Source organism: Notolepis coatsorum, assembly GCF_963971535.1.
Source record: "Notolepis coatsorum genome assembly, chromosome: 7".
Lineage (NCBI taxonomy): Eukaryota > Metazoa > Chordata > Actinopteri > Aulopiformes > Paralepididae > Notolepis > Notolepis coatsorum.
Genome location: NC_140171.1, coordinates 28,264,729 through 28,329,474, shown reverse-complemented (window position 1 = coordinate 28,329,474; position 64,746 = coordinate 28,264,729). Strand labels below are relative to the sequence as shown.

The following is a 64,746-nucleotide window of genomic DNA, read 5'->3' as shown; positions in this document are numbered from 1 at the left end:
AACAATACAATAAACAAAGATAATAATAACAATAGCATAAAGCTGTCATTTCTTTTTACAATGACAGGAACGTGCATCTCCTTTGTCTTTGGTTATGTAGAAACAGTATTGATACTGAATGAGTGGCTTGAAAACGCTCCTGGTCCAGACACCAGGGCGAGTGCTATAATTCTCCTCTCTTGCAGCCAGCAACAGACAGTGAATAAGATATTGCTTAATGCAATGCTCAGCCACCGTATCGGTTACCATGCGCCAAGCCTGAGGAGCTGCGACGGCTACCAAGATCACATTAGTGGAGTGGGGGTCTCTCTGACGAGGAGCTGTCATGCACCGTTTTGGTTCATCATTATACAATATGTTTACGAGGAGTTGTCCATTTGCAAATTGTCGCGGTGTGTCCCGACGCGCTTGTTCCAAATTGATCTGTGAGACACATTGTAGTCGTGGCTTGTCCCTCTCGTCTCTTCATGTCTGTCCCCCCCCCCCCCCCCCCCGTCCCTCCCTCAGTTCAGCGTATTGCCATACTGAGGCGCTACTGAGCGGTTGAAAAGAGACATTTGGGGTTTCAGGAAAGGGTTTGTTTCTGCCGACACAATAGAGAAAACACGATGCACTTGTTGATTTTGAGTTTCAGACAATCCCGTCTTCGCTAAGACTTAAAAAAATTAATAAAAAAATACTGTACATAATACTGTTTGTAAAAAAGAGAAAGAAAGAGAGAAAAAAGAGCGACATTTGATGTTATAATATTAAAGATCATAAATATGGGCATCTTCATGGATGGAAAGAAGTTGGACGTTTACAGGTCTTCGTTCTGTAAGCATCTTCCCCTCAAGTTGAATGAAAGATAAACATAGAGAATTATATTATGTATAATAGTAGTGTTGAAATTGCAGTTGTGTATTATAGATACTTTATATTAAATGTGCATCAGAGTCATATAGAGATGGAAATTATTTAAGAAGAGGATAAAGACGACGAATTCAGCTATTTATTTCTATAAAAAAGAACAATGTCTATAATGTTGGCATGTTTGTGTTCAAAGCATCAATCATTCAGTTGCCTTCTTAACTGTTCTGCTATTGTGGCGAGGGAATTATTAGATGTTTAAGAGCTTTGATTGCTTGCAGGTTTATGCTGTTTTTTATTTTATTTGATGAAGTCTGGTGTTGCACTAGTGATAAAAAAAAAGAAGATAAATCAGATGTTTAATATAGAGTTGTTGTTTTAAATGTTCTGCTACTTCTCAGTATTTGACATAATATGATGCACTTTTTCTAGAGCGATTTTATTGGCCCGTTGGTTGTCAGTTTTGTCAGATAGCAAGAATCATCACTGGTGTTTGTCAAAATGCTACCTGAATCCTAGCCGGCCACCGCAGACCGGGTGGAGAGCTAGCCTGCGTACGTTCCATGTGTCTGACGTGCCGGGCTGCACCCGAATCCCTGGTTTCCCCCGTTCGCAGTAAACCATGGGCTGCTCATTTACATGTTGTGGAAAGAAAACTCTGGTGAAACAAGAGTTGATTTGCCACTGAGTGAACAAGACTTGTGCAGTTGCCTTTGGCATCATGACGAATTGTGTTTATTCCAATGCAGACCTACTGTACTTTTCTCTCTTTACACTATACTGTATCTCTCTTTCATCTCTCTTCGGTTGTGAAGTTCATAGTTGAATCTGGTTCAGCCACATCCAAGTGCTTTTTTTCGGTTCATCGCCAATATGACCTTATACTCGCCATCGTGTTCTTGTAGTTTTGAGATCGCTGCGCATTAACAGTGTTTTCTCTGTGCCCACGTGCCCCTTTTACATCATTCATTTGAACCTTTTGCTTCATAACGAAACGGGACCTGTTGAAGTCCCAGAGCATGTCGTGTCATTACTTAAAGGTGCTGTAAGTGGTGTTTGTTAAAATAAGTGGTGTATATGTTCATCATGTCATGACTGATATAGTGTCTGGTCAGTAACATGGGTCTCCCAGTCCCTCCGATCTGCAGTAAACACAAACTACATTTTCTGCTATCCCGTTCCCACTTTATCTAATCAGGAGAGAGAACTCCACACTGCAATGGTCTGACAAAAATAAGAACTACAAGTTCAAATTATCTACCAGTACAGCAAATTTGGCTAGGCAAGATTTTTTTAAATAAGTGAAAATATCTAAGATTCTCTCTCCTGATTGGATAAAGTAGGAACGGGATACAAGAAAATCTATTTTCTGTTTACTGCGGAGGGACTGGGAGATCCATGCTACTGACCAAACACTCTACATCAGTGATGGCTGACGGAATGTAGAGCTATTTAACACTTATTTTAACAATCAAATATCACTTACAGCACCTTTAAGTGGATAATAGATGTGCTAAGTATTCCAAAAATATTAGCAGCCTACGTTACACAGACCTTGTTACACACTTTTTGTTACTGATTTTGGTGCCAATCTAAGATAGAATTTCTTTTTTCCTACCTAAATTATTTTCTTGACATTATTTATTTATTGTGTTGATCTGGCACCTACGGTGTTGCTTAATAATTAAAAGTTATTGTTTACTGGTGGGTACAATGATTTGATTTCTAACTTGATTGTTGAAGCTTTATTTTGGTGTAATCCACATCACACGTCGGTGTCTTTTAATAGTCTTTAATATTATTTATCTGTTGGTCAAGCTTTATCTCCCTGTCATACTGCACATTTTAAATGGCTTTTTCCCTAAGAGCAGCTTTGTGCCAAGGTTTTTAAGTTAATGCAGTATCCGATCATCAGTCTTAAGGTCTTTCATAATGTACCTCTTGCGTACATATTCCCTGTATGAATGATTGTATTCTGCCCATTTGTCTGAATAGTATTTTACACATTACCTCAACACTTATCTGGGCAACTAAGTGTGCACTTTTTTTTAAATGTTTTAAATTTTTCTTTTTTTGGACTGCCATTGACAGGTATGCTCATCTATTTACTCTTAACGGACTTCATTCGTCTTGCTACTATAACTGAATGGGTTTTGTCGCTGAAAAACTTTTCCAAAAGAGGATCAGCATTCTAAGACCACTGCAATAGCTGGAAATGTTTTATTATTCATTTTCACTCATTCCTTGTCAATCAATAAAATGGCTTGATTACATTATCTGAAATTGTGTCGGACTACTTTTTCTTTTATCAAAAATTCAACAAGAATAACTCATGGGTGATTAAGAACTCATGGGTGATTAAGAACTCACAAGAGCTTATTATTATATGAAATGCACTTCTTCATTAGTACATTTTAAAATTGAATGTCTTTACTTTCAAAATATTTCACTGACAGATGGAAAGAGGGAATTCCAGCTTTGGTTTAATTTATTGATAACGACATGCCATGTTTGTTGTGTTGCCCAACAGCTCATTAATAATCTGAATCTGTTTATTGAGTATACATTAAAACAAAATCGTTAGTGTTACTGTTTTCTCATCAACACTTCCAAGTAATAACGCTACAAGGAGATTCCTCTCAGTTGGAGCCAAGCTTCGGTGCAGATCCTGTCCACTGGAGGTCACTAAAACCCTTCTGGAAGCTGCGAATGGGCACGGTCTGAAGAATCAGTGCTCTCATTTTACATTGCTGAGCCACACTTCTGTCCAATTATCTTTCCTCTGCACCTTTCTGAGGTAAGATAGGTCCCATATTCTATATAGCTAGCGTTCTGCAGATCTTTATATGCCTTTCAAATGGCTGCCGAACACTTTAGCATGAGAACACAACACAATTATTATTTTGTCACAAGAAGAGGGACACTTTTATCCAATGCCATCTGTCCCTTTGGCAGGACAGCATGGCCTCTGTGCCACTTTCTCCATTTGTATTATGTCGTCTCACTCTTACCGTTTTCAAAGGGGTTAAATATGCACATGTGGGAAGACATTGTAGAAACCCCTGTGGCCTGTGCTCTACCACCCAACCTGCTTCTCCCTCCTCAGAAGGTACACTATTCCCAGGAGCTCTTAGGCTGTTTCCTCTGTAGCCACGATCGAAGGAACACCTTGCTCTACGTAATAATAATAAATGATCACACTGATTCCTTAACATTTTTATTAATTTAAACGTTCTTAGTTTAGTCTTAGTTTTAACCATTCTTTTGAAATAACATAACATTAAGTACAGAAGGCACTTACAAAAAGAAGTTAAATTATAGACGCTGTTATTATATAAACGTTAACATACCGATTAAAAAAACAAAACAACAATAACAAAAACACCAATAGAATAATGATAAGGACAAGAAATGACAGCAACCTTGGCAACTTTTACACCTGGAGAGTAAAACCTACCATGGTTTATATGATCTATAGTACAGTAAAACAATACTTGTTATAATCTTTAATGCCCCTACTATGCTTTAATATGTATAACTTATAACCATTCTCTTATAATATAGAAAGCGTAAAACACACAGTTTTGCTTGTTTGTCACTAGTCAGTGGTTCTTTTTTTTTATGTTTACACATTAGGCTTTGTGGTTTCGACGTTGTGCAAGTCCCGGTACATCTCTATCAGGCGAGTGGCCTCTCTCTGTCCTGACAGCAAAGCACCATGGGTAGTGGAATAGTATTTCCTGTGGGTGGCCTCTCCGGCGAACAGGACCTGCAGAGGCTGTGGAAGTATGTGTGTGTAGGTGGAGAGGGGGGGGGGGGTAAATTAGAGGAGAATATAATCAGTAGATTGAGAGAAGGAAAGAGAGAGAGAGAGCGAGAATTAAGAACAACATCAGTGATCTTGGCAAGACATTATGTTTGTCTCCCTGACTACCTCTTAAACCACTCTTTTCTATTTTGGTCACAACAGCCCTCTTCTTTATGTAAGAGGTCAAGTTTGTTTGAGTGTTGGTCTGTAGTCCATTCAACAGGGTTGAAGGAGACAAACAACAACACGCCTTTAGTAGGTTTAAGAGAACACACTGAAGCATCTCTCCCTCTCTCTCCCTCCCTCCCTCCCTCTCTCTCTCTTCACATGCATCCAGTTTCAGGGTCCAGACTGCTGACCGCTAATCTGCTCCTCTGGCACGGGCCTCAGTGCTGCTGACCTCCCGCGCTCTCTGGTGTGACATAGTAACGATGACACCGGCACATTAGCGAGACGCCAGGAGAGCACAAGGGGACAGTAAACAACCCCTATAACCATATGTTCAGTGCAGCTGCCAGGTCACCGAGACTTGTAATGGTTAGGAAGTCGTTTGGAAGGTGATATCATTTTTTTTAGACATGCTAATAATAATGGAACCCATTGACTTCCACGAGCATTGATAACGAATGCTGTCAATTTCTACTTCCTGTATCTCAAAAACCAAAACACTGGTGCCAGTCGTTTTTTGCATAGATTGAAACGACTCCCAGTAAAAAGTGAGCTGCTCCTTTAACCCTTTCACTACCACACTACAGACTGTTAACCTTTCACTACCACTACAGACGGTTAACCGTAGTATGTATATATATATATATATATATATATATATATATATATATATATATATACTATTTTGTTTATATTCCATTTTATTTTATTCTACCTTTTATTTTATTCTATCGTAATTGTCCGTTAATGTCGCACCAAGCGTCCAAATCAAAATCCTGATATGTGTAAACTGATTCTGATTCTGATTCTGATTCTGAAGGCAGAAAGAGTCCAACACCAGTATCCTGCTACGTCTACAGTCAGACAGGTGGTCCAGCTCACCGGGGCCTTGGTGCTCTTGGCGTAAGGCAGTGGCATGGCCAGTGTCTCCACATCCCCACCGCTGGAGCCCACCCTGGTGAAGGAGTAGGAGCCGCGGATGTAAGGGTTGCTGCCCCACGAGGAGCGCAGGATGCGCCGGGGCTTCGGAATGTTGGGGTTCCCTGTGGGGCGAGAGAGAGAGAGAGAGAGAGACAGAGAGAAGAGGAGACAGAGAGAGAGAGAAGTATATTCATTAATACATGAATATGATGCCTTCAGTCTGTTTTGTTCTTCATTCCTCTTGACTACAAAAGGACAAAGTTCAGGGTCAAGCTCAGGGACACTCATCAACTCAAGTCCCTCCCAGGTCAGAGAGGCGCCCTGGTCTATACGCTCCCAGGTCAGAGAGGCGCCCTGGTCTATACGCTCCCAGGTCAGAGAGGCGCCCTGGTCTATACGCTCCCAGGTCAGAGGCGCCCTGGTCTATACGCTCCCAGGTCAGAGAGGCGCCCTGGTCTATACGCTCCCAGGTCAGAGAGGCGCCCTGGTCTATACGCTCCCAGGTCAGAGAGGCGCCCTGGTCTATACGCTCCCAGGTCAGGGAGGCGCCCTGGTATATACGCTCACAGGTCAGAGGCGCCCTGGTCTATACGCTCCCAGGTCAGAGAGGCGCCCTGGTCTATACGCTCCCAGGTCAGAGAGGCGCCCTGGTCTATACGCTCCCAGGTCAGAGAGGCGCCCTGGTCTATACGCTCCCAGGTCAGAGAGGCACCCTGGTCTATACGCTCCCAGGTCAGAGAGGCGCCCTGGTCTATACGCTCCCAGGTCAGAGGCGCCCTGGTCTATACGCTCCCAGGTCAGAGAGGCACCCTGGTCTATACGCTCCCAGGTCAGAGAGGCGCCCTGGTCTATACGCTCCCAGGTCAGAGGCGCCCTGGTCTATACGCTCCCAGGTCAGAGAGGCGCCCTGGTCTATACGCTCCCAGGTCAGAGGCGCCCTGGTCTATACGCTCCCAGGTCAGAGAGGCGCCCTGGTCTATACGCTCCCAGGTCAGAGAGGCGCCCTGGTCTATACGCTCCCAGGTCAGAGAGGCGCCCTGGTCTATACGCTCCCAGGTCAGAGAGGCACCCTGGTCTATACGCTCCCAGGTCAGGGAGGCGCCCTGGTCTATACGCTCCCAGGTCAGAGAGGCGCCCTGGTCTATACGCTCCCAGGTCAGAGAGGCGCCCTGGTCTATACGCTCCCAGGTCAGAGAGGCGCCCTGGTCTATACGCTCCCAGGTCAGAGAGGCGCCCTGGTCTATACGCTCCCAGGTCAGAGGCGCCCTGGTCTATACGCTCCCAGGTCAGAGGCGCCCTGGTCTATACGCTCCCAGGTCAGAGAGGCGCCCTGGTCTATACGCTCCCAGGTCAGAGAGGCGCCCTGGTCTATACGCTCCCAGGTCAGAGAGGCGCCCTGGTCTATACGCTCCCAGGTCAGAGGCGCCCTGGTCTATACGCTCCCAGGTCAGAGAGGCGCCCTGGTCTATACGCTCCCAGGTCAGAGAGGCGCCCTGGTCTATACCAAAGAAGCCACAGTTGAGGAGATTAGACCAGAATGACCTAAATGAAGTGTACAGTAGGCCTATGCAGTTTGCATGATGCACGTGTAGCATGTGCGCACACGCGTGTTTGTGTGTGTGTGTGTGTGTGTGGATGTAAGGTAGTGTTCATCAACAAAACCCAATGACCAGATCATTAATGAGTGTAAATGCGTTATTGACGCGAAGGCTCAACGCAGTGCCTATCTATACCTTAGTGACCCACTTCTGAGCTAATTAGTTTGGGTGCTAAGAGGGTGGATGTAGTTACATGTTGTTACAGGCGACATTCAAAACCACCCATGCCGGGTGCAGCGGTGGACTAAAGGTTGAGAGAAGCGGGCGGCTTGTGACCAGAAGGTCGCCGGTTCGATCCCCCGGACCAGCAGGACAAATGTGGGTGTGGAAAGTGAATAAATAATTATCTTCCGTTCCCTCAAATACCAACTGCTTAAATGTCCTTGAGCAAGGCAGCTTGTGAGTGTGAAGCAGGGTGGTGCTGGAAAAGAGCATGTGTGCTCAAGGGAACTGCCCTGGGTAGACGAAAAGAAACCAAACTAGTTTGTCCACTGATTAGCGGTTGTACACGGCTCACGAACTTAATAGGACTATTGACTTTTCATGACATCTGTTATTATTTTAATTGTATGCTCTAGGCTGCCTAAAGATTCTGATCTCAAATGACGAGATAATTACTGTCTGTGCAAGTTCCCAGACTAGACTAGCGCCAGCTAAGTTCATTAAACATCTATCAAACTGACAACGCTACTTCTTGCAACGTGGTTCGTCTCCCAGCGGTAACAGGGGAAGCCCTTTTAGAACTTTTCCATGATGATGACACAGACGCTTCTTCTTCTTATAATCCTAGTGATGACTAGACTAAAAGTGACTAAAAGAAGTAGTATTGGTGGATTGCTATGTCAGTCATTATTGGAAACAGTCAACTGATTTATCGCTATTTTATGGTATATATAGGGTAACCCAAAGAGGTAGGGAGATTCTAGTGTCTAGTACCATTTTGGACAACCTACCATATATCGATCATTTATCATCTGAGTTTTTAGGGGTGGGGGTTGAGTTTATATTTTGAGTTATATTTTGGAGGCGGGGGGGATATTCCGGATGAAATTAATACCCAAACATTGCGATGCTTATAATAACAAAACTTGGTATTGTTAGTATTGTGAGCAGTGTTTGTGTCATCATTCCATCCAGACATTAACCTGGCTGTAATTCAACTCTACGAGTTGTTGAATCATGTACTGTGCAATCTGCTGACTGGCACACTATGTGACACGAGGGTGAGAGACAAGGGTGTAAAACACAGCATCAATGTCACCAGTCCCTCTTCACTCAGTTTGTGCTTCTTGTCAAATGTTCCTCAGTTTGATCTGACAGCGCAGGCCGGAGCGCTTAGGGCTTTCATCCGAATGTGATCTAAATCAGGTCCTGCAAGTGAGCAGATAAAGATTCATGTTTTCATTCCAGGCACTAAGTTGGCTGTATGAAATTGAAACGTGTACTGTGCACTTTGCTGACTAGTATATACTGGCTCTTTCTGAATATCAATATATACATATATATATACAGTATAGTTCACTTTGGATGATGAGAAACCTCCTATCTGCACCTATTCAGTCTGATATTGTTACTACACACAATTATAGTAATATAGTCCAAAAGCAGTGTATTGTATTGGGTATCCTTAAATTGCATTCTGCAAGAAAACAACATGTTTCCTCGCATCAGCCAGCCCAAGTCGCTCTATTTTGAAATTATGTTTTTGAAAGACAGCAATCTTTAGTCAGATTGTTCCTTTTCACATCTCCTCATGAAGGAAAATTCAACAATAGATTTCCTGACAGATCCTGTCAAGGTTTTCTTAATAATAAACTCTAAAACCACCTGCAGCTAAAAATGTGGCGAAGACCAAGGAACTGGTTGTGGAGCTGGGGAGGAGGAGTGCACCTGTGACCCCCATTTCCATCAGGGAAGTTGATGTGGACATGGTTGAGGTGTACAAATATCTCGGTGTGCACATCGACAACAAACTGAACGGGTCAAAACACGCAGAGGCACTGTACAAGAAGGGCCAGAGCCGACTCTATCTTCTCAGAAGGCTGAGATCCTTCAATGTCTGTACAAGGATGTTGAGGATGTTCTATGAGTCGGTGGTGGCGGGCGCCTTCTTGTACGCTGTGACCTGCTGGGGCAGGGGACTGAGAGCGGGTGACACAAACAAGCTGGATAAGCTGGTCAGGAAGGCCAGTAGCGTGGTTGGGGTGGAGCTGGACTCCCTAGCAAGGGTGGCGGAGAGGAGGAGCCTTGCTAAGCTCCAGGCCATCAGGGAAAACCCCTCCCACCCACTATACACAGACTTGGCTGACAGGAGGAGCATGTTCAGTGCTAGGCTCACATTACCCAAATGCAGCACTGAACGGCACAGGAAGTCCTTCATTCCAACAGCCATCAGACTATACAATGCATAGTGCGTGCCTCACTGCATCACTGAGCACAGAGTGGCAGTTACCATCTTCCTGGACTTAGTTCGAAACAGCACTGTGCAATTACTACACCTACTGTAGACCTCAGTATATTTTTACTGTATTTATTTACTGTATATTTTATTCCATTTGTATTCTATTTTACTCTACTCTTATCCTAGGCAACTTGATTTGATTTGTTTTATTATTCTAATTCGTGACGGTTCTGTCTAAATGTTTAAATGTTGAGCGATTTGCAGTGTCAAATTACCCACGGGATAATAAAAGTATTTCTATTCTATTCTATTTCTAAATGGCTCCTATTTTGATATTCAGTTTGCTTTCCTCTCTGTTACTCTGGGGTGATAGGAAGCCACTCAAGGGTGAAAGATTGAAATGAAGGTCAGAGTTTATTTGTATGCGTGTGTGTGTGTGTGTGTGTGTGTGTGTGTGTGTGTGTGTGTGTGTGCGTGTGTGTCTGTGTGTCTGTGTGTGTGTGTGTGTGTAGGGGTGGGGGGACATATACAGTAATATATATTGGAATGTGGTGAACATACTGATAATTTTATGTTATTAGATGATGATGGATATATATTTTTATTGCAGATGGTAACAAAGTTTTCTGTTGGGGACATAATTAAGTTTAAAAATAATCAAGTTGTGGTCAGTGTGTGTAAAAGAGTCACTATACAATTTGTTGAACATTGTTTCATGTACAATTGGCCAGTTTGTGATGCACCCTAAAGAATCTGATAAGCGTTCATGTCAATTCTGTGAATAAATACATAATTCCAGCTTTTTACCTTTTTATGGGTATTTTTTTCTATTTCAGTTACATAGATATTGTGATGTATCGTAGATAAAACTTCTTGCAATGTATCGATTATCGCAGATATCGTGTATCGATAACATTATCAAAGGCCAAATAACGCCACAGTAAGATGTTGTGAGTTACTCGTATCATCCCACCCCTGTGTGTGTGTGTGTGTGTGTGTGTGTGTGTGTGTGTGTGTGTGTGTGTGTGTGTGTGTGTGTGTGTGTGTGTGTGTGTGTGTGTGTGCACGTGTGCACATCCATTCGTGCACCCTATATATATCCTATGACGCACATGTTCCTATTATTCCATTCCTGGTTACTTGGACTGGCGTGGGATCAGCACCACTTGCACCTGGTGATCTATCTCTCCATTCAGATCAAAGGGGCTTCACTGACCACTGACCAGTTGGTGTGAGATATCCCGAGAGCCAGATACGGCATGCGTGAGTCATACAGCATTACTATCAGCCCCTTCTGGGAAGAAGCCAGTCATCGACGTCATTTCCTGTATCCACAGCAGAAAGGCCCACTAGACTAGAGGGAGTGATCATTGTGTAGTGAGTGAGTCACTGAGCTGTGATTGGCTCAGCAGTAGTGATGCACTTGCCAAGGCTGTGTTGGTGTTAGGTTACTGATTCTAAAAAAAAAAAAAAACATTAACTAGTAAGGAAACTCTTTGTTGAAAACAAAAATGTCTAAGAAGTGACCTGCCCGGTTATTTAAAGCTGGATGAAAACAAGGAAACCAGGAAACAATAGTGTGACACTGAGATCACATGAGCTGCTGATCAGCCTTCTACAAATACAGACATGTCATATGTATCCTTTTCCTCTAAGTTGAGTGACCATTAACCTTACACATGAGTGAGTGTGTGTGTGTGTGTGTGTGTGTGTGTGTGTGTGTGTGTGTGTGTGTGTGTGTGTGTGTGTGTGTGTGTGTGTGTGTGTGTGTATGACTGCATCTGTGTGTCTGTATGCGCATCTGTGTGTGTCTGTATTACGTTATCATTGACAATCAGCAGGCTCGATGTCAGGTCAATGTAACATAATAAGGAGACGGTAGCCAAAGTAATTACAAAGACTATTTAACGGATAATTACCATGGTTTAAACAAGGAAATATAAATAAATGACAAACAAAACACGTACTACACAGACGGGATCAGCACTAGACAAAGGGGAAGGCAGAATACTTATACATGAGGGCATGACGAGACAAGACACACCTGGGTTAATTACAAATGGGTACAGCTGGAAGGAAAACAATGAGGACTACAAAACCACGACAGAGAACGTTAGGTTATGACTATAACCAAGTTCTGTTAGTTAGGGGCGATGCTTGGCTTCGCCTTCTGCACTATCTCGCGTACGTGCACGCGTACTGAATAAACCACAAATGTACCTCTAATACCAGTATTAGTCTGACCACACCCCTCATCAGCTTACCTTCATAAGCAGGTGTGTGGTCACCTGCTCTCCTCCTTCCCAAGCTTTCACCACAAGGTGAGGTCAAGGGCTGCAGCGGCCGTCCGAAGCCAAGCATCGCCCCTAACTAACAGAACTTGGTTATAGTCATAACCTAACGTTCTGTATCGTTAGTGGCTTAGCTTGGCTTCGCCTTCTGCACAAGGGAGGCCAAGCGGAGCCACTTGGCTGACAAATACACCCCGCTGACAGCCCCCCAAAACCATCAGAACAGGGAGGGCCGAGCCCCCCCGACCCCCCCTAATGGAGGGTATCCCCCCTATTAGAGGCTTCACGGGAAGGCGACGGACCCGACCGTGCGAAGAGCTCTCAAGCAACTTAACGCACAGGGTGAGCAGACCGTGGCTTGACCCCACGACTACACACACGCACAACCCGCATGCCACCCGGGAACGAACGGAGGAACAACCTCGTTACTGCCCCCAGAATCACGGGGTCAAGGGCAAACCCAACCCCGTGGCAAGGCCGTAGCAGCGGAGCGCGAAGGAAGACCCAGACCCACCAAAAGGACTGGACCCCCGGAATGGGGGCCCGGAGAAGTCCATGATGCCAGCATCAAGACCCCACCAGGGGGGCACCTAGTGACCCCGCCCCTCACATCGCCAGCGTATTCGGACAAAGGCCCCTCAGCCGAGCGGGCCCTGTCCCCCTCAACAGCACACCGCCTGGAACACAAGCCCTGCAACAGGCAGACAGCATGGTCATAACACACAAGAGTTAACCAACGGAACAGGCAGTGCACCGGGGAAGACCAGGCAACAGGCTGTCAACCCAAGCCTGGAACAACTGCGGACGAGGCAGGCGCCAGAAAGGACAGCCGAAACAGCCGCCCCGGCGGAAGGGGCGTATGCTGGCGTTGTCGCATAACCAAGCTTTCAACAGCACGTCAGGAGCGGGATCCGTAGACCACACGGCCCCTGACAGCTGCCCACAGAAAAGCCCATACGATCGGCAGACGTCATGAACGTGCAGGGGCACCCTCAACCGGAGAACCGGGAGTTGACACTGCAGCAACACACCAGAGAACCAACCACCCAGGCATTACCCCATGCAATGGTTGGTCCCATAACCCCTCAGGAAAACCCCGAAACGCACCGGCGGTACCACCGCAGCCCGCGTTCCGGTTCCCAACAGGGCCATCCCGGGCCTACAGGTCAACGGGCATCACCCCGGACCGGGCCCGGCGATACGGGGAGCACAGGATCCCAAAGGAGGTTAACCCCACCCAACAGGCTCCTCAGCGCCAAAACGCAAGAGAAGAGCGTAATATGGAAGACCAGCCCCCAGCACCCCGCACTCGGTACCAACAAGGGGTCCCATAACGCACAACCCTGTGACACCCGGATCGACCTAGCATTTTTCCCCCCGAAAAAACCCTAAGTCCCTCAGGGTACCAGAACAGCAGATCTGCATCCCCAGCGGACAACGGGTGCACTGATCTGGACCAGCGCGACCAGAACCAGTCCCGTGCCCTAACCACGCCGACCTGCCAACCCCAGGAGAAGGGGCAGATATGCGCGTCTGATCCCAACATAAAAAGAAGGCGCCACCCAGACGTGTCGGTATGAACCGCGTCCGGCGGCCCACCCCTAGGGCGTGAGACCCTTCCCATATGCCCAGACCCATTCCGTCATCATCCCCTGACATGAACGGGAACCCATCGACAACACACAGGATGTCGGAAGAGGAAAAACCCCCATCCCAATTGCTCCATAAAAACGCTGTTTCACCAAAGCAAACGAGGCGCGCCAGTCAGCAACGGCCAAAGCACATCCTGAGCCAGCACTATGTGTGCGTTTGGACATACCCACATCAACAATAGGCCGGCTAGACCACCATATTGAATCCCCAAGACGCCCAGGGAAACGACAAGAGGGGCAAGATGCAATCAACTCCATGAATGAACATTCAACTCTTTATAAAATAAAGAAAAGGCATCACATGTATGACCTAACTGCACAGCTGGGAGTAAAAAACCCTGTGTTTTCACATGATTTTAATCCAGTCACTCTTCTTAATCAGAGTGTAAGACCAGATTCCCCCAGAAACACCTTCCCACATGAGACCACGGTCAAGAAAAAGATATGTAAACTGTGAGACACGTGACCAACAGACTCAAGTTTGACACAAAAACGAGCGCAGCAGGTTAAGTCCTGCGCTCTACCCTCGACATCTTTACGACACCAGCTCATGGAAGGCGTCGCCATAGCAACAACGCTATAACGGGCGGGGAAAACCCACCGGATCCTGTCATAACAGGAGTCGGTAGAATACCCCTCCCCCCCCCCCCCCCTCCCCCGCCAAGCACTGGCTTGGCCCTGACTGGCTCAGCAGGAGGGTCAACAACCTCTAAACCAATCAAGTGGGTAAAGGAGGGGTTTATCCGACACCCCCTCCCGAAAAACACACCTTCTATCCCTACACACAGAAAACAACCGTAGCCATTTTGAAAACCTCCGGTAGAACAAAACACATATAGCATAAGCTAATACAATGTTAGCTACCCACAAAGTGTAAAAGGGATTACAACAAAAAACACAAGTCGCCTGTGCGTGAATCCCATACCCGCAGCCTAAGCTATAGGAAGACGTTGAACGAGAGTAATGGCTAGGCCATGAAAAGTGTGTACGAGCATTACTGCAACTAACAACACAGCGTTGTGAACACATACTTAGTTAAAGCAATGGAATATCACCAGTTCTAATTGCATGTGGAGCATCAAGCTAATAGAACCTATTACCGAGTGTAAGTTGCAGACCTTGCTTAAAAACTCGTAACACAACACAACTCATTCCCCCAACGTAACAGGGTAGATTCATAAAACACAACCCCACCACATGATTTGTATTGAAGAAACACACAGTTTGTTCGGCCAACCACAGTCCCCCTTATATCAGGGAACTTTTTTATTAAATAAATAATATGTGATCAAGGCACAAAATCATAGGGGGGCCGGGGAGGGTGTAGAGGAGGGGACACAGAGGGGGAAAAGTCACTCAACGGCGCCTGCCACCTCGCGCCGCTCGAGTCTGGCCACCCCGGGGAGCCCCGGAGGGACGGTAGGTTACAGTCTGCTGGACACGACGTTCCCTACCGTCTCCTCCGGTCTGGGATGGGCCGGCGGTGGCTGAAGCGTCGTCTCGTCTCCTAGCCCTCTTGGCAGGGCCAGCAGCGGCGGCGGGGGCAGTGGTAGCGGCGACGGAGACAGCTCGACGTCGCGGAAGCCTTCTGCCCCCACCGGCAAGGACGGGAGGCGGAAAATGGGGTTGGAGGATGGATCTCTCCTCTGCCATCTCTCTGCATGTTGAGGTCATCAATAGCAGGGCCTTCCCGAACAGGCCAGCGTCGGAGAGGTCGGCCGTCAGAAGAGGGGCTCTCTTCTTCTCTGGTACACGGGCCTGCTCCAGCCAAAGGTGACGCTGGCCCAGGGTGGCCAGGGCGTGCACTTTACCCATGGCTATGGCTAGCACCTGGGAGAGGTGCAGCACAGCTCCCGCAGCCTGGGTGATCTGATCGCACCTCACCTCGTTCAGATCCGCGCCGCCCGTCATTATCCCCGATACAAATCTAGCCAGGTGGGCGATGTTAGAGGCCGCAGCCAGCGACTGTGTACCGGCGATAAATGACTGGTCACCCCAATAAGCCAATCGCCTAGCCGACCTCCCCTGGAGGACCGGCTTGCATAGGGGCTCCCACACCATATCCGGACAGAGGAGCGCGGCCATCGGATTGTCAAGCCGAGGTACGCCCTCCCCCATACCTTTGACCAACCCCGACACCCGCGTAACTGGTACGTAGGCGGGAGTCAGTCCCATGATGTTGGAGACCGCCTGGCCCCGACGAACATAGGCCCCCATCGATGGGAAAAATGGGTAGACAACGTCCACCCCTCTCACCGGGGGACGCTGCCAGGGATGGCCTATGAGGTCATCAGGGACAGGAGCAGGCAATGGCTGCGGCAGCGGCACACCGTTTGCAGCGGCGGCTACCGCCATGAGCTCGGGAAACAAGGCCCGCAGTTCCCCCTGCGGACCCTCCTCCACCGACCCCGCATCCCTCGCATACAGCAGGCTGCGACTGGTCAAGGAGCCACAATCCGATGCGGCTGACAGTAGGGCATCCTGTTGATGAGGCCAAGGTGGTTCCCCGACATCCTCGAACAAGGCGCCCCGTGGAGCCATTTCCCCCCACCCCGGGGTCTCCGGAGGAGGGATACTCTCCTCCACGGGACCATCATACAAGAACCCGTCCGCCTCCTCCATGAAGTCTTCAGTTTCCATCAGAAATCCAGAGTCGGACGCGGCCTCGCTGGTCTCCAGCAATTCCCCAAACCCAGGCCGTTCGCGTCTGCACGCCACCATGTGACGACGTGAGCGAGCAGACGCAAAAAGTTTTCGTCGCAAATCCCCTGGCTCTAAGACAATCCCCCGTTCATCAACGGGCGATTCCCCAGAAACAGAGGAACCAGAGTCGAGATCAGGCCATCGCCGGAGCGACGGCTCCGAACCCTCGGCTCGTCGGTGAGGAAAACTATCCACCGGCAGTCTCCCGGGCTGGGTCGGCAACCACGAGAGTGGCAACAGCCCAGCACCGGAACGCACGACGGAGGCGGGAATGGAGAATCGGTGGTGAAGAGTAGGTCTAGCGGGTCTACTCTCCGCGGAATACATTATGACCCAAACCTTTTTCTTATATAAACAAGTGAGAGAAGAAAAAGGTTAGGCACAATGTAAACCTAGTCACAACTCTTTTCAACTTATCAACGACACGTCAAGTGGGGTACTACCGAGGCACTTCCTTGTGGTGAAAGCGAGAAGGAGGAGAGCAGGTGACCACACACCTGCTTATGAAGGTAAGCTGATGAGGGGTGTGGTCAGACTAATACTGGTATTAGAGGTACATTTGTGGTTTATTCAGTACGCGTGCACGTACGCGAGATAGTGCAGAAGGCGAAGCCAAGCTAAGCCACTAACGATACAGAACTACAGCTAGACAAGACACCTCACACTAGGAGCGCCTGATCAGGGCACGTCTATACTTCCCACAAGCAAGTTGTCCTTCCGCGTTCCCGTTTTGCGCTCTGATTGGCCACGCACGTTTCTGGTCATGTGACATGTGCGCCCAATCGCATGACGAGCAGTGTCTTAGCCCATTTCCGCATCGAACAGCCTGCAAACGACCTAACGCCTAGTTTATCACTGGTTAAGCTTAGGCGACTCTTTCGCAGTTGGGTATGGTTAGAGTTTGGAATCAGGGCTGGCGTTCTATCGCCATGCTCTAAGACAAACTCTAACCTTAACCAACTTCGAAAAAGAACGCCTAAGCTTAACCGTCCAAAGAACTTGCAGTCACACGATTGGGCGCACATGTCACATGACCAGAAACGTCAGTGGCCAATCAGATCGCGCAAAAGGACAACTTGCTTGCGTAAAGTATTCACGCAATCAGGGCACAAACATATAGACCCACTCATAGGCCTGCCACGATAACACATTTTGCTGGGCGATTAATTGCCCCCGAAAATATCGCGATAAGCGATATTATTGCGACCGGTTAGAGAATTTTTTTTTGGAGAAATTTATTTCCCAAAACTTTTATTTTGAAGCCCACCGCTCCGTCTTTTCCGGTGTTTTAGACTTTTATTTTGAAGCCCACCGACCGGACCGGAAGTATTGTTGTGATTATCAGGTACTTTTTGGGTACTTTTTTAGTCCCTGCTCTGTCGTGGTTCCAAGCGAGTAGAAGTGGTATCAGAAAAGTCACGTGAAACACTGCAGACCACTGATTGGTCAGAATAGAGACGCGTCACTCGTTGGAGAGTCTGAGGGAGTCTGAACGAAAACAGAAAGCCACCATCTTTAATGTCTCGCATAGGATTTCATAATCATTATGTTTGCAGCAGGCACAAGTGCAATAAACAAAGGATACAGTCACTGTGTATTCTGCCTCATTTATTGATTAAACAAAACCGACATCAACACAATTTGCCACCGAGCGGAGAGTTTAGTCTCGCAAAAAGATCGCTGACTTGTTAAGGCTTGTTGTTAGGTTAGGTGCTAATGTTGTGCTAGCGTTTTAGCATGGCTATCGTACTTAGCGTGATCAATATAACTCGCTATTGATTGTTTGTATGAGTAACGTTAATGCTAGTAGAATAGACACAATGAGGGGTAACGTTAGCCCCACGGAGCTCCTGTGCTGTGCTCTGTAGTAAAGCCAGCGGCCCGCCTCCCAACACGGACAGTGACTGACAAGGGGCACTGGTTCCGCCTCATTAAAACAAACGCGCAAATAGCAATTAATCGCGCCCGTCAAAATCATTGCATTCATTTTAATTATCGCGGCAATTAATCGATTTATTGCTTATCGCGGCAGGCCTACCCACTCATAACACCCCCACCCTCAAATTTATGGCCATAACCCCAAGGCCCCATGGGGAAATTAACATAAACCGAGAAGAAAACAAAAAATCATGGGACACTACATATAGACCCACACATAACAGTCTGTTAGTTTGTGTGTGTGAATGAGTGCATCTGTGTGTGTGTCTGTATGTGTGTGTGTGTATGAGTGCATCTGTGTGTATGTGTGTCTATGCGCATCTCTGTGTGTGCGTGTGTCTGTATACATATCTGTATACAGTGTGTGTATGTGTCTGTATATGCGTGTGCGTCTGTGTGTGTGTGTGTGCGAGTGTCTGTATGTGTGTGTGTATGTGTCTGTATGTGCTTGTGCATCTGTGTGTGTGTGTCTGTATGTGTGTGTATGTGTCTGTATGTGCGTCTGTGTGTGTGTGTGCGTCTGTGTGTGTGTGCGTCTGTGTGTGTGCGTCTGTGTGTGTGTGTGCGTCTGTCTGTGTGTGCGTCTGTGTGCGTCTGTGTGCGCTCCGTCACTGACCCGTGAACCTCCGCAGCAGCTCGGTGCAGGTCTCCGCCACGGTCTCGTCGTCACAGCGCTCCATGAGCAGCGCCTCCTCGCCGCAGATCCAGCCGCTCAGCATGTGGCCGTAGCGCTCGGGCGGGTAGAGCACGTCGAAGCTGCAGATCTTCCTGTACCACAGCGCCTCCGGGTAGACCGGCTGCTCCAGCTGGGCCTCGTCCTCCCACACGAACTGGATGCTGTTGCACTCGGGGCTCCAGAACGGCTCGGCGAACTCCAGGAAGATCTTGTCGGTGGTGCTGATGCCCAGCTTCTCCACGGCCAGCACCTTGTCCTCCGGCAGCGAGGGCGAGAACATGGCCTCGTGGCCCTTCTTCAGCACGCCCAGCGAGGCCGTCACGATCACGTGGTCCGCCGCGATCCACTCCTCGTCCTCGCACTCCACGCGGATGGGATGGCCTTGGGGGGCCGGGGGGTTGTCGTGAGGCCGGCAGCCGCGGCGGTGGTGGTCGTCGTCGTTGTGGTTGTTTTTGCCGCGGTTGCCGTCGTTGTTTCCCTGGGCGATCTCCTCCTGTTGCTGGGCGGAGTAGTTCCAGTGTACACGGCGGACGGGTCTGCCGAGGCAGATGGTGTCGGAGGGGATGCCCTGGGCCAGGAGCTCCACGATCTGCATGAAGCCTCCCGGGATGACGTGATGGGCTCCGGGGATCTCCGTCCACTCCCCGAACTCACTCAGAGATACCTCATCCATGCTGGGAGAGCTGCTCTCACAACTCTCCACCTGGACAGGTGACACGGAACATTTGTGAGTCAGTACTTTGCTTTTAACATGCTGAGCAGGCTGGGGGCGAACGAGGTATTCAGGTTTGTGAAATAATAGACTGTATGTGTGTGTGTGTGTTTTAAGATAATAAACACATAATGATCCATGACTATCAGGTATCTGCAAGTGAGCAGATGAAGCAATATGCTTATTCAGAAAGTGTCGGATTTAGCGAAATAATCACTTTGATCCGACAACACAGGCCAGAGAGATTCATGGAATCATCTGAATGGACAAACAAAACAAAATATCAAAACAACTCCTCCTTTGCCGGTCTGGGTGTCACTCTTGTAAACACAGAGGTGGTGCCCTCCTTGGAGCGACAGTGGCACCATTTACCGTTTTTCAGTGTTGACAGATTGGGTGGAAACAGATTTTGGGTTGCATTGTGTGGGGAAGAAATGGGCTTGGGCGGGTGGACATAATTTGGGCTGGTTTTCCATGACTTGGGCGGGTGACACTACTCAAAGATGATGAAGATTTGCATGGGACATACTGCTCCTTTCTGTCATCTGGTAAACAGAAGGTTCCTGGTTCGATTCTGGCTCCTCCCGGCAGCATGTCTGAAGTGTCAAGTGTCCTTGAGCAAGGCACATAACCCCTAACTGCTACTGATGAGCAGGTTGGCACCTTGCATGGTTGCCTTCGCCGTGTGTGAGTGAGTGAATGGGCGAATGTGAGGCGCGTTGTAAAGAGCTTTGGATATAAATGCAGTCCATTTCAGTAGGAATGTGACCTGTTCGTCATGAAGGTAAGACTTTTTAAAAAACATTTTTGTAATGTATTTTCATTGTAAGAGAAACCTCTATGCTGATTCTATGGTAGCTATTGCTGGCACAGTAGGGGAAACAATGACAATCTCTCTGGAACTAAACTCCAGATAACAACATGTGTCACGTTGCCAGCATGGAGACTGATCTTCACCACTGCAAGTCTCCTCACCCGCCCAGCTGGACTCAGTGGCTAAGAGAAGTGATGCAACATCTCAGAGATGGGGTTATAGATTATATATATATCTATGTTTTATGTTTGTTTGTACTTTTGTAGTCTGTCACAGAAAAGCCTTGGGCCTTCCTTTCTTTCTTTTGTAAAATATCGAGTATATGCATCTACACACACACACACACACACACAGACCTTGAGGTACTGCTGCAACATGGACAGCTTGAGTCTCTTGGTACTCTCCGAGTCGTCAGGATCGAGCATGATCTTCTTGCGCACCACGTCCCGCGTAAAGACGCCCACGCTGTTCTGGCTCTCGGCGCGAACAGGCTTCCCATTCTGGAAGAACTCCTGAGTCAGCTCGTACACCTGCGGAGAGAGAGAGAGAGAGGGAGAGGGAGAGAGAGAGAGGATGGAGATGTTAATTAAGAATAGGTCATTAAGAGATAAGGAAAGGGTAATTAAGATAAAGATTTACCAAGGTAATAATTAGACGTTATGCTAGTGGCAGCAATATCCCCCTCAGAGATACCATAAGTAGCACAAAGGGCGTACACACGGACACAGCGTCCATAAGTAACACATCACTTCCAAAATTCTGATTGGATTGGTTTGGCCTATCAACTGTCTAAATGGTACATTTAAAGACAATGGACCTCATTCTCGAACATGTTCGTAAGTATCTTTGTAACTCTCTTTGTAAAAAGTTCGTACGAAAATCCTCCTGAACGCGTGAAACGGGTTCAGGCCTAAATCATCGCAGCAGGAATCCCATGAATGAAAAACGTCACTCATTCTTTTTTTGATCCACTTTTTCTCCCATTTTTCTATATTTTCTCCCATCCCAATTTCGTATCATCCAATTCAACCCTCCCCTGTCACGAACGCTGTTTCTTGCCTCCCACAAGCCGGCTGCAATGTGGACTAAGTCATACATAGCACAAGTCCCCTCCGGTACTTGAGGTAACAGCAGTCGCATCTTTTCACCTGCGCAGCTCGATCTCTCAGTGTCGAGGAGTAACGCGTGGGAGGCTCACGCTGCCCCCGACACTTCCTGATTCTACTGCGCAGGCGCACCAACCGACCTGTAGGAGTCGCTGTCCACAACGCCCGATCCCCACCCATCAGTTTCCCACCCCCTAATACGGCCAATGTGTATTAGTATGAACGACCAGCTAAACTGAAAGCAATGTGGAGCGCTGGGCTCGAACAGGCAAGCCCAGCGTCTCCGTCATTCGTGGCGAGCGCCTTGCCCACTACGCCACGTAGCCGCCCAAACGTCACTCATTCTTAAACTGGAAGCACGTACACCTTCATTTGCATACAGAAACGATTATTTGACAAGAATCGTGTGATCAGCCTAGGAAAAAATATCCAATATGGCAGAGGTTATACTGTATGTAAAATGTGTTGCCCGTGAGGAACCGCATCTCTGGGTGTCATTTACGCGACTGTATGACGAACGGATCAGCAGATCCTCTCACTTAAATGTTGATGAGGTTGGCCTGATGGTGGAGCTGAAGGAAAGGTCAGGTGGTCACCAACATCAATCAGCTTTTTACTTTATGGATCATGAAAGATTGAATTTCCAAACTATTCCAGGATCTGCGGCGGTCTGGGTGAATCCGTAACAATATATACATATCGTTTCTGGGATATAATAATGTAGCCTATATCATTTCTTAGAGGGGGAAAACGCAAGCACAGGGTCAAAACAACAAGAGCTCACTCACTGTTAATCTGTTCTTACTGTACATGGCTCAAGGCCAGCGTTGCACCAAGAATTAAGCTTCTACTGACAAACATTTACAATCCCACATGAACACTTTTACTACAACCGGATAAGGTGATGCCTTGGAATGAGAGGGACATTATTCAAAACATGGCCCGGGTGTATCACATTGCAACAAGTCCACATGGACTCCTACACTCCTTACTAGAATCTGTAATGTTGTCAACAACATGTTGTGGCCTGGTGGCTTAGTGTGATGACATTTTGAAGCCAGGGAGATTTGTGGATTTATATGTATCTGAGTTTGATGACAGACAACAAAGGATCCTTGGTATTGTAATGCCTCTAGGCAAAATAGCCCCTGCTTGGTATTGCACTTTGTTTACATTCTTTGTTTTGATGTGGCAGGTGGGTTGGAGTTTAGTAACCTATACTGTGAACTTCTCCAGACGTCGTGTGACAGCCCCTTCCCCCATCCCCACTCAACTCCAACCCACACATCAGACCAAAACTAACACAAAAGTAAACAAAGTGCAGTACCAAGCAGGGCTCTTTTGCCTAGACGGCGCTGTTTGACGACATTACAGATTACAGGCATTACAGGCAAACACATGCAAGTACACACACACATATACACACACAAAAGCGTAGGCACACAAGCATAAAGTACATACACACACTCACACACTCACTGCACCTTAACCCTTTCACTGCCACACGACAAAACGGTTAACCCTTTCACTGCGACAATTCACAGAAGGTTAACATGCACTTTCTGTAAATAATTGACTATTTTATTTTATCTTACCTCATTTTATATTTAATTTTATTGTATCCTACTACTACTACTACTACTACTACTACTACTACTACTACTACTACTACTACTACTACTACTACTACTACTACTACTACTACTACTACTACTACTACTACTACTTATTATTACCATTCTTGTATTCATTGTTGTTTGTGCACTGTTGAGTCTGAGCTCAAAACACAAAAATGTCATTACCTGCAATGCCCCTATATTGTTGTGTAGCTATTTGACAAATAAAGAACTTGAACATGAACACACACACAATGACCTGGTCATGATCGAGATGTGTTTTTCACATGTTACTATGTCGTTCTGTCAATATTATTGCTATATCATTTTTCAGTATGATGTAGCCTATTCCATATTTTCCATATAAATCGCAATACGTATTATCTTAATTATAACATTGTTATCTATGACGTGATCATCATCTGATCAGCAATAATCACAGCTATTTATTTCAATTTGTAATAAATGGTGCTGGCAATAGTCATCCAACTCATTGCTGAGAAACCCAGTGCTGTGTAGAATTAAACCCTGCTTAAACCAAGTGGTATTTGTGAGTTATTAAGTACAATATGGTCAAAAATGTGTCTGCTGCTTCATTGAATTTGCATCCTTTTGATTTTCCTTTTCGTTTCATCCTGAAGCAATCAGGACATCATGATACCTTTCCACCTTACTATCAAGGAGATAACTCCCCTCTCACTATTCACGTCACAAGACAAACTCCAGTCCCCACTCTCAGAATGTCTTCATTTATTTTAAATGATTGCATTGCCAACCTACTGCTGGTGCTGCCACACCAGAAACAGCAACAAAAAGATCAGTATCACGTTATAACTAGGGCTGGGACTTTTTAACTACAGAAAGAATTAACAGTTAAAGAAGATTGATGCATTTAATCGCATGATGATTTTTATTTATTGTGTAAGAATGTAACCTTTCAAAGGAGACCAGACTCATGCATGTGCAAATTACTTTTTTTCTTAGTCTGGTTTGTTCATAAAAATAAATTAAATAAGAGAAATTGAGATCAATCAGCAAACCCTGCGAAAAAGTAACCATAGGAAAATTTGCTTGCATTACATCAACTGAGCTTTACAAAACTGTCATGGAATGTAACTCCTCCACTTCCTGTATTGACCCTATACCCACAGCATTTTTTAAGCTAATATTCGAGAGTATTGCAAGTCATGTCCTAAATATTAGCTTCTGACAGGTATTTTCCCAGACGCATTCAAAACAGCTGTCGTAAGACCCTTACTAAAGAAACCCAAACTAGACAGTAATGTACTAACCAACTATAGGCCAATATCCAACCTCCCATTCATCAGCAAGATACTTGAAAAAAAATTCTCAATACAAATAAACTCCTTTCTCTTCTTGAATTAATTCGATTAAAACTTTTAATCGAGTCCCACCACTAGTTATGTAAGGGATAATGTATAGCTACGAGGTCATTGTCGCAAAATAATTGACCGACACGGAGTTTAAAATACCGAGCCGCCTCGGCGAGGTGTTTTAAACGTCAGTGAAGGTCAATTATTTTGCGATGATGACCGAGTATTAGCTATACATTATCCCGCTTATTACATGGCTAACTTACTAACAATATACCTGATTCATTTTACAAAATTGACAAGACAAGATCAAATGCAGACGCAGTTGTTCTGTGGCTCTGTCAGCCCAAATAAATGATTATTATTATCGCCGGCAGGTGTGTCTAATTGCACTGAAACAGTGTGTGTCAGTGGGGCTTGATTACTCCAGCTGCGAAAAACAATAATCACCGGTGGTTATCGAAAAATAATTCACCGCTGTTGGGGGCTATTGACCAATCACAATCAAGCATTTCGGCGAATGTTAAAACGCCATGTAATAAAACTTGATAACGTATTGTTTTAACATAAAATGTTTCACGTTATAACATGATAAAACATTTCACGCTATAACGTGATAAAAACGTTTCACGTTATAACGTGATAAAATATTCCACGTTATAACGTGATAACTTATTGTTTTAACATAAAAAGTTTTGCGTTATAACGTACAGAAGCGTATTGCTGCCACACCAGAAACAGAAAGAAATAATCAGTATGACGTTATAACGTGATACGTTTTTTTTTTTTTTTATCTTTTCCCCCCTCCTTTTTCCTCCGATTTTCTCCCATCCCAATGTTAGTCGTTATACCAATTCCCAATCCCCTTCCTGGTCACTGCGCACTTACCCCCCACAGTCGGTCTGGGAGAGTGGAGGCTATCACGTGCTTCCTCCGACACACGTCTAGCCAATCAACCGCTTCTTTTCACCTGGCAGCGCGGACTCTCACTGAGAGGGTGTAACGTGTGGAAGGATCACACTACCCCCCTTAGATCCTATCCGCGCTGAGCAGGCGCCCCGACCGAACTGTAGGAGTCGCTGTTTACAACGACCCGGACCCACCCCTCCAGCTTTCCCACCCTCTAATACTGCCAATTGTATTAGTGTGAACGGCCAGCCAAGCTGGTGACAACGCCGGGAGCTGGATTCGAACAGGCGAATCCAGCGTCTCCGGCGTTGGTGACGAACGCAATCTCCGCTACGCCACCTGACCGCCCGATAAGTTATTGTTTTAACATAAAACGTTTCACGTTATAACGTGATAACTTATTGTTTTAACATAAAATGTTTCACATTATAACGTGATAAGTTGGTATAACGTGATAACTTATTGTTTTAACATAAAACGCTTCACGTTATAACGTGATAACTTATTGTTTTAACATAAAGCAGTTCACGTTATAACGTGATAAGTTGGTATCACATTATAAGGTGAAACGTTTTATGTTAAAACAATAAGTTATCACGTTATAACGTGAAACGTTTTATGTTAAAACAATAAGTTATCACGATACAATGTGAAACGTTTTATGTTAAAACAATAAGTTATCACGTTACGATACTGATATTTTTTTCATGTTTCTGGTGTGGCAGCAATACGCTTCTGTACTTCCGTACCAGCCAAAGCTGTTACCAGGATAAACGAATAGGGCTCTTGTTGAGATCACATTAAACAGTTTCTTGATTATTTTCTTAGTGGTGATTCTGTCCGTTATTATTACAGAGTCTGAGTTTTGTTTAACTACATTTCATGAAGCCATTTTTATTGCAAAGATCGCACAATATTAGGTCGGATTGACCACAGTTTTTCAACTTAATAAAGACCAAATCACATAATTTCTCATTTCAAATGTTGACACTATATTCTGCATACAGTATGTGAGACCCATAAGTACACAATCACACATTTAAGTGCAAAACATTTTGGGGCAATTTTGACCCAATTGTTGGACCTGAATAGTTTTTGTTCTAGGAACAGGACGTTTACTGGGCAACATGTGCAGGGATTATCTAATGAACTGAAACTCTGAGCTGAGCAGGCAAGAACTGGAGCTGAGCCATCATGAGACCGTTAGAGAATAAGTCTATTTCTCAACAGGAGGCCCTGTGATGACATGGGATTAAGGAATGATGACAGGTAGTCTCTTAACTAGAAGAACAAAGCCCATTGCAACACAAGAATCCTGACTTTTAAACAGGATCACTGGGCGTCTGTGCTATTTTGTATAGCTTTTTGAAGGTATGTGTCAGGCCTTTCGTGTGAAATATCTCACATTCTTTGGCCCTGAAACATGACCTCTTTGGTTATCGTACTTTGATGCGGTCCAAAAGTCAATATATTAGAGACGGCATGAAATAGGCAGACTTGATTTTGGCTTGATTTTCTCATTTCAGTCTGAGTTATTACCTCTTATTACCATTTAAGCCTTTCGTGTCGCAGCCTACATGAGGCTAAAATGGAATCTCCATGTGAAATATCACGGCAGAGTGTTTGTTGGTCATGACGGACTCTTTTTTTAAGCTGCTCAAAGCCCGATATGAAATCAAACTGTGACCTTGTTAGCGACTGGTTTAATCCTGCTGGCGAGATGAGGCTGATATCCAGGTGCATGGCGGCTGCCAGTGGAACAGGGGTTCCGCAGCTAAAGTCGCAGCATTACTGTAAACATGGCGCACAGTGTATTTCACCTGGGTCATGGATTATAAGGCGGTTTCAACCTGGCGACAAAAACAAACACCAACTAGCATGCTACGAACTGACTACAGTTGACTTCCTTCCAGCTGGCACTACAAACACGACAGGAAAGGAAAGGTTGTTTTTAGCTGTTTCCTAGCAACACGTCAAACATTCCACTGACACGGTCTGTAGACGGCTTCAAAGTGACAACAATAACGTTCTAAAGGGACCCAAGTTAATTTCCTGTTGCAATGTAAGGAGACTATAAAAGAAAGAAGGGTCATTATGTCACTCACTGTGCAGCGCATGAACGCACATTGGTGCCGAGTGTGGAAAACGTTCAGTTCGGTCGACATTGGGTTGAATGGGATCAGCCATCTCCTCGTCATTTAAACAGGTTATTACCTCGGATGTCAGATTCATCGGCAATGTGTTGCATTGTTAATAGCTAACTATTGATATATCGCTTGATGTATATTTCCCTCAGATTGCTTGTATATTTAGTTTGATAGAACTGGCACCAAAGAACTGGCATAGAACGTTGGTATTCTGACGTGATGACCCTTCCTTCTTTTATAGTTTCCTTGTTGCAATGGTAACTACTAGCTACTGCAATAGCTGACATTTGGGTCCAAACTGTTCCCCTAGCAAAAGAATTCCAGTGAAACCGTCTATAGACATTCAGGTTCCGTGGGTCTGACATGTCCGGCCAACTCTGGTCTTATACTGTACGTTCCCCCTGTCAGCGCTCCTGGCACAGGGCCTGGTTAACATGAAGCCAGTCTGCTCTCATCTCAGAGGGAAGGCGGCGCGACGCGCAACCCGCTGCACATCATTCCAAAGCAAGCATGTTCAGATTGGCAAGGAGACCTGAGATGACTGCGGTGATTAAAAACCAGACAATAGAATGAGGGAGCGTCGCCATGCTGTGAATAGTGCTGCAGGGGCTCGAACTCGGTACAGCATGCTCCAGCTGACAGAGATAAACACACAGTTTGCACCTGTGTGAGTGTGTGTGTGTGTGTTAGAGAGAGGAGAGAGATAAGTGTATACCGAATGTATCTCTGTACACAGGTGCATGAATGTGTGGATGCGTGTTCTTGATTAAACAGGTTAACAGACTGTTAATGTAGCTACTGTATATTCCTGTATAGTCCTCTGTGTGTGTGTGTGTGCGTGTGCGTGTGTGTGTGTGTGTGTGCGTGTGTGTGTGCGCGCGCATGTGTGTGTACACTGTGCACGTGTGTGTGCCCGTTGTTCTCTCGTCCCCACCTCGTTGTACAGGTCACTGAACTCCTCCACCAGGTCCTTGGGGATCCTCCTCCCGCTGTTGGTCTGGTAGTGGGCCACGCCATTCTTTGTGTACAGGCTGATGCGTCCCACGCTCCGCTCTCCGTCCGTGGTGAGCTCCAGCAGCCCGTTGTCCTCCGCCAGGTGGTACACCGGATTCCCGTTGGCTCCATGGATCCAGGTGGCTCCGAGTTCCAAAGTCGATTGACCTGGTGGACAGGTGAGAGGTATAGTTACAAAGCTACAGGAGAGACAAGAGATCCGGAGAAAGGAGAAAAAAGAATGTTCTTTATTTAAATTACAATTAAAAACCAACAACATGTCTTCGTCAGGGGTTACATCAAATCAAATAGTTAAACGTTTATTTTGTCACATGCAAAAGTGTTGGTACGTCGCAGTGAAACGCTTCCCCTGTGTGAAGTAGAGGGGGGGGGGGAAAGCTTCTGGTTTTCTCGTAAGTAACTCGCTTTTGTTTACATCCACATTCCCATCCAAATAGACCGAATTTTCTATTGTTGTTCTATAGTCTACAAGGTGAATACATTTCCTACCCCATATAACCACTGCAAAGTCTATTTTTGCTTATATCCGTTTATATGGTTTTGCGGAAGCTTGCCACCTCCTTCGATCGACAGGAGGTTAGCTTGTTTTGAGGGAGATCGTATGGACATATCAATTTGAAGCACAAGGGCATGTTCACACGTCTCCAGTGGTCTTTTTGTGTTCTACTTCACCTAAATCAAATCAAATGTATTTGTAAGGCCCGACAACACACGTTAATGTCCCCATGGGCCGGACACGTCTTCTTTAAACAAGTCAAGAACAAACCAAAAACACCATAAAGTCCAAGCCTGTGGCTTGTGGCGTGTGCTGGTACCCTTCATTGTGCTAAGATAGTGTAACTGAGTGGATTTGAACTTGGGACCATAGGACCATAGTCATCCTCCCCCCGAGAGGTGCGTCCTTGCGCGTTCTTTCGTCCATGTGCGCACTTGCCACTTACCCAGGGTTAAGACACTGAGATCCCACCCCCATTGCTACGTGAACCTGGATACAGATTCACAGGGCAGTGAGATCCCACCGCTGCCACCAATGTAACCGAGTGGATTTGTACCTGGGACCATAGGATCCACAGGCGGCCACACTAACCAGCTGAGCTAAAGGGTCCGACCCATTAGTAGTTTTTACTGGTTGACTGGTTGACAGGTTGACTGCGACCGACTCGTTAGTAGTTTACAATAGGCCAACATGCTGCCAGATAGCCTTCCAGTAAACACAGAGAGAAGACAACGAGCATATTTCCCATAATGTTGGCGTTCTCCTTTAACCCTTTCACTACCCGTTCTGTTTTGGCAGTCTGAGAGTTGTATGTTGAGTTGTTTTTTATGGAGGACATCTTCAGTTTTGCAGGATTTTTGGAGAAAGCATTGGCACTTGAGACAAAACACACTATATCCTATATAATTGTATATGAATTCCTCTTGTTTCTTTGTTTACATACATTTCTTACAGCTTGTTATATTACGTTTTATTGTATTTTCTTTTTCTTGTGGCCATCTTGGTCTATATGTCATAATTTGTCAAGTAATTTGTCAAGTATACTATTATATACTTATTGTGTATGTGTCTTGTAAGCCCATATGGGCTGGGCATACACCTGTATGTAAGACACGAAAAAAAAAAACATCAAATCAAATCACAACCACACCACAGAAGGTTAACCCTTTCACTACCACACTACAGACAGTTAACCTGCAAGTGAAAGGTTAACCTTCTGTAGTGTGGTAGTGAATGGGTTAAGGCTTCCTCCATTCATCAGATTCAACACAAGCTGAAGTTCCAACCACAGCAGGAACCAGCCTTCTAACATGTTTTCTCTCAACTGCATTATGGGGAAATTCCCAAAAGCAAAACCACAGCTAGTACTGCAGTCAGTGAACCAGCTATGAATCAATTTACCGAGAGGCAGCCCAAGGGTCAGTAACCACCCATTCATTAATGCTCTTGCTGGGAGGGTAACCCGTAGATGAATGTGCTGTAGAACGGATCTCGGGAAGAGTTATTCTCTGGAGATATTATATGAAGGCCATTGTAAAATAGACAGGTTGGCGCATTGCCCTCAAAGAAGCCTCGGTCCCGTGAGATGTCCTTGGCTTGTGCAGTCGGGTGTCCAGAGCAAGTGGGACAAAATGTTGAACTGTTATGCAATGCATTTGGCAAGGAAGTGGTCTAAACTGCGCAGATCTGACTCCTCTCTAATGAGCCTAAAGTCTGCCTAGGAAAATAAAAGAGAGGGGGGGGGGGGGGGGGCGCTCTGACATCATATAATGGGTGGGGTTAGAGTGTGCATCGGGGAGGAGGTGTCAGCCAATGGTGCGGCCGGCGGGGGGTACCATGTGTTTAGTTGCTTTTAAAAAGCTCCCTCCTCCCGGCCTCCCAGCTGCGAGCCACAACATTATACTTCATGTCTTTTCTCTGTTTGATTCCAAACACAGATGTGGCCTGTATTATGGAACTCATAACGTGCTTGGATGGAGATAATATGAAAAATAAACAATAAACACAACAGGTTTGGATGAAAATAAAACACCGTAGGCTACTGTCTAAAGGCAGGATACACTTTATTCTATTAGACATAGTTAGTTAGTCTGTCATCAGTTATCTGTCATCAGTTATCAGTTATATTATGTCAAATCAAAGCCCATCTCTTCACCACTGCCTTCTACTATGTAATTACAAATAATTACTAGTTTTAACCAGACATTACCAGGTACTTTCAGATCATTTCTGAAGGGGGGGGGGGGGGGGGGGCACTGAACAGTATTATAGTCTTCACCATTTAACAATCAGAGGTCCTGCTTTACTCATGTGGCTTTTGCAGAATCCAATGTGTGAAAAGGATAGTGAAAGGAAAGATTCTTTTTCTGTAGGGTCTAGATCCCATCACCTGCTGTGACCGGTAAGGTTAAGGTTACGGTTAGGGTTAAGGGTTAAGGGTAAGGGTAAGGGTGGGTAAAGTTACGGTTAAGGGTAAGGCTAGGGTTAAGGTTAAGGTTGAGGTTAAGGTTAGGGTTAAGGGTAAAGGTAAGATGTAAGGGTAAGGGTGGGTAAAGTTAAGGTTCAGGGTAAGGTTATAGGTAAGGTTAAGCTTAGGGTTTAGGGAACCACTACTTGTCGGGGACACATTTCCTCACCGTGGTGAATGCTTTGAACTCTCCCTCCGATGCGGTCCGACGCCTCTAGAACTGTGACATTCGTGAAGCCGTTTTCCAGGAGGGTCCTAGTCGCAGCGAGGCCGGCTAAGCCAGCGCCGATCACTACTATTCCAGGCTGCCGGTGAGTGTGTAGGCCACGACTAAGAGGGTCATCAGTGCTGTCGGACGTAACTTCACAACTTTGCATGCCGTCCAAGCTCCTCTTCTAGGGGGTCTGAGGAGAGAGGAAGACAGAGGGGCGGATGTAAATAAAACAGCACAGAGGGACGGATGTCAATAAAGGGAGATAGAGGGAGTTGCCGGGAGACAGTAGCAGAGATAATGCCTCATACAGGAGGACAGGGTGTCATCAGTCAATTTGGAGTTGGTTAAAAGCCCTGAAATAAGCCCCTTAATGACCGTGATCAATTCTGAGAAAAGTATTTCATTCATACCATCCAAAACAAACAAAATGCCCAGCAGTATGGTACAAAATTAATTATAAAATATCATTTAAAAAGCTTAGCTCCTTAGACAGGGATCTTCACATTTAAAAGGGACACTTTAACAAACAAACAAGAAAAGGCTGATTTTTTTTTTGCACACAATCTGTGCATCTCAAAACACTGTGTTTCTGTAAACGGCCCTTCATTTGATTTGCAAGGTTTTGGAACGCTATGCAAGCTCAAGAGTTTGACGTGATGTCATCTGAGCATGGGCGCTGAATACCGGTACTTGTGTTGTGTCACGTGATTACAGCAGCTCAATGAAACGATGTAGATGGCAAAATAGAATATCCTAAAGATTTATGGAGGGATGATGACCTCAAATTAGCAGATTGTTTTACTTGTGTGCAATGAATACTGTTTAGTAGGGATGTCCGATATTATCGGCCTACCGATATTATCGGCCGATATTGGCATTAAAATGTAATATCGTAAAATATCGGTTTTCAATTTATTTATATATATATTTTTTTTAACATTTATTTAACCTTTATTTACCCAGGCAAGCAAGTAAGAACACATTCTTATTTTATTTATTGTCAAAAGTATGCATAATGTTGTGTTAATTCCACAACAAGAGATATGTAATGTTAATTACTAGGGATGGTCAATATTGGCTTTTTTATCGATACCGATATACCGATATTGTCCAACTCTTAATTTCCGATACCGATATCAACCGATACCGATATAATGTAGGGTTTCCCCCCCCCCCAAATAACTTAATAATTTCAGGTAATTAACATTACATATCTCTTGTTGTGTAATTAACACAACATTATGCATACTTTGACAATAAATAAAATAATAATTTGTTCTTACTTGCTTGCCTGGGTAAATAAAGGTTAAATAAATGTAATACAAAAAAAATGTTATGCCTATATCGGCCGATAATATCGGTAGGCCGATAATATCGGACATCCCTATTAATTACCTGAAATTATTCAGTTTTTGGGGGGGGGGGGGGGGGGGGAGACCCTGCATATATCGGTATCGGTAGATATCGGTATCGGAAATTAAGAGTTGGACAATATCGGTATATCGGTATCGGTAAAAAAGCCAATATCGAACATCCCTACTGTTTAGGAATTCAAATCAAAACAAAACAAACATCTAGTGAACCAAAGGCCATGGCAAAACAAAATCAATGTAGGAAAATCAAGGTGGAATTTGTAATGTTGTCAAACAGTGACCTTTGTTTGTTTACAATGTTTGTCTGATGTGTGGAATGGATTTCAGTGGGTATAGGGGGGGGGGGGGGGGTGCTACTGCTGGCCACACCTCAGGCTCTGCCAAGAGAGGTCTGGAGAAATTCACAGTATAATAAGCCATAACCCATTCTGGACTTTCTTTTAGAGGTCGCTGTTTGGCGGCATTACAGATTATACCTTTATGATGATTGATTGATTGATTGATTGATTGATTGAAAACTTTATTAACAGATTGCAGAATGGGTACAATACAGTACGGCTCAATACAAACAATTGTTAAGGGGATGCAGACCAGAGAAAGTTCGTCTTGTTTACATCAGGGTCCCCCATTTTCAATTAATCTGAATTCACATTTATGACATACACGACATACAGATATAAAGTACTGTTTAAGAGAAAGAGATCATAAAAAATATACATACATTTGAGGGGGAAGATGTAGGCCTATTATAGGTGAAATGTGCTGTTATGCCAGTATGGAGTGGGGACTTGTCATTGTTATGGACAGCTGTCCCTCTCACTGTAAGATAATGGGAGGGACATGCTTAGAGCACATCCCTATTATCCCATTAGACTAATCTAAGACCTATCAAATGCTGCTGAGCAAACAATACCCGCAGGCTTTTCTTGGATAATGCAATGAGTGAGTGCAGTGAAACATGGCGATTGTGGAATAATTCACCTTCCCGCTGTATTAATCTGGACAATGACAGTCTCTTGAAGATGTCAGACAGAGCAGTTGTCTTTATCCTGCCACGCGTGAATAAATCATCCCCTTTGAGGTAGGAGAGTACACTTCTCCTGTTACACAATGTACACACAGACACACTCACACGTGCGCACGTGCACACGCGCAAGCGCCTCCTGCTTTGCTGCCACGGCAACGCTGGACACATGGCTGCACACACACACGGTTCTGTACAGAGAAACCAAGGCAATTTCTTCTCACACCGGGGTCAACCTGGAGTCGACCCAGTTGGATGAATCCACGCATTCTGAACGTCACACAATGTACAGCTGTGTCTGTGCATAATGTGCTTCATCCTGTCCTACATGTGCCACACTGTTCCTCAGCGCCTTGGAAAGGGACAACAGACACGTGGAAGCGCGCTCACCTGCTTCATGGACGGCCAGACCTGAGGGGCAGCTGAGAATCGGCTACCCTGCGTATATAACGCCACACGAGCCAAACAACATAGCTGCCATTCTCACCTAAGTGGTATTAATAATGACGTATGGGATAATGCCTAAGATGAGGTGTACATTAACGCAGAGCTATCACAGTCGGCCAAACGGCTCTTCCCAAAGTGCCTTGTTGACAGGATCTTTTTTCTTTTTCAATGCACTCAATGTAAAAATACAAAAGAAAACACATGTTGTGTGTTGCATGCTTTGGCCTATAAGCAGCTTTCCCAACACTGTCCTCACTTCTGACCCCTCAGCTGCTTGGATCACATGACCAGCCTTAGTGCTGCTATAGGGGGCCACAGAGGGAACCATGATGAGTCAGTCGCAAGAACATGTCTGGACAACAGGTCTGGCCCTGACCGAACTTCCCGCCTGCGTTTTCCTGTTCTCACCGGCGGCGTGAACAAAACACAGACAAACGGTGATAAATAGTTGATGCTAATAATACACCAAGGTTCTGAATGAATGAAAACTTAATTTAACCGATTTGAAGAATGGGTACAATACAGTACGGCTCAATACACACAATTGTAAAGGGGATGCAGACCAGAGAAAGACGTTTGTCTTGTTTACATCAGGGTCCCCCATTTTCAATTCATAGTGACATTTATGACATACACAACATACATGACATCATGACATTTATGGCATAGGGACATACATGACATACAGGTATATAGTACAGTTACATTTGTGACATATATATTATACAGTACTGTTACCCATAGATCCTAACAGAGAATATATACATATGGGGAGGAGACTGTACATTAGGAGGGGGTGGGAGGGTGGGAGAAAAAATATACATACAGTGGGGAGAAAATAATATCTGGTCGGGGGGGGGGGGGGGGTTTGGACATTTACGGTGGCCAGTTTCAAATTGCAGCCTCCTGTAGGTGCTCTTTAAGAGCAGTTTTGAATTTGGGTAGGGATTCACATCTTTTTACGGCTGTGGGTAGGGCGTTCCATTGTTGTGGCATAATTGCTAAATGTGTTTAGTCCCGTTTGTGCCGAATCTGGGTTGCACATGATTTGTGGAGCTCCCTCTGGTGTTGTGGGCGTGGTATTCATTGACCTTTGGGAAGTATTTCGACATGTACATGGGTACCTGTGTGGTGTAGTGTATCTTGTAGACCAGGCCCATTGCAAGTTGCTGTACTCTGTCGTCTACTCTAAGCCATCCTATTCCTAGGTAGTCAAAGTGGGCAGGGGTGAGGTGGGTTCTAGGAGTAAGGTCAAGTAGTAGTCTGACCAGTTTGTTTTGTGATGTTTGTAATCTTGTTTTTAGCTCCTTTGAGGTGCTTTGGTACCATGAGGTGCAAGCATAGTCCATACCTGTCAACCATCCCGTTTTTCCCGGGATTGTACTGTATTTCACCCTTCCTTCCCACCGTCATCCCGTTAAAATATTTTCCCGTATTTCCCCGTTTTTATTTTTTTTATTTTTACAAAATGGCTGCAATTCCCCTCCGTGACGACAGGTGGCAGCAGTGTAGATTAGAATGTTAGCACAGGAAGTCAGACCGGAAGACGGTTGCGACCCAAAGAAGAAGAACAGTGACCGGATAAGAAGGGGTTTAGCGCAAAATGTATTACATTCTACAACTACCTACCTACAAAAGGCTGAGGAGCAATACCGGCAAAGTGGGGTTGTTCCCGGAGAGCTCACTCTCGGCCGTGGTTTCTCAGTGTATAATGTATGGTGCTCTCCCTCAACATGCGAGTAGGGTGAGACAACACCATTCTTTAGTCCAAATAATACCCTACTTTATACTATATTATTGTCATTCGTTTAATGTAAAGTCAGTCTTACATTGGCACTGCTTTAACGTTGCATTACCCATAATCCATTGCTGTATTAGACGTGCCAGTATAACTTTTGTAAAGTAATGAAGAGCAAATGTAAAGTTAATCAATACACAATGAAACAATATCTTTATCTATATCACATGTCAAAACTACTTTAATAAAAGAAGATTTCCGTTTTTCATTTCTACTCATTCATCCACGAAATATCCAGTTTTTTCAAATCTCAATGTATGGCATAGTCGTAGTACCCTTGAATGAGTGCTCCTGCCAGAATCTTCGGGGTATTCTTGTTTATGGTATATTCTACTGTATAGATGATCTATTCTAGATTAAACAGGTTGGAGAAGTCAAAGTCGGTCAACCAGATTTCTCTGAATGTTTTATTGAACGCATTATGGATTTATTATTTTATTTAAACCTTCAAAGGTGCTGTAAGTGATATTTCTTTGTTAAAATAAGTGATAAATAGCTTGACATTTTTACCTATTTCAAGAAATCTTGTCAATCCAAATTTGCTTAACGGCACTGGCAGATTATTTTACTTATTTCACAGACACATTTGCTTAAAACTAATTTTAATTCTTGTTTTTGTCAGACGATTTTTGCAGTGTAGAGTTCTCTCTCCTGACTTGGTTAATACAATGATAAAGCTTTTATATCCAATTACAAAAAAACAAACATACTGCAAAGTGCAATCAAACCAAGTGCTTCTTTCAAATGTCAAGCTTCAATTGTAACATATTAGTATAGTAGGCTAATACTTTTTTTTATTTTTTTATTTATTTATTTATATATCTATGTATTTCTTTTTGGAACAAGCTCTTGCATCAATTTAAGGCTAAGTGTCTTTGATGGGGGGGGGGGCACTGTTGGCAGTGCAGCATGCTTGTTGTTTCAATCCCTACTAAACCAGGGCCTTGCAGTTATGTGACACTATCAACACTGTTGCCTTTGTTCGCCCCTCCCACCATACTGTAGCAGACTAGATGCAACACCTGCAACTACATAGAACATGTCCTAAAACAAAACAAAGGCATTAGGCTATATCTGTTGAACAATACAATGGTGGGGGTGGAGGGTTTATTTATTATCAAGGTAAAAATAGAAATAACATTTCTCATTCAACTAGGCTCAACAAAAGACCACTCTATAAAACAATCGTCACACTCACACTCATTACCAAAAGACGTGTTGATCACGCATCACTGTTGTTGGGAGAATGCCCTTGTATGTCCTCTTTTGGTAATTGTATTATTTATTTTTATTTAATTTTTTTACTTGAATTGAAACTGGGTTATGTTGTTAACTTCCAGTGAATCTGGGTGGAGAAAGGGTTGCTTTTCTTAATTCCTGAAGAGTTGACCTTTTTTTTAACAGTTTTCACCGGACATTAGCGATATGCAATGATTTGGAAACCTAGCTTCATTTAAAGGAAGTCCCAGCCCTGAATTAGAGGTTCTGTTGCTGTTTTTATTTGTTTCTCCTTTACTTAGAATACACCATCCAACCCCCAGGGTAGATGATTCTGTTACTGTCAGGCTTAATCCAAAGTATCACCTCCTGCTCATCGCATTCAATTAAATAATTACTTCTGTATTGCGGGTTTAGAATGGACATGCATTATGATTATAGCATGACACTACTGTAAGACTAACAATGCCATAGCATGACACATAGTGCTAACAATGCCATATACTGTAGCATGACACATAGTGCTAACAATTTCATAATAGCATGACACATAGTGCTAACAATACTACATGGGGTCAAGTGACATCTCTATAGACGTTGGACACATCCCAATACCAATGACAGAAAGCACTTGGGCTATTTCTCCCCCCCCCCCCCCCCCCCCTCTCTCTCTCTCTCTCTCTCTCTCTCTCTCTCTCTCTCTCTCTCTCTCTCTCTCTCTCTCTCTCTCTCTCTCTCTCTCTCCTCTCTCTCTCTCTCTCTCTCTCTCTCTCTCTCTCTCTCTCTCTCTCTCTCTCTCTCTCTCTCTCTCTCTCTCTCTCTCTCTCTCTCTCTCTCTCTCTCTCTCTCTCTCTCTCTCTCTCTCTCTCTCTCTCTCTCTCTGTGTGTGTATGATGTGTGCCCTTTTTAACAGTGCTAAAATGATAATGAAAAGAAGTCAAATAAACCTTATCATACATACTTACTCAGACGCAGGCTAGTAGTCATCCATCTTCCCCCTGCCTGTATTGTCCCTGGCTGGCTAATGTACTGACCACATGTCACCACTTGCACGCTCACCCGACACAGATAGTTGGAGGGCTGACCTGGGGTTGGTGGTGGGGGGGGGGGGGTGGAGGGGGGCTTGCCCATACAACTGACCTAGAAACAGCAGCCTATATCTGACAGTGATTTATCCAAGGGCAGGGCAGGGCTGGCGAGGGGGGACTTAAACGCCAGCTTATAGTTACAGTGACCACCAAGGCCCCCGGCCTTTTCCTTCCACAGACCACCCTTCCTGAACCTGTCTCCCTGACATCTGGACAGCTGTAGTCAACCCGTCTCCCTGACATCTGGACAGCTGACTTCAACCCGTCTCCCTGACATCTGGACAACTGACCTCAACCCGTCTCCCTGACATCTGGACAGCTGACTTCAACCCGTCCCTCCCTGACATCTGGACAGCTGACCTCAACCCGTCTCACTGACATCTGGACAGCTGACTTCAACCCGTCTCCCTGACATCTGGACAGCTGACCTCAACCCGTCTCACTGACATCTGGACAGCTGACTTCAACCCGTCTCCCTGACATCTGGACAGCTGACTTCAACCCGTCTCCCTGACATCTGGACAGCTGACCAGGCTCAACCTGTCTCCCTGACATCTGGACAGCTGACCTCAACTTCTCCCTGACATCTGGACAGCTGACCAGGCTCAACCCGTCTCACTGACATCTGAACAGCTGACCTCAACCCGTCTCCCTGACATCTGGACAACTGACCTCAACCCGTCTCCTGACATCTGGACAGCTGACTTCAACCCGTCTCCCTGACATCTGGACAGCTGACCTCAACCCGTCTCCCTGACATCTGGACAACTGACCTCAACCCGTCTCCCTGACATCTGGACAGCTGACTTCAACCCGTCTCCCTGACATCTGGACAGCTGACTTCAACCCGTCTCCCTGACATCTGGACAGCTGACCTCAACCCGTCTCCCTGACATCTGGACAGCTGACCAGGCTCAACCCGTCTCCCTGACATCTGAACAGCTGACCTCAACTCGTCTCCCTGACATCTGGACAACTGACCTCAACCCGTCTCCCTGACATCTGGACAGCTGACCGAGTCAACCCGTCTCCCTGACATCTGGACAGCTGTCCTCGACCCGTCTCCCTGACATCTGGACAGCTGACCTCAACCCGTCTCCCTGACATCTGGACAGCTGACTTCAACCCGTCTCCCTGACATCTGGACAGCTGACCTCAACCCGTCTCCCTGACATCTGGACAGCTGACCTCAACCCGTCTCCCTGACAGCTGTCCTCACTCACAGCTGTATTCATGCCATTTCCAGCCACTTCACCGGCCTCCTGTGAACCCAGCGGGGCAACGGACATCTCACTTCCCAAAACATCAAAACAGTCCTTTGGTCTGAGCTGCTGTACCAAGGGCCAGACATTCCACACTTCTCTGGGATGTGGGCGTACAGAGATAGCCCCCCCCCCCCCCTCTCCTTCTTGTCCACCCCCACCCCCTCCCCTCTTCCCTGCTACAGCAGTGAACACTTAGATCTCATCCTGGTCCAAATAAACAGAAGCCCAGTGGTCCTGGGGCTGAAGTTAGTACAGGTAGCTGAAGGTAAACACGAGTTAAAGGTATGGTCCCCCTGGAGTACAGGCTCAATCACAGGTACAGATGATGGATAGATTATCGCCATTGTGAGCGGTAATGGAGTGAAAGGTCTGCCAAACAGCTTCTATAACAAATATGTATGAAAGTGAACGGCTTTTACGTAAAGGCCACCCATGAAAAAATTAACTATAGTCAAACTATAATATACTTTAATACAGTGTTTCTTTCCCACATGCACCATTATGCTAAATAAATAATGTAGTGAGTGACTATATAAATATAGCATTCCTATGGTCAAATACTTTTATAATATTAAAAAAGATATACTATGGTCCATCACTAGAAATATAGCATTCTGTGATAAAACAAACACTTGTATAATATTCCACAACAGAAAGATATATACTGTGGAGTCACTACATGCATTTCCGTGGTTAATCTCTATGATAGATGTGTATGAAACAATTAACGGGAATAGCCTACTATAGGTTTTACTTAGTTATTTTCATATGGTCAAATGTAGACAAATATGAACATTCAGATAAAAAATTTGGCAAAGGGGTACGTCTTAAATATCACAACTGGCCACAACTGGCCACAACTGTGGTGGTCCTTCTTTTGTTGTTATTCCCTCTGGCTATTTAGGGGGAACATTATACAGAACACACAAAGGTCAGAAAAAATTCTAAACCCCTAAAGGAAACTGAGACTAGGCATTTGAGGAGCCTATAGCATAGAAGGACAATGTTACTGTCTCATCGTATCTACACTGTACAGTATCTTAGCCTAAACTACGATGACAGGAACACTATATAGGCGATATAGCCTATGCGCATGGTCATCACTGCCACGTAATGAAGTTGTAATGCCAGTGGCAGCAGCACTGTGAGACAGTATAGTTTGAAACAAAGAAACAAGTTGATTTTGAGAGCTATGCACTGATTCACGCTGTGTAGGTTGTTATGGCGATCTTAAAAACGGCACAACTGCAGACACAATCAAAATAAAACTGTCAAATAAAGCAAAGAAAAACAACAATTCCCATTGTCCCAGTATAATGGCTGTTAAATAACCTAATACCTATTAACATAAGATATAATCTGACTGAAATATTACTTGGGGACACATTTAGTATTAATCGTATTATTGTCTGGTTTCGATGGGTTCATGGTGACATGATCCGCGACTAAAATGTAATGAGCTACATTTGTTTACAATTGCTATACTGACAAGTCGGCCAAGTCAGCTGTTTATTAGCGCACTAATAATGTTTAATGTAGCAGTTCCCCTAGATATAATTTCTATGATGGACAGCATTTCGTTACGCTATTTATTTTATCATGGCCGCAAATCAAGCGTATAATAAGTCCAACTGGCGACAGTTACCTGACTCCGATAGTCTTCAGTTTTAAAACCTCAGAATGCTCCGCTTTTCCTTTGTATTTTCCTTCCAGCCGGCTTTGTATTTATGTGCGCCTTGAAACCAGCAGCAGCCAGTTTTCATAGAGCCGCTGCCTCCACATTAATAAATATGAGGGGCAAGTGACGTCGATAGACCAGCCCTCCACTGTGAGCTAAGCTCACCAACATCTTCTGCACATGTAAGCCTACAAAGGCAGAGGCAGAGATAACCGTATGTATATTTCTCTCCCCCACCCCCTTCTATAATGTACAGTCCCCTCCCCATCATATACTCTGTCAGGATCTATGGGTAACAGTACTGTATATTTGAATATCGTATATGTCACAAATGTAACAGTACTAAATACCTGTATGTCATGTATGTCCCTATGCCATAAATGTCATGTTGTTGTGTGTCATAAATGTCACTATGAATTGAAAATGGGGGACCCTGATGTAAACAAGACAAATGTCTTTCTCTGGTCTGCATCCCCTTAACAATTGTGTGTATTGAGCCGTATTGTATTGTACCCATTCTGCAATCTGTTAAATAAAGTTTTCATTCATTCATTCATTCATTCATTCATTCATTCATTCATTCATTCATTCATTCATTCATTCATTCATTCAGCATTTTAACAGCACAGATTTGTCAGTTACCATATAACCATGAGGGGAAAACATGGTTCATGCTGGAGACGCATGCTGCTGAGATAAACTATACAGGCTAAACCATAGGCCTATAGGCCTATATGGAAATATCATATCAAATCCTTGCATATCTTCCTGTACATTTTCCATTTACTGTATGTTTTACTGTGTATTTTTGGACTGTATATTTTAGAATGTATATATCTTTGACTGTGTATTCTTATTTTGGACTACCTAAATGTTTATTGTGAGTGATCTGTGGTGCTGAATTTCCCTCTGGATTAATAAAGTATTTATCACACAGTGTGTAGGTTATTTAACAGCCTTTGTCCACACTTAACTATTGGGCAGTCTCAAAACAGAGGCCTTTCTCAAGCTATGACAGCATGACTGCAGGAGCCAGATGGCACAGATGGAAAAGAAAACAACACGTGTCCTGTTATTAATTACAAATACTCCTTCAAGAAAATAGGTAATCAAAAATGTAACTGAAACACAGGTAGCCTAGCTATTTTGAACAAACAGAAAGACAATACTTGACAAACTAAATCCTATACCCAACTCATGTGTAGTTAGAAAATGAATGACAAAACTGAGAATTAGCAACGTCAAGTCAAGTCAAGAGTTTTATTTGTCACGGCATACAAGTATACAATGAAATGCAGGTGGTCTTGCCCGCGACGATGTGCAATACAGTGGTACAACATATAATAGAATCCAATAAAAAACAACATTGTGCAATAAACAGGTAACAGGTAACATGGTGTGACATCTCGGTATCTGTACATAGTTATTTACAGAGCATATAGGACATGCTAGGTAGCTTTAGTAGTGCAATACACTGTTCCTGTTGTTATACTAGTTTAAAGTGGCCTTTCCTCTTGGCCATAAGTGTGCGTGTGTGCGGCATGAGTGTGTGCCCGCTCTTGTTAAAGTGTTAAAGTGGCTGCTAGTGTGTGAGCGTGCACAGCGTGCGTGTCGTGTGTGTGAACGTGTCAACTATCCTGCTAACCAAATAGTTTCTGTATTGGCATGATCATGATATAGTTGTCTGGTGTAATAAGCACTCTGGTCTCAACATGTTTTACAGGTTCAATCAGATGCTACCAGCGTGTGTTACATTCTATGATTTTAGGTCATAGGTAGCCTAAGGGAGAACCATCTTTGGCACCAGTCTAGTTTCTAAATAAATATATCATTCCATTTGGGCTGTGGGGTAATGTCTGAAGGAGTCAACGGAAGGCTTCTTTTCCTCTGCAAAAGTATGCAATTGGTCCATCTTGATATTTGTCTAGTCTAGTGCAGGGGTTCCCAAAGTGGGGGTCGCGACCCGGGTCGCCAGCCACCGCGGGGGGGTCGCCAGATGATTACAAAAATTTAAATAATTTTTTTTTCTTTTTTAGTGCACTGAACTTAGAAGCAGGCCAGTGTTTCTAGTTGCAGCAGCGCAATAGTTAGATAACCTAGATGGGGAACAACCAGGAGATCACTGCAACTCACACAAGTTGGAGAACTATCTCTCTCTCTCTCTCTCTCTTGCTCTCACACACACACAAAGGGAGCCGCATGTGATTGGTGGAGGCGGGACCCTTACAAAAAACAAAAAATCCATCAAAATCAGTGTTGTTGCTAATCATTGACACATGCTAGCCTGTAATAACCCCCCCCCAGAAAAATCTACTTTGCATTTGATATATTGCAAATATATGCCATCACACACACTGGCATTTAAAGGGTTAGAATTATAAAATGAATGTGTGGTGTTATGATCAGGGCTGAAGTTGAATAAAAGATTGTATTTTTTTCAATCTGACATTACAAAAAAACAGAAAATCCATCAAAATCAGTGTTGTTGCTAATCATATATGCTAGCCTGTTTTTTAACAATTTGTGATGCCATCACAAACACTGGCATTTAAAGGGTACACATTTTAAAAATCCTGCACCAGAATGCAGGAAATGAAGTCTTTGTAACAAAACATTTCCTGGTGGGGGACCCCCTGACCCCCTGCTTAAAAAGTGGCCTGACTGGGGCTATATTTTGCACAAAATTTCCTGGCCTGAATGATTTCCCCAGTCCGGCCCTGGTTAAAAGTCTCCAATGCGTATTAGTGTGTGTGTGTTTGAACGTTTGCATGTTTCAACCATACATTTCCATTTATATAAAAAAAATAAAAAAAAATCTTTACCTCCTATAATAGTGGGGGTCGCGGCTCTCTGACACCGTTATTTGGGGGTCGCAGCCTGAAAAGTTTGGGTGAAATCCTCTTTCAGTGCCTCTGTGCCTGTTCTTCTTCTTCTTCTTTATTTTTTTCCGGCAGTGTAAACGCAACATGGCGTATTACTGCCCTCCTCAGTTCTATACTACGCCCACAATTGAGAAAAACTTAAATACGCATAGGCCTACAAAAAGAAATATATAATAATAATAAATAAAATAACATTATATCCTCTTGTACAACTCTGCCTCGTGCAGAAATGTCAGCACTGCCTCTGTGATCAGCTGGTGGTTCTCATTATTCAGGCCAAAGAAAGATTTTAGAGAGAAAGAAGAAACTCCCAATTCTGATAACCTTTTATAAAAGATCGCTATCGCTCCTAGACCCATATCCGCCACGTTGATTTTGACCCGAGGCTGCAGAGAGAAATAGTGCCTCCCCTTGGTCCCCTTTTCCCACTCAGCCTGCCACTCAGCCTCAACTTCTTTCTTAATCTTCTCTCTGAGTTCAACTCTTCCCATTGAAATGCTTATCTCTTCTTCCCTTCCCAGGCTCTGTTTGGCAAGGGAATCAGCTGTCTCATTTCCCTCAATCCCAGCATGCCCAGGAACCCAGCAAAACTCCACTGAACAGCCTGCCTTCTCAATCCTATATAAAACTACCATACTTTTCGGACTATAAACCGCGGCTTCCCCCCCCCCATTTTTCTACCCTGCGGCTTATATAACGGTGCTGCTAATCTTTGGATTTTTACAGCTAACTGGGCGCACTTACTCAGCTCTGTGACCGTCAGATCAGACTCCTAAATCTGCTGCAGCAGTGCACGCCTTGCCCCTCCTCCTCCCCCTCACGTCAACAAACCATTAAGGCAAGAGTCTAGCTCAGGACTCCTCTTTCAACATGCTGCCTACCTACTGTACCCGGCGCTGCTAACTGGCTATCGTTATGAGAGCTAACGTTGCTACCTACTGTACCCGGCGCTGCTAACTGGCTAACGTTATGAGAGCTAAAGTTGCTACCTACTGTACCTGGAGCTGCAAACTGGGAGCTGCTAACTGGCTAACGTTATGAGAGCAAACGTTGCTACCTACTGTACCCGGCGCTGCTAACTGGCTAACGTTATGAGAGCTAACGTTGCTACTTACTGTACCCGGAGCTGCTAACTGGTTAACGTTATGAGAGCTAACGTTGCTACCTACTGTACCAGGAGCTGCTAACTGGCTAATGTTATGAGAGCTAACGTTGCTACCTACTGTACCCGGAGCTGCTAACTGGCTAACGTTATGAGAGCTAACGTTGCTAATGAGAGATTTGGGGTGCTTTTTCAATGTACGTGATGTATAGATTGGGGGGAGAGGATCACAGCTAAAACGGTGAGAAATGTGCATGGAAGACGGTGATAGAACGGTGACCAGTGGATTGAATACACTGCCAGCGAGGGTGTTTGTTGACATTCCTTGTAAGAACATCTGAGATTAGAGTGTACTGTAGGCCCAGAGCAGGAGGGAGAGAGGTTCATCTTAATGAAAGTTTAATGGTGTTAAAGGTCATTAACGCAGTTGTCATGACAACACGTCGCATGACAACCAGAAGGCGGGGCCGTCGTTGCGACGACGAACATCTATGAGTCGAACGGTGTTTCCGGGTGTAAGGCAGACTAGAATCGGACCAAGAGCGAGTAGGACTAGAATCTGACCAAGAGCGAGTAGGACTGAGATCACACAGACACTCTCTCCTCTCATTGAGAGAGAGGGGGGGGGGGGGGGGATGCCACATCACCAGTAGCTTCGGCTACCACGAGGATGGTCTCGGCTAACGAACAGGCCTGACCACTATTGGACTGAATAACAAAAGGACGATAGACGAACACACCGAAAGATCATTAGAATAGACTCTTCAAGGACGATACAATTTGATAACATCTGACAACATCTGATTATGAGGTTCTGTTTATAGCAATAAAACAACACTTTTCCTCATAAGGTATCTCACAGTGTCGAAGTGTCGAATTCTTACGGAGGTGGAGAATTATTATGGTTTATGGATTGCACTAACGGGGGAGATAAGGATCTTATCTGCCAGTATCTGAGACGTCAGGACCATTAAAATGACACAACGCAGAGGAATTGGATGGAGGGCCAAACAGACGAAGACGTGATACTGGCCAGTTTGATCAGGATCTTACAGTTGGTGCCGTGACCCGGATTTGCAAGAGATTAAAACAACGGGAACAGTTGGTTGTTGATGACAGCCGGATTTGCAAGAGATAAGAACAACGGATAAAGACTTTTTCAATAATGGGGCGACAGTGGACAACAGTCATCAATGTGTGGGAGAATCATGATCGAAGCAAGGCCGGCCAGCCCTGGGAGCGAGCGTCGAGTCGAGCGGTCATGAGGCGGACCAGCGCTGTAGGAGAAACAGCGCTCCGGAGAAAGATGTGAGTTCACTGTGCACACGGTTGTTTTGATCTTTTAAGCCAAATAAAAACGAACAGATAGTGATCCGTAAATAAGAAGCGACAGAGAAGCCAGCTGTAATAATATGAGCAGAGAGCCATGGTGTTTTGAGAAACCAAGATGTTTTCCTCGCAAGAGGCGGGAACGCGGGACTGTGAGTCGGGAGAATCTACCTACGTTTTTCAGACCTACCGTCATTTGGCATTCAGTCTATTTTTGACCTGTTCAGTACTTGCATGTTAGTAGATCATCTATTGTCATGTGACCTGCAGACATCATTATGACCTGTTTGGCCGACGAGACTCTAAGGAAGTTGTTTTGTTGTTAGGCCTTGAAAAAGGAGGGCAACGTTAGTTTGTTTGAGAGATGGCCGCAAAAGGGGCCACGAGGAGGATGATACAAGATGGCCGTGAGCCACGAGGAGATAACAGATAAAGAACCAGGAAGTGACAAAACACCATAGAGGTTGAGTAGGTCGCCACCTAGTGGCGGAGGGGGGGTAGTGCTGGGGAGTTTTCATTACCCATAGGGGACTATTTAGATATAGGCCTGTACTACCATCTAGTGGCGGAGTGGGGGAGTGATTCAATAGTGAATCTAATGAGCACAGAGAGTGGATTATTATTATAATAATAATATTAGATATAGAGTTTAATTATACAATGGATTAAATAAGAATTGCACAGAAAGATGGTGCAGTTATTTGAATGGGTTAATTATGGAATAAAGAGGGAAGTCCAGTGGGGCCTTCTCACACCTAATAGATAGGCAGGGTCTTCAGAAGACACGTCACCAGAAGAACTGGCGCGCGCTGGGGGTCAAACTGGGATGAAGAGTTGCACGGAGTGGGTATCGGAAACTGCAAGTGTCACGCCGGAAGACAACAAACAGGGAACCGCCCTGTAAGATGGATAATAGGTGTGGAGAAGGTGGTAGACTAATAGCAAAACAAGGGAAGTCGAATGTACAGACGACTGCCGGTGTTGTGTTTCTGCTTTCAAGGGGGGAATGACACCGACAGCAATGGAGATGACTAGGAGACAGACCGGAGGAGGAGGAAGCCGCAGGGGCCAGGCACCGCAGCCTGGTACACAGATCCACGACGAGAGAGAGGAGATGGCGGCGGTGGAGGAGCAGATGTGGAGAGGACAGCCAGAGACACTGAGCAGTAGCAGACCAGGGGGGACATTTTTGCCTAGGGGACCGCGCCCTGGGAGGGGGACCAGCTCAGGAAAGGAGCCGTCACTGAAAGGGGCCCTTGCCCTAGAAGACGGGACCGGCCCAAGATGGGAGGTGTACTGTAAGAGAGGGAAGGGAGCGCTCTGATTTGGACGTGGGGTACCTAATAGGGGGGCCGAAGGGTTTTAGGTGTGTCGTCTGAAAAGTTGCAATCTGTGTTTTTCTCTGTCTCTCTCTCTTTCTCTCCTCCATGACCGTTGTTTATCCTTTCTGGTTTGGGTGTGATGCGGGTAATGGGAAACAAAAGGAAAACAGCAGACGGCGGGGCCCTAATTGTTATGAGTCTATTTTTGTGTATAATTAATTGAAAAACCAAGTTGAGCGAGTAGGACTGAGATCACACAGACACTCTCTCCTCTCATTGAGAGAGAGGGGGGGGGGGGGGAATGCCACATCACCAGTAGCTTCGGCTACCACGAGGATGGTCTCGGCTAACGAACAGGCCTGACCACTATTGGACTGAATAACAAAAGGACGATAGACAAACACACCGAAAGATCATTAGAATACTCTTCAAGGACGATACAATTTGATAACATCTGACAACATCTGATTATGAGGTTCTGTTTATAGCAATAAAACAACACTTTTCCTCATAAGGTATCTCACTGTGTCGAAGTGTTGAATTCTTACGGAGGTGGAGAATTATTATGGTTTATGGATTGCACTAACGGGGGAGATAAGGATCTTATCTGCCAGTATCTGAGACGTCAGGACCATTAAAATGACACAACGCAGAGGAATTGGATGGAGGGCCAAACAGACGAAGACGTGATACTGGCCAGTTTGATCAGGATCTTACACTACCTACTGTACCCGGTGCTGCTAACTGGCTAATGTTATGAGAGCTAACGTTGCTACCTACTGTACCCGGAGCTGCTAACTGGCTAACGTTATGAGAGCTAACGTTGCTACCTACTGTACCCGGAGCTGCTAACTGGCTAATGTTATGAGAGCTAACGTTGCTACCTACTGTACCCGGAGCTGCTAACTGGCTAACGTTATGAGAGCTAACGTTGCTACCTACTGTACCCGGAGCTGCAAACTGGCTATCGTTCCTGTTTAAACAAATTTTTATAAATGGGAGCTTCCTCAAACAGCCATCTCTTTCCCGACAATCCCCTCTGTGCACGAACCCTTACATATGGTAATTAAACATTAAAACACCTGTGGCTTATAGTCCAGTGCGGCTTATATATGTACACATTCAATTTAGCTGCTGCGGCTTATATTCAGGTGCGGCTTATAGTGCGAAAAGTAAGGTAATATTATTTCCTGAATGAGATCAGGGCGAGCTTTAGACCTACCTGCTCAAATCCATCAGTGCAGCAGCCGAGTCAGAACTGTTTTTTTATACCATATTATTTATATCATTCAAATGTAACATGTTCCGTTGTGATGTCACAGTATGATGTCATAATAGAACATTCTAGAACATTTGTGATGTCACAGTATGATGTCATAATAGAACATTCTAGAATATCTTTGATGTCACAGTATGATGTCATAATAGAAGCCTCTGGCATGCGTGCCCAGGGGCGGACCTAGCACATTTGGCGCCCTAGGCGAGATTCACCACTGCGCCTGTAATTTTTTTTATGGCTTTTGCCTCTTCATAGTTCTCTAACGTTAGTCTTTCTTTCCTCCCATGATCAATTCTATAAACACTTGACCGATACCCATCAATGCACAGCGCTCTAGCATGTTCTGACTGTGAACACCTAAAGCTGAGGCTCAGACCGACCGACCGTTTTAGATTTTTGGCTCATTTCCCCTTATGTTAGAATTTTTTTTATGTAAAAATAATGGTTGCAGATATAGAGGGGGGCGCCAAAACTGCACAGATAAAAAAAAAAAAAAAAAAAAATGTTTTTGGCGCCCCCCTCTGGGTGGCGCTCTAGGCGACCGCCTATATCGCCTGTAGGAAGGTCCGCCCCTGTGCGTGCCAATAGCATTAGCCACGCTTCTAGGTGTGTTTTCTTTTGGAAAGAATGATAAAAAAAAATTAAAAGAAAATAAATATTTATAATGCAGTCGACTACGGTTTGTAAACAACCCCAACAGCACGACACAGACAGGTAGTTCAGAGTTAGCCAAAACCGAAGGGCGTATTTATTTTCACCAAACAGAAATGTGCAACCACAATGTTTATCCTCTTGAGGGGAATGTCTGCAGCACTGCCCTTAGCAGAGTTTACTCTGCGGCTCTGCAGCTTTATGCTATCCCACTCGCGGGGAAAATAGAAACGGAGAATGTCATTAGTTCCAAAACGTAGAAAATAACAGGCAGTCCAGTAACAAAACAATCAACAATTCCTCAGTGTTTGAGGAAACACACAGGCAGAGTCCAGTAACAAAACAATCAACAATTCTTCAGTGTTTGAGGAAACACACAGGCAGAGTCCAGTAACAAAACAATCAACAAATCTTCAGTGTTTGAGGAAACACACAAAAAACAGACGAAGGCAGTGAGTCCAGGGCAAAAACGAGGATATCAATTCATAGAAAAATAGTCTTCCAAAAGACTCACCAGAAGCAAGGTCGAAGTGGGAAAACGCGGCACGGGTCCACGGAGGCAGAGAGAGAACACAGCAACAACCTCCAAGGGCACACTGGAGGAACACGAGAGGGAACAGCAGTAGAGTACGTGGTGACAAAACGACCCGACACAGAAATGATCAGCAAACCCAGTATAAGAGTGCTCCCGCCGAGCTGATTGGAAACTCCTCTCAGGTGCGTGATGGTAATTGGCACTGAGAAGCGCGCAGTACTGGACCAGCCCTCACACTACGGCTCCTTTCGATCGATTAGTCGACTATTCGACTAATAGGGGTCAGCCCTAGTCTGTAGTAGGCAACTTCGGAGAAATGAGCATGAGTGAGTTTACCTGCCCAGCAGAAATAGAGGCAGCTTTGCATAATTTGTCAAGCCCATGCACATGCAACAAAGATTGTTGTGTATTGGCTCACTGGTACTGTATGTGTTACAGGTACCAGGATATGGCACCTGATAGCAGAGATATATTTAACCTATGAAACAGGTTGTAGTTAGTCATTTGACAAAGGAAGGCGCAGACATGGAGTCCTCCCCGGTTGTATATTTCAACAACGTTTATTTATTCAACAGAATAATCAATCAATCATCATCATCATTGTATCATCATTCAGTTCAATGAGTTACATTACTTTAATACATTCAATTATAATTCCATTCTTGTTCTTAATTCAAAAGCATATTCATCATTGCAACACACATTCTACCCTTTTAGGATACCCTGGTTCACTTCAATAGCATTTTCCTCTCAAATGTAGTTATCCAGTATTATATACTGTACATTGTAATTACTTATGTCTTTATACATATTTGACGTCTTAAGTATAAGCATGTGAGAAGGGAAGCATTCTCCTGTTAACCTCTGTCTAGGCATGTCTAGGCATGTTGGGAGAGACCATCGTATGTCTTCTTTTAACAACACTGTCATTCTCATTGTCTGTCAAACAATGAGAATGACAGTGTTGTTAAAAGAAGACATACGATGGTCTCTCCCAACATGCCTAGACATGCCTAGACAGAGGTTAACAGGAGAATGCTTCCCTTCTCACGTGCTTATACTTAAGACGTCAAATATGTATTGTAGAATGATCGTCTGGAGGCTATGACTTGGTGCAAGCTCGTTTATTGACAACTTCAGTATGCAGTAACAGACAGCTCCTTCACGTTCCGTGTAACCATATATAACTCCAGATCAATGCGCCTGCCTTAGAACTACCCCTGTATATCTTATATACTTCCGTATATGACATCTCCCCTTTTCAGCATGTTATCTCTAACATCATAGGAACATTCCAAATGAAAAGTACTATAGGCTGAACATACCTTTTTAACTTAAATCTGAGACATCATCACACATTCTGGTCTCTGTCTAGAACAATGAACTGTTTGATGAAAAGCTTTCAAGTGTTATTATTACAGTTAAATCACCAACCAACATTTCAACATCCAATACAACATTCCTTTTTTCCCCCTTTTTTTTTTAACATCGTACCCAAAACTCTGCACAGTCCATTTTACCCGACCGATCTACAGGTCAAGTCTCTTGACTGGCTTACTCAGTCGTCCCGATCGGGTCACCGTTTGACCAGACAACGGGGTTGCAGGTGTAGCTGTAGCCACACTCTGACTGGCAGGAACAGTCTCTAACAAGGTGTGTCTGTCAGAGTGGGAGTCTGTCCCTGCGCACTCACCAGGCGTTGCTGGGGTTGGCTGCATCGCAGGCACCGGTTGGAGGTGGCGCTGGTTCCGCCGCAGCTCTGTTCCTTGCTGTGTCTGGATGACGAAGGATCTCGGGGTGCTGCTATCGCTGGAGATCACTGCTGGCAAGGACCACTTCTTGTCATGGTCCAGCTTGGAGAGTACAACGTCTCCTGGTCGCAGGGCGGGTAGGGCCCTGGCCCCATGACGGCGGTTGAAGTAGAAGGCCTGTTAGCTTTTTCCTTCTGATCCTTCTCTCGCACAGCTGCCTTGCTGGGCCATTTTGGGGTGAGGTTTTTCTCAAGAGTGGGGAGGGTGGTTCTGAGTTTCCTCCCCATCAAGAGCTCCGCTGGGCTGTAGCCTGTGGAGGAGCACGGATTAGACCTGTAGCTCAGTAGAGCCATAGCTGGGTCATCTTGCTTGAGGATTTTCTTTGCCGTCTGCACGGCTCTCTCTGCGTGCCCGTTGCCTTGCGGGTGATGAGGGCTGGACGTGTAGTGTTTGAAGTCCAGTTGCCTAGCCAGCTCCTTGAACTCCATACTTGCAAACTGGGGTCCATTGTCGCTCACCACTTCCTCAGGAATTCAGAATCTCGCGAACACGGCCTTCAGCCTCTGAATGACTTGTGTACTGGTTGTGGAAGATAGGTGGAGTATCTCGATGAACCTAGAGTAATAATCTGATATTACTAGGTAGTTGTTGTGCTTGCATTCACAGAGGTCCATGGCGATCCTCTTCCAGGGTCGCTCTGGGAGTGGCGTGGAGAGGAGAGGCTCTTTTTGTTGAGTTCTTTTCAGTTCACAGCACACCTGGCACGACGCCACGAGCTGGCTTAACTCTGTGGAGAGACCAGGCCACCATACTGAGGAACTCGCTCTCTCCCTACATTTCACTAGGCCCTGGTGCCCTTCATGGATTCTCTGAAGGATCTCTCCTCTCATCTGTCTCGGCATGACAATCCTGTTCCCTCTTAGGACAAGTCCATTTAGCTCTGACAGCTCTGATTTCACTGGGCCATAGGGTCTCGCCTCGATAGGCACCTCGGCTAGGTGTTCAGGCCATCCCTTTTTTCGGAGTCTGGCGACTGACAACAGTTCGGCGTCAGCTGCTGTGGCCGCTCTGATCTCGTCCATCTTGCTTGTGGACGCTGGGATCCCCTCCATTACACTAGCCACATAGCATGCCACCTCACGCTGTGTGTCCAAGTCTGCACCTGTGTTGGCCATTGGGCTGTGTGACAGAGTATCTGCGACGACCAGAGTCTTTCCAGGAGCATACTCTGCCACCGCGTTGAACCTCATGAGCCTCATGAGGAGTCGCTGGCATCGGAGAGGCACATTGTCCAGGCTGCGAGTGTTAATGAGAGGTACAAGGGGCCTACGAACAGGTAAACAAGCCACTGTCATCCCCGCAGGTCAAGTGGCCTGGGTCAGGTGCCAAATCCCACCCCACGTGGAACTGTCCGACCCCACATTCCTGTTCGAACCAGATGACAACAGTTTATCGCTGGCAGAACTGGATGTTGGAGAAGGCCTGCTGCAGGCGCAAAACCCCAGGAAGCCGTATGTCACCGTGCCTGTGGGAAACAACACAAAGCATACCGTCACTCTCCCCAGGAAGACAGCTCTGGGCAGCATCCATTGTGTTGGGAAAGTCATCACAACAGACTCCCCACGGCAAACCCCCATCCCCACCTACTCACCTGAAATCTCCCAGCCCACGGTACCTCCCAACCATGCTGCTACAACGTCAGCTGTTCCCAGCTCCATCCCGTTCAAACCCCCTGTCGATCTCAGTCACCTCGACGACGAACAACAGACAATAGTCCACAGGATGCTTTGTGAAGAGGCTGGATCCTTTGCACAAGACAGTAGTGACATTGGGTGCATCCCGAGCCTGCAGATGACAATCGCTCTCCATGATACTGTCCCGGTCCAGAAGACGTACTCATCAGTACCAAAGCCACTGTTTAAAGAAGTAAAAGAGTACATACAGGAACTGTTAATGAAAGGTTGGATAGGCAAGTCAAAGTCTCCATATTCTGCCCCAGTAGTCTGCGTCAGAAAGAAGGACGGCAGCCTACGGCTATGCATCGACTACCGCCTCCTAAACAAAAAGACTGTGCCCGATCGTCATCCATTACCTAGAATACAAGACCTGACTGACACTCTTGGAGGCTATACCTGGTTTAGTATCCTAGACCAAGGGAAAGCTTACCACCAGGGCTTCGTCGCAGAGGGTTCACGACCCTTCACCGCCTTTATCACTCCGTGGGGTCTTTACGAGTGGGTTCGCATCCCATTTGGACTCTCAAATGCCCCTGCAACGTTCCAACGGAGCATGGAGGAGATGCTAGGTCCCCTCAGGGACGAATGCTGTATCCCGTATCTTGACGACGTACTCTGTTATGCAAAGACATTTGAAGAACATGTAGAGACCCTCCGCAAGGTTCTCCAAGCCCTTCAACGTCACGGAGTGAAATTGAGACCTGAGAAGTGTGACCTCTTCAAGCAAGAAGTCAGATACGTGGGTCGCCTTGTGTCAGCAGAAGGGGTCAAGATAGACCCACGAGACATTGAAGCCGTGAAAGCCCTGTCAAGTAAGACATCCAGAACTGTCGGCGAAGTGAGGAAAATAACAGGATTCCTGGGATATTTCCGTTCATACATTCAGGATTTTTCCCGAATTGCCAGACCCATCTACGAGCTACTCCAAATCAAGCCAGGAAAGACCCCAGCCCCAGCGTGGAGTAAGAACATCACATATGTATTTATTTCTGTATTTGTTTATTTTAATATGCACAACCTTATTATAATGTCACTTAGGCTACTTGCAGATAAATAATCCTCATTTTGAAATAGTTAATTCTACATCTAAAACAGCAGCAGGGTTTTTTTTGGTGTCCTTTCCGACGACTTACATCTACCAAAAGCACAACTGAACTGCATCGCTTACTCCTCCCTTCTAGAAAGACGTTTCATTCTTATGAACTGGAAAGATGAACATCCTCCCTCATTTGGCAGGTGGATTTGCGATGTAATGTACCATTTAAAAGTTGAAAAGATTAAATATACTTTACGGGGATCAAGTGGGAAATTTGATGTGGTGTGGCAACCCTTTATTTATGTGGAATGGTTGACTATCTCTCACCTCCTGAAACAAGGACACTGTGAACGACTCTGTAACACGAAATACTCTGAGAACTTTTTATTTATTTTTTTATTTATTTTTTATTCATATATATATATATACATATATTTTTAATATCTTTAAAAAAAAATAATTTAATTATTATTATTATTATATATAATAATATATATATATATATATATATTATTATCATATATTATGTTATATATATATATATATATATATATATATATATATATATATATATATATATATATATATATATATATATTATTATTATTATTATTATTATTATTATTATTATTATTATTATTATTATTATTATTATTATTATTATTATTATTATTATTATTATTATTATTATTATTATTATTATTATTATTATTATTATTATTATTATTATTATTATTATTATTATTATTATTATTATTATTATATATATTTCTTTCTACACATTTTTTGGTGTTGGTCTGTTTTTTTTGTCTTTTTTGTCTTTTGTTTGTTTTGTCGATAAGTGTATGTATGTCACGTTCGTATTGTCTACTGTAATGTAAAAAAAACAAATAAAAATATCAAATATAAAACAGCAGCAGAAAAACATAACAATGAGAATAGCAGAGGACTTAATTTATACTCTAGAAAATGTGTGTAGTAGTAGCACAGACGTTTTAGCTGGGTCATGTTTAGGAAAGGTGCCAACATGCTAGGGAGAGCACAGGTAGGCTGCTGGGTGGGCAGAGTTCAACGAAAGAGTGTGACTGTACACTTTTAGCCCCATCTTAGCTGTGCTGAGATACACTGGTATACAGTGACCCAGCTCAGTCTGGAAGCTGACACAGACCACTAGCCTAGCTTAAAACTCAGGAGGTGTTTTTGGCCAACAGCTAGGCTAACTAGTCTGTATCCATTTCCATTCATTTGTACTAAGCTATAGGCTAGCTTTCTACTGAACACACAGAGAGGCAATTGGTATATCTCCTTGTCTGACTTGCATTTCCCATAATGTTGGCGTGCTCCTTTAACACTGTGTGTCATTATTTTTCTGTTAATTTAATGTATGTAATAAACATTGTGTTTTGAATTTCACCTTTTCAAATATTCACAGTTTAAAGGATAGGCCTACCTTTATATTATTGCCATCGACACAAACAAGTGCACTGGAATTATTGCATGGTTCATCTCAGTCAGAGCAAATTAAAAAGCACTACGCAAAACTGAATAGACACACCCACTTCTTAGAAAGCTGCACTGGCTTCCTATTGCAGCACAGATCCGCTTCAAGGTCCTTGACCTGGCATATCGTGGAGCGAGGAGAACACCTCCCTCATAACCTCTGGTCAATGGTCTCTAACTACACATCCTCAAGACCCCTACACTCTGCATCTTCTGGCCGCCTGAGATCCACTCCTATTCGAGCTCCTGGGGGCTCATCGAAGCGATGATCCTCGCTCCACAATGATGGAATGAACTTCCCACTAGTCAGGACAGCCAAATCCTGCCGTCGACTAAAAACACACTTCTTCAATCTGAAATAAAGAAAATAATTTATACATTTAAAAAGAAAAACAACTAACCTTTACTTTATTATGCACTTTGCTACTAAGTAATCTACTATATTACTACCTACTATGCTAATATATCTATACTACTATGCACTCAAGAGTGTAGCACTCAAGTTCAACAGTTTTACTAACAATGTTACTTACCCTTATCTGCCAGAGTTGTACCCTTCCTGCTGACTTGTTGACACAAGACACTATGCAAACTATACCAACACACTACACTTTACTTATACTATGAACAGACAACATACAGAATATACAGGAATAAGAAAGAAAAGGTGGACACGTAAAAAATTGCATTTAGAAAATTGTACATACCGGAAAATTGCTCATAATAATTATGAAGGAACTGTGTAGAAGTCCTGTGTTCATGTGTGTGCGTGTGTGTGTGTCTGTATAAAATGCTCTATTGATGGGATTTCAGTTACAACAATGACCACTCCCTGGAGAATATATTAATCCTTTTGGATGACGTTGCCAAACCAGATAGGGATGCCACTAGTCAGAACGCTCTCAATGGTGCCACAGTAGACATTTACCAGTGCTTGTTTGTCCTTCGGCATGGGGAAATGTATGGGTTATTAGACTAGCCTTGAGTGTAGTTCACACAGGCTCTTTACCTTGAACAAGGTCTTCTAATATTGATTTCTCTCTCGGATGAGGCAGGGGATTTAGGATTTCGAAGCAGCAATAAAAAAAAAAAGGAAAAATCACTAGTCAAAATTAGCATAGCATAGCATTGGAGCTCAGGTCCCCCCAACATCACTAGCAATAATAATAATAATAATAATAATAATAATAATAATAATAATAATAATAATAATAATAATAATAGATTAAATTTCTACCGCACTTTATATTTGTGAGAATCTCAAAGTGCTACAGGAGATAAAGATAAAAAGTTAAATGAATAAAACAATTCAAATGAATAAAACAACCAAATGAAATGGAAGAACATAAAAGTAAAGTCATTTACTGAGAGTCATTGGCTGAGAGGTCCTGGTCTTTCTGAAATCCAAGGAAACTAAAAGAAAGAAGGGTCATCACTGTGCCGTATCTCCTCATTTACTAGGGCATCATAGCGAAATGCTGATTTACCCTGTTCCGAGCAAACTCGAGGGACCTTATGGACTAGCCAGTTACTAGAACAGGTTCCATAGGTTCCAAAATTCCAACAATGTAGTATAAGGTGTTACGAACGAGAAGTAAGTGAGAGTTCCAAATAGTCGAGGAAATGAGACAGAGAATAGTGTTCTCTTCAAAACAGGTTCCACTGTTTATTACAAAGGTAACAAGAGTAACTCAAAGTACAAAGAGAGAGAGCTTAGGTCAGCGCTTGTTCCAGCAATCTTGTCCGTAGTGTAAGGTGAAGCTCTAGCAAATGACAGAAGATAGAGCAGACATTAAATGGGCACATACCAAACATTCCACGCTGTCAATTAGTGACAGCAGTCTGACAGCCAGTGACAGCACCCAGGTGTGACAGACAATTAGTGTAGACAGCAAATCAGTGGTGACATACAAGGTGAACCCAAAACAACAGGAAGTAACCCAGGCAGACAGTAGGATACTATCCTAAGGAGGATAGGATCCAGAACGTTACAGTATCTCCCCCCGACGAACGGCACCTGACGTTCACCTAGGGGCCTCGGGATGCAGCTGCCGGAAATCATAGATCAGGCTGGGATCTAATATGTCCCGTTGAGGCACCCAAGAACGCTCTTCTACCCCGTACCCCTCCCAATCCACCAAGAACTGAAACCCCCTACCCCTCCGCCTACAACTCAGGATTCTCTGCACCGTATAGACAGGCTGACCATCAATAATGCGGGGCGGAGGAACCGCAGGAAGTGGCGGGGATAAGGGCGATGAGAGGAATGGCTTCAACAGGGACACATGAAACGTCGGATGGACCCTCATAGAGGCCAGAAGGCGTAGCCTGTAAGCCATAGGATTCACCCGACGCACCACTTTAAAGGGGCCTATAAAGCGAGGAGCCAGCTTCCTGGACTCCACCCGGAGAGGGAGATCACGAGTGGAAAGCCAAACCCACTGTCCCGGACAGAAAAAACGGAGCTGGATGACGCTTGCGGTTAGTTTGCCGCTGAGCCTTAACCGAGGCCTTCTGCAGCGCCGTCCGCATCCTGTTCCACGTCCTGCGACAACGAGCCACATGTGCCTGGGCCGACAGCACCTCCACCTCCTGCTCCTGTTCGGGAAACAGATGAGGTTGAAAACCATATTGACACTGAAAGGGAGACATACCAGTAGAGGAGGAGAGGAGGGTATTATGCGCATACTCAGCCCAGGCCAACCTCCTACTCCACGTCGCCGGACACCCAGCAACGTAGCACCTCAGAACGCCCTCCAGATCCTGGTTGACACGCTCCGTCTGCCCGTTCGTCTGTGGATGGAACCCAGACGACAGGCTGACGGAGGCGCCTAGACCGGCGGCGAACGCCTTCCAGAACCTGGAGGCGAACTGAGGACCCCGGTCAGACACAATATCCACTGGAAGCCCATGGACCCGAAAGACGTGCTGCACCACCAGGTCAGCCGTCTCCCGAGCCGAGGGGAGCTTGGGGAGGGGAATGAAGTGGGCCGCCTTGGAGAACCGGTCCACCACCACCAGGATGGCAGTGAACCCATCCGATAGGGGAAGGCCGGAAATAAAATCCAGGGATATGTGCGACCAGGGACGCTTGGGAATAGGAAGCGGTCGGAGGAGACCCGCCGGTGCACGGCGAGAGGTCTTACTGCGCGCGCACACCGGACAGGCCGCCACAAAGGAGCGTGTATCCCCCCCCTCTGTCGGCCACCAGTCCAGGGATTTAAAGAGAGTTATAGATATATATTTAGTTAATAATATATAGTTGTATATTAGAGCTTAGAGTTATTGTGGAGGACAATTCCCCACCGATTCTCACTGCCTGCTGTCTTTCTGTGGTCAGAAAGTCCAATATCCAGTTGCATGCAGAGTTTGGCAGGCCAAGCCCGCGTGTGTTCCAACATGGGTCCAGTGGGACCCAATAGTGTTAATAGCCGAACTGTAGTCCAGAAACAACATGCGAGGGTAGGTGTTGTGTTTTTACCAGGCGCTGCAGAGTTTACATTTAGTCATTTAGCTGACGCTTTTATCCAAAGCGACTTACAAGTTCTGTACGACAAGTCATCAGGAAGGGTACAACTCTATCAGCTGAGTAACAATGTTCATCAAAGTGTTGCGTGCTACAGTGTAGGTTAGTTTATTAGGACATGTGCATGACAGTAAGGTTAGTTAGGGTTAGATTTTAAAAAATATATAATAATAATTATTTCAGATAATGGTTGAAGAAGTGCGTCTTTAGTCGACGGCGAAAGATTAGACGGGTTTCGGCTGTCCTAACTGATGACCCTCCCAGAGCTTGGATAGGAGTAGGTCTGAGGCAGCCAGAAGATGCAGAGCGTAGGGGTCTTGAGGGTGTGTGGTTAGAGACCATCGACCGGAATTACACTACCACTGAAGCTCCCCCCTCTGATGGAACAGTCCAGGGCGGGTGTGCGTGGCGTCACAATCCGTGGGCAATCTGCGCATGTGCATGGGGAATAGGTGCTTAAAAATTGGCTTTTTCTCTGCCGATTTAGTTCTGATCGATTAGGAATGCAACCACTTACATCACGGCTCTCATCCACATTCATTAATTTGCTCCCCCCGCAATCTCCTCCCCGATTTCAATGTAACGCGGAAGTGTAGTGGTCTATTAGGCGCTCTACAAATTAAAGTTATTATTATTATTATCATTCTGTTTACAATTGAACATTCCATGAACATTTTCTATAAATTCTGCATATTCTGAAACATTTATAAACAGAAAATTCATAAGAAATTGCACCAAAATTTGGTAAATTCCAGTAAATATTGCAATTTTTAAACTTATTTCTTCTCTTAAGTATCAGTATCCCGAATAACCCCCAAAACAACTCCAACATTGTTGAAATTGATCAAGTAGTTTCTGAGATTTGGCCATTTAGGCGATTATGCAAATGTGTGCTAATTATGCAAATAAAAAAAGTTGCCCAACATTTACAACTTAGCATCCGGCAGTTTCTGAGTGCTGGGGATCCGTACTATCCATATCCATCATAAAACTTTGGTGGTTCCGAAATTTCCGGGTTCACAATGGGGCTCTATGGGATGGCAAATAGACTATATCGATAGATGTATGATTTGGCCATAATAAGGTCAAGGTCAATTTTGAATGTATAATTCAAATGGATTATAATTTATTACTGTATCTACAAATCCTTCTGATTAATCAAATTCCATCTATTCATTTGCTTAGATTTTTTTGTACACTTGATCTCAAGAAGGTGCTGAATGAGCTCAGGGAGCGAGGTTGGATGCGGCACAATTATAACATGGTGTTATTCACCGGCAAAGATGCAAAAAAAATCATTATTTATATTATCCTTTGTTTTATGACAATTTACTCAAGCCTAGTAACAGACACAATATTTCTGACACTGGGAATACATACCCCCAGGTCCCTAGATGTTCCTAGATACCAAGAACATGCAAATTGACATTGTAGAAGTGGAGCAATCTCCATTTACTTGGGCATGTACCTTTAGGCGAAATTTCAGAAAATAGAGCTACAGCTTAACAGGTATAACAGTGAATGCCATGAATGAATGAATGAAAACTTTATTTAACAGATTGCAGAATGGGTACAATACAGTACGGCTCAATACACACAATTGTTAAGGGAATGCAGACCTGAGAAAGACGTTTGTCTTGTTTCCATCAGGGTCCCCCATTTTCAATTCATATAGACATTTATGACATACACAACATACATGACATTTATGGCATAGGGACATATAGGTATTTAGTACTGATACATTTGTGACATAAACGGTATTCAAATATACAGTACTGTTACCCCTAGATCCTGACATAGTATATACATATGATGGGGAGGGGACTGTACATTAGGAGGGGGTGGGTGGGTGGGAGAGAAATATACATACGGCGGGGAGGGAATATATACATGCGGTGGGGAGGAGACTGTCTATTAGGAGGTGGTGGGGGTTTTGGGCATTTACGGTGGCCAGTTTCGAATTGCAGCCTCCCGTAGGTGCTCTTTAAGAGCGGTTTTGAATGTGGGTAGGGATTCACATTCCTTTACAGCTTTGGGTAGGGCGTTCCACATTGATGTGGCATAATTGCGAAACGTGTTTAGTCCCTTGTTTGAGCCGAATCTGGGTTTAACATGATTTGTTGAGCTTCCTCTGGTGTAGTCGTTGTGGTATTCACTGACCTTTGGGAAGTATTTTGACATGTACATGGGTACCTTAGTCGTATAGTGTATCTTGTAGACCAGGCCCATTGCAAGTTGCTGTACTCTGTCGTCTACTCTAAGCCATCCTAGGTTGTCAAAGTGGGCAGGGGTGAGGTGGGTTCTGGGGTTCAGGTCAAGTAGTAGTCTGACCAGTTTGTTTTGTGATGTTTGTAATTTTGTTTTAAGCACCTTTGAGATGCTTTGGTACCATGAGGTGCACGCATAGTCGTAGTACCCTTGAATGAGTGCTCCTGCCAGAGTCTTCAGGGTATTCTTGTTTACCAGAGAGGAGATCCGGTACAAGAATCTAGTTCGTTGGTTGACTTTTTTTATTACATTGGATGCCATTTTGTCACAGGAAAGATTTGCCTCTAGGATGGAACCCAAGTAGGTAATTTCGTCTTTCCTTGTGACAATATTGTCACCCCCAAGTGGCTCCTTTGAACATAGCCATGTCACTGATTGTCACCCACAAGTGGCTCCTTTGAACAAAGCCATGTCACTGATGTCTAGGCGGTCCTGGAGTTGGGCTATGGAATCCTCTGTCCATTGCTGGACTTTTATCACTGTGGGTGGTGCAGACTTTCTTTTCATAGACAGGTCTTTAACAGGATAGCTATGTGGTCTGACTTACCAAAATGTACCTATCTCAAACCCCACCCTCTTTTCTTGATCCTCCAATCACAACTGTCGCTTTGGGGCTTGAGAAAGCTTGGGGGGAAAGTATTTTTAGTAGGTTTTTAGTTTGTTAACATGAAGGGGGTAAAACATTTAGATTAGATAAGACAATGTGTGTGCATTTGATTCATGCTGTTGGACAGGAAACCCCCTCGGTCAGCGGGAGGCTGTTTGTTTTGGGCTGGTTGACCCTTTAACCTTTCCAAAAGGCCACCTCGAGATGTTTTGTCTACAGGTCCAAACCCATAAATCAACAGGAAGTGTACACGTGGACGACTCAATAGCGGGGTGCACGTCTCTATCAGATGTCCTCGGCGTTTGTCTGTGTGTCTGTGTGAGCCACTAATCACTGAAGTTCATCTTACAGGTCTCAGAGGTTACCTCCCTTCCTGTTCTGGGCAGGGCTTTGTCTATGCTTTGTTTAGTGAGGTTTATCACACAATAGAATAATCAGCAGGATAATGGCATGGCGTCGAACAGAGGTCCACTGCGGTGCCTTTTTCATACTCTGTAATGGGGACCACAAAAACTCCAACTTCCACGCTTTTGTTAGAAGGAAGTTGTAAATGTATCTACTGTATATTTATTCCCGCTGGGTGGCTCAGGAGGTAGAGCAGTCGTCTGGTAGTCGGAAGGTTCCCGGTTCGATTCACGCTCCTCCCGGCCAGCGTGTCGAAGTGTCCTTGAGCAAGATGGTTGGAACCTTGCACGGTTGTCTCTACCGTCTGTGTGTGAGTGAATGGGTATAACAAAAATGTTAAAGCTCTTTCGTTAAAAGCGTTATATAAATGCGCCATTTCCCATTTATATTCCTGCATATATTTCTGTTATATTTATATATTTATATTTTATATTTTATTCATGTTTAATACACACTGTATATACTATCTGTATATCTTGCATACCTACAGTATGCTATACCACTGGCCAATACGGCTTACTACCGTAGTTTTATTTATACTTGTAATCACTGTACATAATAATACTGTATATACATCAGATTAGCATATCACGCAGTAGCTTCATTATAGATATATTCCACTTAGTCCCTTGTTTACATTTAATCAAATTGTATATTGTTAATGCACTTTACACTTTTCATTACACTGTATTGTGCTGCACGATGACAATACATTTCAATGTAATCTAATCTAAATATGCTGTCATTTCAGATGTGTGTCTGATGATGACCCAGTTCTTATGGTTATTACCGCATATTGTTGCTGTTAGCAAAGCAAACATTTGTAGCAGAGGGGCCTATTGGCACTTCCCAATAGCAGGCCGTCTAATTGCCATATAGGACTCAGCTGAGTTGATTGCAGAGTGTGAAGCAGAGCAAGTGAAGCAGAGCAAGTGAAGCAGAGCCGGAGAGAGGAGTGAATTGAAAATGGGGGACCCTGGTGGAAACAAGACGAAAGTCTTTCTCTGGTCTGCATCCCCTTAACAATTGTATGTATTGAGATGTACTGTACTGTACCCATTCTGCAATCTGTTAATAAACTTTTCAATC

The 64,746-nt window shown here is 44.7% G+C and overlaps 1 protein-coding gene across 1 annotated transcript; it reads right to left on the bottom strand.

The window, feature by feature from the left end:
- Positions 1 to 4,053: 4,053 nt before the first annotated feature.
- smox (spermine oxidase) lies at positions 4,054 to 41,790 on the bottom strand. Its single transcript, XM_084318489.1, has 7 exons — positions 41,693 to 41,790; positions 31,790 to 32,024; positions 28,578 to 28,804; positions 20,888 to 21,061; positions 18,946 to 19,708; positions 5,708 to 5,868; positions 4,054 to 4,627 (listed from the first exon to the last, which is right to left on the bottom strand). The coding sequence occupies exons 2-7, from the start codon at positions 31,995 to 31,997 to the stop codon at positions 4,475 to 4,477; spliced, it is 1,686 nt and encodes a 561-aa protein (XP_084174615.1). The 5' UTR covers positions 31,998 to 32,024; positions 41,693 to 41,790; the 3' UTR covers positions 4,054 to 4,474.
- Between the last annotated feature and the right edge of the window lie 22,956 nt (positions 41,791 to 64,746).

Coding starts and splice junctions, on each gene's coding strand:
- smox (XM_084318489.1), bottom strand. CDS start 31,997: ATGCAAAGTTGTGAAGTTACGTCCGACAGCACTGATGACCCTCTTAGT. Junction 21,062..28,577: donor TCAGTGACCTGTACAACGAG/GTGGGGACGAGA, acceptor CTCTCTCCGCAG/GTGTACGAGCTGACTCAGGA. Junction 4,628..5,707: donor CCAAGAGCACCAAGGCCCCG/GTGAGCTGGACC, acceptor ATACTTCCACAG/CCTCTGCAGGTCCTGTTCGC.